The sequence below is a fragment of the Coregonus clupeaformis genome, chromosome 13, assembly GCF_020615455.1.
Source record: "Coregonus clupeaformis isolate EN_2021a chromosome 13, ASM2061545v1, whole genome shotgun sequence".
Lineage (NCBI taxonomy): Eukaryota > Metazoa > Chordata > Actinopteri > Salmoniformes > Salmonidae > Coregonus > Coregonus clupeaformis.
Genome location: NC_059204.1, coordinates 7434214 through 7503425, shown reverse-complemented (window position 1 = coordinate 7503425; position 69212 = coordinate 7434214). Strand labels below are relative to the sequence as shown.

Below are 69212 nucleotides of genomic sequence, written 5' to 3'. Positions count from 1 at the left end.
CTGTGAAAGTACCAAGCACACACTCTAGTGTCTTCACAGGCCATGGGTACCACACACACACAAGTTCACAGGCCGTGAGTAATGGCACACACACACACTAGTCTACACAGGCGAGTACCACACACACACTACCCCCCAGTCTACAGGCTGTGAGTAACACCCCAGTCCACACAGGCTGTGAGTACCACACACACACTCTAGTCCACACGGCTGTGAGTACTGGCTGACACACACACTCTAGCTCACACAGGCTGGCAGTACCACACACACACAGTTACACAGGCTGTGAGTACCACACACACACTCTAGCTCAAGTGTGAGTACCACACACACACACTGAAGTCTACACAGGCTGTGAGTACCACACACTCCCCAGTCTACACAGGCTGTGAGTGCCAGCACACACACACTAAGCCTGCTACAGGCTGTGAGTACCACACACACACACTCTAGTCTACACAGGCTGGAAAATGCACACACACACCACCAGTTCGCACAGACAGAGTGCCCACACACACACACACTAGTCTACACAGGCTGTGAGTACATGCCACACACTCTAGTCACACAGGGGAGTACCAAACACACACACATAAGGCTGTGGAGTACACAATTCACACACTAGTAACAGCTGGAGTACCAACACACACACACACTAGTTACACAGGCTGAGAGTACCACACACACACACTAGTCTAACAGGCGTGAGTAGCCACACACACACACAACTAGTTACACAGAGCTGTGAGTACCACACACACACACACTAGTTTTACAATGTGACGCCACACAACACACGGGTAACAGGCTGGTGATACAACACACACACTAGTCTACAGTTGGAGTACCACACACACACTCTAGTCTACACGAGCTGTAAATACTAACACCACACACTAGTCTACTAGCAGGCCGTGAGTACACACACACACTGAAGTCTACACAGGCTGTGAGTACCAAACACACACAAGTTAAGGTGAGTAACCACACACACATAGTTAACAGGCTGGGAGTACCAAAACAACAAAGTGAGTAAAAAAGAAACAGTTAACAGCGGGAGTACCACACACACACTTAGTAACAGGCAGGGAGTACCAACACACACACTCTAGTAACAGGTGAGAGTACCACACACACACACTAGTTCAAACAGGCTGTGAGTACCAAACACACACTAGTCTAACAGCTGTGAGTACACAAAATGAGTAAGAGATAACACACACACACTAGTCAACTAAGGTGAGTAAAAACACAAAGTACACAGGCTGGGGAGTACAAACACACACACTAGTCTACACAGGCTGGGAGTGGACACACAAACACAGTGAGTACACAAATATTTACACACACACAAGTAACTGATTGAGTACAACACACACAAAGTTAACAGCGGAGTACATACACACACACACTAGTTTGTTACAGGCATGGGAGTACCACACACACACACATAGTCGACACAGGCCGTGAGTACACACAACACAAAAGAACACTGTGAGTGTAAAAACACATTTCTAGTTTACATCAGTCTGTGTACCAAACACAGGCAAAAGAGATGCTCAATCTCAGAACTGGTCCCTTGTGTCTTCCCCAATGATGGTGCTTTAAAAGCCAGATGGAGTTAGTGGAATACTTAGATTAAAAAGACCCCCCCCCCCCCCCCCCCCCCCCCCCCCCCCCCCCCCCCCCCCCCCCCCCCCCCCCCCCCCCTCACCCCTCTCCCTCTCTCTCTCCCCCCCCCCCCCCCCCCCCCTCTCTATGCCCCTCCTCCCTACCCTCCTCTCCAGCCATGCGATTGAGATCAAGAGGGGAGGTCAGGTGCTGAGGAGGCAGTGAGGAGTTGGAGCCGTTGGAACGCCTACTGAGAGTAAGATCAAGATGAAAGACGCCCAGCACGACAGAGAGTGGATGGGAGCTGGGAGCAGAGAGGATAGCCCGCAGGGCTCTATGGAAACACAAGGTGGGGAGGGAGGGAAGGTTTGGATTACAGGTGTAAATTGGGGTGTGTGTTTGACTGTTTCTTCAGGGGTGTGTGTGTGTCCCTCAGATTGAGGAAGAGATGCTGTCTGAGAAAGAACGAGCGGGGAGGATAGGTCCTGCTGGAGCGCAGGCCAGGAGAGATGGAGGCCTTATCAAGAGTCAAAGGGAGACTAGTTAGCAAACAGGTTCTCTAACCTGGCAGGGGCCCAGAGACATACAGAACGGTAGAGGGGGAGGGAGCAGCTAACACCAGGGGGTCAACCCGAGCCGTGGGTCACCTCCTGTGTGAGCTGGATCTCCTGGAGCTTGCACCCAGCTCCCCGGAGGGGGGAGCGAGGAGGGGGGAGCGTGGGGAGGGAACACCGGCCATGAGGAGGGGGAATGGGAGGGGGTGGAGCGAACAGGGCATGAGCAGGAGCGCCAGAACGCATAACGGATAAGGTATACACCTAGACACACACAATTGAACTAAAGAACACACACGAATTAAAAGAAACACACTGAACTAAAGAAACACACTAAAAAAAAACTAGAAGCACACACACACGAACTAAAGACACACACACACACCGAACTAAAGAAAACACTGAACCCAAAGACACACACACAACTAAAGACACACACACTGAACTAAAGAACACACACACTGAACTAAAGAACACACACACTGAACTAAAGAGAACACTGGAACTAAAGACAACACACACACTGAACTAAAGAACACACACGACAACTAAAGAGAACACACACGAATAAAGAGACAACAAAAAAAAAAAAAACTAAAGAAAAAAAACTAAAGAACACACTGAATTAAAGACACACACAAAAGAACTAAAGACCACACACACACAATACAAAGACACACACACACACAACTAAAGAACACACAGAACAAAGAACACACACACACACTGAACTAAAACAACACACACACACACACTGAACTAAAGAACACACACACACACAACAACTAAAGACACACACACTGAACTAAAGACACACACACACACCAAAGAAACACACTGAACTAAAGACACCTTTTGATACACTTGATCAAACCATAATCACACAGGGACGATGGTTTCACACACACACACACACACAAAAAAACATAATAACAACAACACACACACACACACATAACAAGATAAAGAAAAAAGGGATAGGGAAGATCAATATCTGTCCCCCCTCCCCCCCCCCCCCCCTTCAACACTGTATCCTTGTTCAACACTGATAGTGTATAGACTATAGAATACAGTAACCAGCCATGTCAGAATACAGGGAATCCAGCACATGTAGAATACAGTAAACATGTAGAATACATAACTCCAGAAGATAAAAAAGAATACAGAACCCAGCAGGTCGGAATACAGTAACCACAGTGTCAGAATGCAGTAACCCAGCCATGTTAGAATACAGAAATTCAACCATGTTAGAATATTAGTAACAGCCAGGTCAGAATACAGTAACCCAATGTAGAATGCAGTAACATGTAGAATACAGTAAAAAAAAAAAAGCATGTCAGAATACACGAACCCACATGTTAGAATAACTAAAGCATGTTAGAATCACAGAACCCAGCCATGTAGAATACAGTAACCCAGCAGTGAATACAGTAACCAGAGTAGAATAATAAATTCATTAGAATACAGTAACCCAGCATAAATAAGAAAAGTGAATAAGAAAAGTGAGAATAAGAAAGAGAATAAAACAGCATGAGAAAAGAAACAGTGAAAAAAAAAGAATAAAAATGTAGAAAAAACCACATGCAGAATACATAAAATGTAGAATAAGTAACCAGATAGAATAATAACCACATGTCAGAATACAGTGACCCAGAAAGAATAAAACCAGATGAAAAGAAAAGGGAATAAGTAACAATGTAGAATAAGTAACCCAGCCATGTAGAATACAGTAACCAGCCATGTAGAATACAGTAACCAGCCATGTCAGAATACAGTAACCCAGCCATGGCTAGAATACAGTAACCCAGCCATGTCAGAATACAGTAACCCAGGCCATGAGATAAAAAAGTAGAAAATAACAGTAAACAGTGAATAAGAAACAATTAGGAATAAAACACATGTAGAATACAAAACCATGTTAGAATACAAACCAGCATGTTAGAATACAGTAACCAGGCCATGTTAGAATACAGAAAGATGTAGAATAAGTAACCACATGTAGAATACAGTAACCACAGTAGAGATGTAGATGTGCATAGTAATAATGTAAATAGAGATGTCAGGTGTTTGATAGACCCACACACAACTTACAAAACAGTAAGAGATGTATAATGAGCAGGAAGTTGTAGAAAGATAATGAAGAATAGGGAAGTTGTAGACAGAATAATGATAGGAAGTGGGATTCAGAGTATAATGATTTAGGAAGCGTATGACAGAGTATAATGCAGTCAGGAAGTGTATTGACAGAGTATAATGCAGTCTTAGGAAGTTGTCATTGACAGAGCATAATGAGTCTTCAGGAAGTGTCATTGATAGAGTCTAATGCAGTCCTTCAGGAAGTTGTCATTGATAGAGTAGTAATGCAGTCCTTCAGGAAGTTGTCATTGACAGAGTATAATGCAGTCCTTCAGGAAGTTGTCATTGACAGAGTATAATGCAGTCCTTCAGGAAGTTGTCATTGATATAGTCTAATGCAGTCCTTCAGGAAGTTGTCATTGACAGAGTCTAATGCAGTCCTTCAGGAAGTTGTCATTGATAGAGTCTAATGCAGTCCTTCAGGAAGTTGTCATTGACAGAGTATAATGCAGTACACATGTCATGATGCTTATAATAATGGCAGCAGGAGAAGACTTAGAGAGTGACCCACTGATGGACGACCACAGATACTTCGGTCACTACTTGTTTTGAGGCTGAATATCTACTACAGTGCCAACAGTTAGATCAAACACATTTGGGATTTTATTCGAAGTCAAATAAAAAATAGAAAAACATGAATACTCAGATCGACTTATGTCCATTCCTGAAACAGGTTTGTTTTGAATGCGACACAGAAAGACATAGCAAGAGGGAACGTTGTAGAAGGATTGTCAGTCAATCAGAATGTGTGTTTAACAGGGAGTAGTTTTACTATATGGATGTAACTCAAATGGCACCCTATTCCTACATAGTGCACTACTTTTGACCAGGGCCCTTGGTCAAAGTGTAGTGCGCTACATGGGGAATGAATAGGGTGCCATTTGAGATGAGTCTGGGGAGAGGCCATTATCCATGTCATTCATTTAGTCAGTATTGACCATCCATATAAGCTTAATTTGCTCCCCTGTAGCTCAGTTGGTAGAGCATGGCGCTTGCAACGCCAGGGTTGTGGGTTTGTTTCCCACAGGGGGCCAGTATGAAAATGTATGCACTCACTTAACTGTAAGTCGCTCTGGATAAGAGCGTCTGCTAAATGACTAAAATGTTAAATGTTAGATGCATACTTAGACTGTGGTCAAGGGAGTTATTGAGTTCTATGTTTGTCCTAAACTGGAAGCCCACTCCTCAGGTAGAGATGCCAAAGAGAAGAGGCCTCCAGTGAGAGATCCTTCTCTATCATATCCATGTTGGCCAGAAGTTGCCAATGCAGGGGGTGCAGACTTTTGTTCCAACCCAGCACTAACATTTGGCCCTCTATCTATGTAGATGTAAGCCAAAAGGCCAAAAGGCTTCTCAGGGTTCACAGTTAGTTTTCCACAGCCTCCTGTGTGTCAGTTATAGCCAATAGGATGGTCAGTCTGAGTGATGCGATGCTCTCAAGGTCCACGTCCCTGTCAGTCTCTGGTTGGGCGGACATTTTGATCCTATGACAACAGCACTTTGCCACGATCATGTGACTTTACAGGGATACTAGCACATGCCTATACTTCTTTAATGTCCACATGCACAATGATCCAAATTCACCATATCTCTCACTCACCCACTCTTACCTTTTCACCATTCTCACTCACCCACTCTTACCTTTTTTCACCATCTTCTCTCACCCACTCTTACCTTTCCCCCCTCTCTGTTTCCTTTTACCTCCAACCCTCAACAGTTCCCCTCCCCCCATGCCCCCCACCTATGGAGCTGCTGGAGTGTTTATGAACAGAGGATACGAGAGGGTGGGTGTATAGAACTGGTAAAGGAGGTTAAGGCCAAGTTAAAGAGTGATTAAGGAAGATCGGTGGAAGTAAGGGATTTTGGGATTACGGAACAGGAAGAGAACTTGCAGTGAGGGGGTTTACAGAATGTTGAAAGGAGAGGTGAGGAAGTTATAAAATGGTGTAAGATTGGGTGTAAGTATACTGTAGAATAGTATAGTACATTACAGTATAGCTGTTGGTTTATGACTGCTGAATGTCCTTTTGGGTGGGTGGGTGGTGAAGCTCCTGCACCCCCCCCAGCTCAAGATCACCCCCGTCGTACGCCCCCTACCACTTCCTCCCCACCGGACCACCCTCCGATCCCCTCCTCAAACAGACAGACCCACCTACCCCCTGGAAGGAACGTATAGGAGAATATTTATGTATAAAATAAAGTGTATAGATATAAAGGTTGATGTGAGAAGTGAAGAGCAGATATATAAAGGTGGGGGGAGGTGTGGGTGAAATAAGCATATATAAATATAATATATATATATATAGTCGATTTAACGTCGATTTCATGTGGAATGTATAGGATAAAATGTGTTAATATTGTACATTTAGAATAAAACAATTATTTAAAACAAAGAAAAACAAATAAAAGTCGAGACAAATTAACTGCTTGTATTGTAAAGTCACAAACCACTGTGATAACTGATAGGGTCTCGAACGATGGTATTAAACAAAACATTTTTTTAACATAGTCAACAACATACCTTGTACACACACACAAGAAGGTTTGGTTCTGAGGCAGTTCCATTGGGTTCTATTGAGTTCCGTTGAGCCCATTGAGTTCCATTGGAGACCATTGAGTTCCGTTGAATTCTATTGAGTTCCATTGGAGACCATTGAGTTCGTTGGAGCCCATTGAGTTCCGTTGGAGCCCATTGAGTTCCATTGAAGACCATTGAGTTCGTTGAATTCTATTGAGTTCCATTGGAGACCATTGAGTTCCGTTGGAGCCCATTGAGTTCCGTTGGAGCACATTGAGTTCCATTGGAGACCATTGAGTTCTGTTGGAGCCCATTGAGTTCCAATGAAGACCATTGAGTTCCGTTGAATTCTATTGAGTTCCATTGTCTCCACCAGTTCAGACTCTTCACTGACCAGTGAACAATTATCTATCTTCTCTCTTTCACACTCATCCTTTCTGAAAAGAACCTTCCGGTCTCTCCCCAAACTGAGGAGGATGTGCTGTACCTCCACCTTCACCCCCCCTCCCTTTTAAGGCTTTTTTATTTTCTGTTGGTGTTTTTATTTCTCTTATTGAGAGAAATGTATTTTTTTCAAATCTAAATTGATTGATCTAATTTCGATTGGCCATATTCTGATGGAGATCTACTTTGAATGGTCAGATTAAAATAAGAGATCCACTCTGATTGGTTGGTCCTTTGGGAGGTGGGATGACATCTCTGTATGGTCTGTTTGATCAGTATTCCTCTCCAGGTTGAGTTACAGTACCCATTCCCACGTAACCTGTATTAAACTGTATAGATTGTGCAAAAAAAATACATGTCTGAAAGATTACATAAAAGAAAACCTATACATTACTGAAAAATAAAGTGATTTTAAAATGTATAAAAGAAGTCGAGAAACAGTTTTAGGGGACAAATGTAATGTTTTGTAATCACTGTCTTTGTTGGAAGAGGGCTACTGGACAAAAGAATCTACTGTAATAAAGTAATTTTTAGTACTTTGAGTCCTGTCGGAGTGTAGTTGGGGGGTTCAGTGTGAGTATGTGTGTGCGCGTGCATACTGCTTATTCAAAAACTCTGCAAGACAATGACAGTAGATGATTTGTGGAAAGAATACAAATCCTTCTAGCTTTACTCAATGAAGATGTATAACCGAACAACATGACCAGGAGTTTTTCTATGTCAAGTCACGTTGTTTGGTCGGGTACGGCACCTTGCGCTGTTGAAATGGCATTTCATTCTATATAGGCCCCTTTCTGTGTTTGCAAACGTTGCCGCACGAGGGCGATGCGCGCGCAAAACCCCTCCCTGCTAATATGGAAACCGCTAGTTATGGATGCAGGGCCTTGCGCGAGAACAAATCAGTTTGGACGGGGCTTTGATATCCTGGCTAGCAAGTTTTTATTCAGGGGACCTCCTGTGTGGTGGAGTGGTGGGTTAAGACAATCAGAAATCAGACATTGCCAAATGTGGACTTTCCTACATTTGCACTCAGCAGGCCAGGTAAATGACTAATTATTACATGCATTAGCAGATATTAATGCAATCAAATTACGGGGATTAACGGTACATTTACTAGGCTACTACTGGTGACGATGTAATGTATTTACATACATTAATTGTATTGGGGAATTAATCAAAAAAGAAAGGGCAAACAATTCACAGAATGAAACAATGAATGCGAAATAATTGGCGGGAGACAGCGGAGTGCATTCTGGAGAGAGACAAGCCATATCTTCGCCACACACCCCTCCCTTCTTTTTGTTGCAACATTTTTAATTATATACTCAAGACACATTATCTTAACATATTTTAGATGCTTTTCACTGACAGCCGCAACTCAATCAGCTAGACACATTGCAACACGCGCTGCAATGGACTACACACTTGTGATTTGAAACAATCCACAGCAATAATTAATTTTAAAGAAGCAAATTATCCTCTGTGGCTAAGTCATACTCTCTGCTGAAGTATTTTAAATGTTTTTTATTTAGACGGGAGTAATTATACAATTTGGGCAAAACATCAATTTACTTTAAGGGAACACAGCATCCAAACAGAGCACTGTGCACCAGCCAACTTTCCTTCCGGATTGCAGGAGGCTGAAACAAGAGATCTGTATATAATGGCGAGATGCTCATGTCTCCGCCCTAACAATGGGAGTCGTTGTCCCAAAGACGGGAAGACAGGCGACAAGCTTATGTCTGCATATTATGCCCATAGAAACGCATTGGGCTTATTCTGGACAGATTTTGTGAGAGTGAGCCCCTCTGCCTCTTCTTCTCTGCTGAAATCACCGAGAGAATGAGTGAGCGAAACAGCGCCCCGTCTACATATGTAGCCCATGTATCTGATGCTGTCTAGGCCAGAAATAGCATGACATGCCGTACTCTTTTGGGCCAGAAAGCATCAGATACATGGTCACACATACGGCGACAGAGAGGCGCTGTTTCGCTTGCTTGGATGCTTTATCTGAGATTGATGCGTCCTTCTGTCGGTGCGCGTCACAATCAAATAAATTATCAGTATTTCAATATTTTATTTGGACGGGCAAGGATGAACGGTAGGGCGGGCCAGGCTCCCCTAAGGCCCGCCCATAACGCCAGCCTTGTACGAATGTAATCAATCTGAAACCGCTAGTTACAGATGTAGTAAATCAGAAGCTGCTAGTTGGATATAGTAAATCTGAAACCGCTAGTTACTGAATGTAGTAAATCTGAAACCGCTAGTTACGAATGTAGGAAATCTGGAAACCGCTAGTTACTGAATGTAGTAAATCTGAAACCGCTAGTTACTGAATGTAGTAAATCTGAAACCGCTAGTTACGAATGTAGTAAATCTGAAACCGCTAGTTACGAATGTAGTAAATCTGAAACGTAGTACGAATGTAGTAAATCTGAAACCGCTAGTAGATGTAGTAAATCTGAAACCGCTTAGTTAAATGTAGTAAATCTGAAACCGCTAGTTACGTAATGTAGTAAATCTGAAACCGATAGTTACGAATGTAGTAAATCTGAAACCACTAGTTAGATGTAGTAAATCTGCATGGAGCTCAAAGGGTGCGTAAAAAAAAAGAAAAGTTTTTACATACTGTATGTAAGATATTTTCTGATTTTTACCGATACCGTTTTAGACCGCTAGACCACCCCATGCCACTGCTGAGTAAACATTTGAGTTTTTCACGATGTATTCCGAATATTACAGACAGCCAACTCCAGGCAGCCACAGCAAAAACGTACAAAGCCCAATGTCCTATAAGCCCTGGCCAAAAGCAATGCACTAGGAAATAGGATGCCATTTGGGTACAGACAGCACTAGGAAATAGGATGCCATTTGGACACAGACAGCACTAGGAAAGGATGCAGACCCCAGGAAAAGGATGCCATTTGGGTACAGACAGCACTAGGAAATAGGATGCCATTTGGACACAGACAGCCGACTGTCCTGTATTGATCCTTTAGCCTTTAGGGTTTGTAATGGCTGATGTATTTGTGCTCTTATTCTCTGTAAACACATCAGACAGACAGACAGACAGACAGGAGGACTCTGGTCATGTCCAGGTTTTGTTTAAGCTTATTGTTAAGAGCGTTGGGCCAGTAACCGAAAGGTTGCTGGTTCAAATCCCCGAGCCGGCAATGTGGAAAAATCTGCCGTTCTGCCCTTGAGCAAAGCAGTTAACCCCCAACAACAACTGTTCCCCTGGCGCCGATGACGTCGATTAAGGCAGCCCCCCCCGCACCTCTCTGATTCAGAGGGGTTGGGCTAAATGCGGAAGACACATTTCGGTTGAATGCGTTCTGTTGTGCAACTGACTAGGTATACCCCTTTCCCTTTACTCAAATATGTTTTTCTGTTTTACCCCGAACATCATCTGTACTATGAGGTCAAATGTCCTGTAGGCCTACATGTTAATACTGTGCAGTATGTTACAAACACAAGCTCTAAAACAATTAACATGATCTACTGCAAATGTCACATCTCGTTTTTGTACACATGATAAAGCCAAGCTATTCACTTTTTTTCTCCCCCCACCCCCTAGTGCCTTTTTGAAAGGTCACATCCTAATCTCCAATTAAAGTCTCACGTAATTGGTCAGTTGCAACGATTACATTCTGGGTCCATACATGTTAGAAGAGATCAAGAAACGCTAGAACAAGGAGCGGAAACGGAACTAGGCGCTCCACCCTCTCTCTTTGTAAATTACCTGCCGAATGTCCCGTCCCCTTCCGAAATTGGAAAGATTCTAACACCTGCAAAATCGTGATTTATCAATATAACCAGTGACTGAAAAACCAAACACGGAACTACTGCTGCTCCTTATCCTACACATCCCATTCAGGCCTGACAGATTCTCTCGGTTTGCATGTAGAATCTTTGCACAAGAGATTCGTCACATCCAAACACCACACAATGGAATGTTTACGTCATTGACAACATGCATTTCACTCAAAAAGATGTCGCATAAAGCTTACTTAATTTATGGGTTTTACACACCAACAAAACTTCTGGGAGCTCGAGATGGTCCCCTTTTGATGAACTGTTTATAGACTGAAGCACATAAACCAATGAAATAAAACATTTATAATCTTATGTAATTTAGATACATTATTTCACATTTTTACTGTAGGCCTACTGTAGATTATGATGTCAGATTCTAGTATTGAGAGTGCGTCTCGTGGTATGAGTCAGTTTAAACCAGGTGTACACTTGGCTACACGATGATTTTAGACCCAATTTAGCTGTCCCAGACACGTTTTTGAGATCGGAGACAAAATCCCCATGTCGTTAAACAGGCCGCGCGGCCGTCACCGACGCTCGTTTAATGTGCGCGGGTCACAGACCGCAATCTCACGGCTACTGATCCAGTCTTTGAGTCCCAGACGTCCCGATATTTTCAAACATGTTTGATTTTATCGGTACAAAATCTGCAATGCTCTTGTAGTGTGAGATGTGCAACAACACGTTTTGAGAACGGTGATCAGCAATAGCCAATGGGAGCTTTTATTTTTTATTTTGTTTGACGATTTAAAAGTTATTGAAGACTTCTTTTTATATATTTATTTTTATTTTAATTTTTTATTAACAAACAAATATCAACAAACAAAAGAGGAATAGCCAATGAGAGCTCGCCAAAGAAGAAGCCAGTGAGATGACGTTTTTCGCATCACCCAGAATGTGTAGACTCGAGCTGGAGCGTTTGTACTTGCCTTTAATCAAAGCCAAAGTGTCATCGTTACAGCTCAGAAGTTCACAAAACTAGATATTTCAACTCTGTATGGCAAGCATGAATGTCTGACTGAAAAATGTAATGAGGCTGCTTTGAGCCCAGTCTTGTCAAGTACTTAAGTAAAAACTCTTTAAAGGACTACTTAAGTCGTTTTATGGGGTGTTTATATTTTTGACTACTTTTACTTCACTACATTCCTAAAGAAAATTATGTACTTTTTTACTCATACATTTTCCCTGACACCCAAAAGGACTCGTTACAATTTGAACGCTTAGTAGTACAGGAAAATGGTCAAATTCACGCACTTATCAAGAGAAAGTCCCTGGTCATCCCTACTGCCTCTGATCTGAAAGACTCACTATAATAATATGCCATTTAGCAGACGCTTTTATCCAAAGCGACTTGCAGTCATACATTTTTGTGTATGGGTGGTCCTGGGGATCGAACCCACTACCTTGGCGTTACAAGCGCCGTGCTCTACCAGTTGAGCTACAGAGGACCACCTAAGCACAAATGCTTTGTTTGTAAATGATGTCTGAATGTTGGAGTGTGCCCCTGGCTGTCAAAAAAAGAGAGAAGGAAATCATGCCGTCTGGTTTGCTTAATATAAGGAATTTGATGTATAGCATTTACTTTGTACTTTTACTCAAGTATGACAATTGAGTACTTTTTTCCACCTCTGTTTGAGCCACAGCTAGTTATAACTACGGTAACAATCTAATCACATCATAACATCATTGTTTTCGCAAGACCAAGTGTAGAATCTTGCAGTGTGTGACACCCCTTCTGTGCCAGATCGTTTAGCGTTCGCAGCACCACTACGTTGGCAAGACAAAAAAACCTACAGGAAAACGGTCGTTTAATGTGAGATGGTCAGCGATGTTAGGATTTAGACAGTTGTGTAGTGTACACCCGGCATTAGTGCTGCAACTCTTTTGGTTGTACTAGTTACATTATTGGAGTTGTGTGTATAAAATATATATATATATAAATATATATATATATATATATATATATATATATACACACACACACACACTACTGTTCAAAAGTTTGGGGTCACTAGAAATGTCCTTGTTTTCCATGAAAACATACATGAAATTAGTTAGAATAGGAAATATAGCAAATGAATAGGAAATGTAGTCATTGACAAGGTTAGAAATAATGATTTTTAATTGAAATAATAATTGTGTCCTTCAAACTTTGCTTTCGTCAAATAATCCTCAATTTGCAGCAATTACAGCCTTGCAGACCTTTGGCATTCTAGTTGTCAATTTGTTGAGGTAATCTGAAGAGATTTCACCCCATGCTTCCTGAAGCACCTCCCACAAGTTTGATTGGCTTGATGGGCACTTCTTACGTACCATACGGTCAAGCTGCACCCACAACAGCTCAATAGGGTTGAGATCCAGTGACTGTGCTGGCCACTCCATTATTGACAGAATACCAGCTGACTGCTTCTTCCCTAAATAGTTCTTGCATAGTTTGGAGCTGTGCTTTGGGTCATTGTCCTGTTGTAGGAGGAAGTTGGCTCCAATCAAGCGCCGTCCACAGGGTATGGCATGGCGTTGCAAAATTGAGTGATAGCCTTCCTTCTTCAAGATCCCTTTACCCTGTACAAATCTCCCACTTTACCACCACCAAAGCACCCCAGACCATCACATTGCCTCCACCATGCTTGACAGATGGCATCAAGCACTCCCCCAGCATCTTTTCATTTGGTTCATGCGTCTCACAAATGTTCTTCTTTGTGATCCGAACACCTCAAACTTTGATTCGTCTGTCCATAACACTTTTTTCCAATCTTCCTCTGTCCAGTGTCTGTGTTATTTTGCCCATCTTAATCTTTTCTTTTTATTGGCCAGTCTGAGATATGGCTTTTTCTTTGCAACTCTGCCTAGGTCAGCATCCCGGAGTCGCCTCTTCACGGTGTTTTGCGGGTACTATTTAATGATGCTGCCAGTTGAGGACCTGTGAGGCGTCTGTTTCTCAAACTAGACACTAAAGTATTTGTACTCTTGCTCAGTTGTGCACCGGGGCCTCCCACTCTTTCTATTCTGGTTAGAGCCAGTTTGCGCTGTTCTGTGAAGGGAGTAGTACACAGCGTTGTACGAGATCTTCAGTTTCTTGGCAATTTCTCGCATGGAATAGCATTCATTTCTCAGAACAAGAATACTGACGAGTTTCAGAAAAAAGTTCTTTGTTTCTGGCCATTTTGAGCCTGTAATCGAACCCACAATTGCTGATGCTCCAGATACATTTACATTAACTAGTCTCAAGAACGCCACTTTTATTGCTTCTTTAGTCAGCACAACAGTTTTCAGCTGTGCTAACATAATTGCAAAAGGGTTTTCTAATGATCAATTAGCCTTTTTAAGATGATAAACTTGGATTAGCAAACAACATGCCATTGGAACACAGGACTGATGGTTACTGATAATGGGCCTCTGTTCACCTATGTAGATATTCCATTAAAAATCAGCCGTTTCCAGCTACAATAGCCAATTACAACATTAACAATGTCTACACTGTATTTCTGATCAATTTGATGTTCTTTTAAATGGACAAAAAAATTGCTTTTCTTTCGAAAACAAGGACTTTTCTAAGTGACCCCAAACTTTTGAACGGTAAAGAATAATAGTATCTATATGTTAGCAAAAATTGATATGCTTGTTGAATGGCCATTTATCAGATCTCTGTCAAATTAAAGACCATAGATCTTTGAACACCCTGCAAAAGACAGTCGCCTGTAATGGTTAGATATCCTATTTTGTGCTACCATCTAGTGGTGGAATACAGATGCCATCAGGGTTGGGGTCAATTCTTTGCCTAGCTTACCCATTCACATTGCTCTGGGCAAACTGAGGTTTCATCTCCACGATGATTCTGGATTCGCCTCCTCCCTTGATTTCTAGAACGCGAACACATTATGAACGTTCTGATTGGTCCCAGAAACCGATGGGTTGGACCAGAGCCAGCCTACTCGCCGACTCACCCTGAATTTAATTCTGATGTTCTATTGATCGCTATATACATTCATTCTGATTCTGCCATCCTAGAAGTCGCTTTCTGTAACTTCAAAATAATTGGCGTTGTACAAAACAAATTCATCAGTGATTGGATTGTCTCTAACAAATCTAACCAATCAGAGTATCAAACTTGATAACGTCGTCATGTAGGCCGGCTGTAGACCAACCCATCGGTTTCTGGGACCAATCAGAACGGTCAGTCCATAGGTCCCTCTCCTCACAAGGAACACATTTACCGTAAGAACCAATAAAGTCCAACTTGATAGATTTTCCGCCATTTAGAATTTTGTGAAATACACTTAAAACGCTACTTCTCTGGCACTGAATTACCAATCTTTGCAAAACTTGATATATGGTTTCTATGGACAAAGGTCTGTAAACACATTATAATCCAGACTAGTACTATCAAACAAACATGTCCACAACTGACCAATAAACATTCACGTGGGTGTGGTCTGTCAAATAAATACATATAAATCGGTCACGGATATTTGTATTGTAACGAAACTTGGTACATATGTTCCAAACACTGCGAAGACTCAATATATGTAAGCACATGGAGCTATAACAGATACATTTTTATATTTATTTTGTTTGACTCAGAGTGATGAAATTTGAGCTTAACACATTCTATGCTTGCTTCGAGGCAGACAATACCGAGCCATCCAGAAAAGGTCCTCGCTGCTCCAGACGACCAGGTGCTGTCGCTCTTCGAGGCTGATGTGAGGAAAACTCTCAAAAGAGTGAATACTTACAAAGCCGTTGGCCCAGACGGCATCCCTGGCCGCGTCCTCAGAATGTGCGCTGACCAGCTGGGGGGGGGGGGCGTCTTCTCTGACATCTTCCACCTGTCCCTGACCCAGGCTGTAGTCCCCACTTCCTTCAAGGAGATCTTCGTCGTCCCAGTGACCCCAAAAAAACAAGGTGACATGCCAAAATGACTATCGCCCAGTCGCACTCACCCCTGTCTTCATGAAGTGCTTGGAGAGGCTGGTCATGGCCCACATCAAGGCCAGCATGCCAGACACACTGGACCCGCTCCAATCTGTCTACCGCTGCAACAGGATCCATCGCTATTCCCACGGCTGTAACACATCTGGATAAGAGGAACACATATCTGAGAATGCGGTTCATTGACTACAGTTCGACATTCAACACTATTGTTCCCTCCAAGCTCATCACCAAGCTCAGAAACCCTGGGTCTGGACACCACCCCTCTGCAACTGGATCCTGGACGTCCTGACGGGCCGACCACAACACACGCTGTGAACAGGCTTGGCAACAACACCTCCTCCACACTGACTCCCCAGGGGTGTGTCCTCAGCCCTCTGCTGTACTGTGTGGCTTTGCACGACACCACGGTTGTAGGCCTGACAACGATGAGTCAACCTATAGGGAGGAGGTCCCCACTTGTCCGAATTTTCCTTGTTTTACCATCCTTGTGAGGACTTCTGGTGCCCACTAGGATAGTGAAACCAAACACACACACACACACACAAAACACACAAACACAATATACATTCAGGCTACACGATTACTGCTACCAGACTCTTATTTACTATTGCTAATACTGCACAATTTAAACACTTGCCCCCCCAAACCCCCTTTAATATAATAATAATATATAATATGCCATTTCTCTGATACGTGTGTAAATATTGTTCTTATGCTAAAATGTTTATTGTATTCTACAGGGACATTTACTTTATGTTCGTATACTTCTCTTTCTTATCGTATTGTTATTTATTATTGTCCAGAAGGAACCAGAAGTAGCATTTCGTTGGACGGCGTATACCACGAGTGTCCTTGAAACACGTGTAATGGCTGATGTATTTGGTGCTGCTCTTCTTGTCTGTAAACACATCAGTCAGACAGGAGGACTCTGGTCATCAGGCTGTTTGTTTAGCAGACATACGAAAACAAAAAAGGCGGCCAGTGGGATTCCAGTGGGATTCCAGTGTAATGCCGGTATGATGCCAGTATGATACCAGTAAAATGCCAGTGCGATGCCAGTGTAATGCCGGTATGATGCCAGTATGATACCAGTAAAATGCCAGTGCGATGCCAGTGTAATGCCGGTATGATGCCAGTATGATACCAGTAAAATGCCAGTGCGATGCCAGTGTAATGCCGGTATGATGCCAGTCTGATACCAGTAAAATGCCAGTGCGATGCCAGTGTAATGCAGGTATGATACCAGTAAAATGCCAGTACGATGCCTGTGTGATGCCAGTTTAATTCCGGTATGATGCCAGTATGATACCAGTAAAATGCCAGTACGATGCCTGTGTGATGCCAGTGGAATGCCGGTATGATGCCAGTATGATACCAGTAAAATGCCAGTACGATGCCAGTGTTTTGGATTCTACCTGGCGTTTAGTTTTTTTTACCTTCTCACCTGTGATTCAGCCTAGACGTACTTTAGACAGAGAACTACCAGATAACATCTGATACAATATAGCATAAACACAAATATCAAGCAAACCTGGCTCAAGTAATTCTATTGTACTGTAGCTTTAATATATTTACATTGTTCTCTTTACAGAAATACCCAACCACAGAACGGACATCGCCATTTAAAGACGCTCTCTGTGGTGACTGGATGATGCTTCTGTCAGAATTACATTTTCTTTCTTATAAACAATGAAGTGCCGTGTCTGTTCTAGATTTAAGAGAACGATAAGTTGTACTACCCATTCTATGTCTATGCTAGAATCATTCCCAGTCTCATCTGTTTCCTTATGAGTTCCCGTTAGATCACAGATAGATCAATTGTTTTGGTAGGCTGGGTCCCGGAAGTGATTATGTTCCTCACGACCCTCCTGCTGTGACCGGAGATCACGTCTGCATCCCAAATTGCACCATATTCTCTATATAGTGCACCTTGGTCAAAAGTAGTGCACTATATAGGGAATAGAATGCTATTTGGGACGCATCCCACATATCCTGTTCTGAGTAATACTGACTAATGAGGAGACACTCAATAACCCCTTCAATAAACAGACTGTTCTCTTCAGGAGTTAATGGACATTTAAACCAAGTAGCTGGCCAACACTGCAACACGCGCAAGATTTGGAGATGAATGGACATTCAGATTCACTCTTTCAAATTTGGTTGACCACCAAATGTGTCCATTGCAGAAAAGTGTCCAAACCAGTGGAGGCTGCTGAGGGGAGGACGGCTCATAATAATGACTGGAACGGAGTAAATGGAATGGCATCACACACCTGGGAACCATGGAAACCATGTGTTTCCATGGAATGGTATCACACACCTGGAAACCATGTGTTTGATGTATTTGATACCATTACACTCATTCCACTCCAGCCATTAGCACGAACCCGTCCTCCCCAATTAAGGTGTCACCAACCTCCTGTGGTCCAAACCACAGCCCTATCTAGGGGGTGAGAGGATTAAATTAGATCACGCTTTGTCGGGCTATGCATATTTTAAAGGCAACGTTTCGCATTCGCGGAGGTAAACGCTGCTTATGTTAGCTCAATCGGAAATTACCTTTTAAAATGTCAAGCTTGCTATTACGTGGATCTACCTCTGATCGGATTGAATCCCATCTTAAATGATTAGCTAATTGTTATTTTTTATTCTTCCCTGTACTCCCTTCATCCTCCTCCTTTTCTCTTATCCTCCTCTCCTCCTTTCTCAGCGTGTGTAGGACCTCTGCCAGGTAAACTGTCCCTCCCCCTCCTCCTCCTCCTCCTCCTCCATCATTGAGGTGTTCCTGTGTGTGTGACCGAGTGCTGGGTCTCTCTCTCCTCATCATGGTCTCCCTCCTCCTCCCGGGGGGTAGCATGGTACTGGTACTGCCTCTCTGCCCCTGCCCGTACCCCCGACACCCCCCGACCTCGTCCCCTTCCTCTCCTCCCCCTTCAGAAACTCAGCCACCACCCTGAAGTACTCCAACACAGCCACGTGACTCCAGTTACCTCCACCGTCTCCCTCCCCCTGTACTCCCTCCTCCAGTCCGAACCCGCAGTGCCCGCCCCTCTCCGTCAGCGCCAGCAGGAAGTAAGGGTTGTTCTGGAAGAGGGCGAGGGGCAGGGTGGAGGGGGGCGGCAGGAGGGGGTCGTCACGGCTACAGAGGCAGAGCACAGGAACCGCCACCTCGTCTGCGTCCCTCAGTGGTTCGTTCCTCTCCCAGTAACCTCTCCCCGCTCCCCCAGCACCCAGGCTGCCACCCCACCTACCCCTGCTACCCCAGCTCCCCTAAGGGAGGGTGGGGGAGCAGTGGCCCCTGTGGCACCTGGTCTGGCTCCAGAGGTGGAGGCTGGAGCTCCAGGGATGTGTGTGTAGGCCCCAGGCGGGAAGGGTCCTGTTGGGTGTTGGTTGGGTGCTGTGGCCCCTGCTCTGTTGGTTGGAACCCTGGGATTGGAGGCAAGGGTGGGGGAGATGGTTTTGGACCTGGAAATGGCCTCCAGTTTGGGGTTGTGGGGTCCCGTCAGATGGGGGGTGTTCAGTGGGGGTACAGCAGCCCCTGGTTTGGTGGTTGGTGTCCCACTGGCGGTTCTGGTCGCTGGGGTCGGTGTGTGACTGGTTGGGTGGTGGGGGATGTTGGGTCGCAGTGCGGAGCAGAACAGGGTCTCTTCAAAGTCTCTGAGGGAAGAACAGTGGAGAGCCCTGTCCACGTCTAACACCCCACTAAGGGCACTGGCATACCTGGGGAGGGAAAGTTTTGGGGAGGGAGAAGGAGTCAGAACATAATCATGTCTCTGAAGCTTTAGCTCAGCTTACCAACCCCATCATGACTATGGCCGGGATTCAATGCAAGGCATGTTGGGGTAGCGCACTATAATGGACTTCTCAAGGTAATTTACAGTTGAGCCGACAACGTTTATCATGAAGGTGATCTCCGCAAATGCAGGGGAAAATGACTTCTAAAAGGTACACAGTCTGGTGTAACAGTAGTCTGTGCTATAACATACCTTGCTTTGAATCATAATGATCATCATCATCATCACTCTCCTACCTGCTGAGCTGCAGTTTGCGGTGGACCAGCGCCCCCCAGCGGTAGAGTGGCGGCAGGGGCGTGTCAAACCACAGCTGGCCCTGCAGGACAGGTGAGACGCAGGCTGCAGCCGTCAGGTAAGAGGAGGAGCCACACTCTCCCAAGTAGGACAGCAGCAGGCCCGACCCAGAACCCTCGCTCACCGCTACCAGCGCGGAGGACGGGTGCCGGCTACGCACATACGCTACCGCCTGGAGGACACGGGGTCAAAGGGTCGTTTTTAATATCGCTACAAAACTAGCTAGCCTACTGATATTACTACACTCACTAGGAGAGTTCCTAGGACTAGTTAAATAGTCTCACTAGGATGGTTCCTAGGACTAGTTAAATGGTCTCACTAGGAGGGTTCCTAGGACTAGTTAAATAGTCTCACTAGGATGGTTCCTAGGACTAGTTAAATGGTCTCACTAGGATGGTTCCTAGGACTAGTTAAATGGTCTCACTAGGATGGTTCCTAGGACTAGTTAAATGGTCTCACTAGGATGGTTCCTAGGACTAGTTAAATGGTCTCACTAGGATGGTTCCTAGGACTAGTTAAATGGTCTCACTAGGATGGTTCCTAGGACTAGTTAAATGGTCTCACTAGGACTAGTTAAATGGTCTCACTAGGATGGTTCCTAGGACTAGTTAAATGGTCTCACTAGGAGGGTTCCTAGGACTAGTTAAATGGTCTCACTAGGAGGGTTCCTAGGACTAGTTAAATGGTCTCACTAGGAGGGTTCCTAGGACTAGTTAAATGGTCTCACTAGGATGGTTCCTAGGACTAGTTAAATGGTCTCACTAGGATGGTTCCTAGGACTAGTTAAATGGCCTAGGACTAGTTAAGTGGCCTAGGCCTACCTAGATGGTCTGTAACCTGAGGTAATGTGTGCATGGAGACCATGTTGTATGCATGTTTCCCATTCAGCATTCGTATGTTCAACATTATATACAATATCATTATTAGGTCAATTATAAACCATACAATTATTATGATAATATTATTGTCTACCCTACCTGCACCAGGTCAGCAGAGTCTCCAAACTCAGTCAGCCGTGGCGTGGTGAGAGGGCATCCCCCCGTGCCCCTACGGTGAAACACGAGGGTGTAGAAACCCTGATGGAGCGCCATTCTACACAGACCCCTCAGGTGGGGCGTCACCCCTCCCCAGGAGTGAGGGATGAGAAGGAGGATTGGAGGCGTGGAGGTGTGGCACCCCAATGCCTTCCCCCCAGGAAGGTGCTCTTTCCCCCTCTCCCGTTCCGCCCCCTCTCCCCCCCTTACCCCCACAGCCCAGTCCAGAGCCACTATCCCCCCGTCTTTCAGTAGGAGGTGTTCCCGAGTAAAGGTGACCTCCTCTAGTCCCTGGTCTCCTGCAGTCAGGCCACCCAATACCAAGCTTGAGAGGGTCTGGAGGTGGGGGTCCCCCCTGGGCCACGGGGCCAGTCTGGGTCTGGCCAGGGAACCACAGTACTGGAGCAGGAACCGGGCCAGGGCTGTGGGTTTACAGGCTAGAGTGGGTCCTGGGGTTGAGAATGGGTCTGGGGCTGGATGTGATCCCAAGCCAAGGCCCAGTCCTCTCTCCCTACCCCAGCCTTTCTCTGGTGAAGGTCCTGTGGTTAGGCCTGGGGGTGATCCATGTCCCTGTGTTCCTCCCCTCTCCTTGCCCAAGCTCCAGCCTTCCTGCACTCCTCCCCTCTCCTTGCCCCAGTCTGGCTCTGTCTCAGGGTGGTAGATGGGGAGCTCCAGGACCCAGCACAGTGCCACCCACAGACACCAGGCGGCAGCCCTCACCCCCAGTCTCGCCCTTCGCTGTACCGGGGGCCAACGGAGAGCCAGGGAGAACAGGAGCAGCAGCAGAGAGGGCAGGAGGCACAAGACCCCGTCACACTGCCACTCACAGGAGAAGACGACATCCTGCTCAGTGGCCATTGTTACCGTGTTTAGAACCAGGTCTAGAACTCCACAATGTCCAGGTCTAGAACTCCACAATGTCCAGGTCTAGAACTCCACAATGTCCAGGTCTAGAACTCTAGAATGTCCAGGTCTAGAACTCTAGAATGTCCAGGTCTAGAACTCTAGAATGTCCAGGTCTAGAACTCTAGAATGTCCAGGTCTAGAACTCTAGAATGTCCAGGTCTAGAACTCCAGAATGTCCAGGTCTAGAACTCTAGAATGTCCAGGTCTAGAACTCTAGAATGTCCAGGTTTAGAACTCCACAATGTCCAGGTCTAGAACTCTAGAATGTCCAGGTCTAGAACTCTAGAATGTCCATGTCACCTTACCCTCTCTCTCTTTTAGATACCAAATATATTTCCCTCTCACCCTCTTTTCTATCTCTCCGACCTCTCTCCTTCTCTACTCTCCCCAACCCCCTGTCAGTCCCTCCCTCCCTCCCTAAATCATTAGCAATCAGTGCTGGGCTCAAACTCACCATAGATATAGAGTGAAAAGAACAAACACAACCCTTTTTATTCCTTGTCTACACAGAGCAGGTCATTTGGTTCAACAGAGAACAGGTACACATGTTGCACTGAGCAAACATGAATATCTAAACTCAACCAAAGTGGTCACATCAACAATAGGCTGTTGCTAAACTAGGGTTTATATGGTCACACACACACACACACACACACACACACACACACACACACACACACACACACACCAGGGATACTGTTAGCGGCGACAGCTGGCTTTTGGCCTTTAAAAAAAAATAGAAAAAGCTGATTAAATAAAATTGGCAACTTCTACAGGAGAAGGGAAAGATGCCCATTGTGATGTAATGTTTTTTTATCCGTTAATGGAAATACCAGTTGACCGGTCATGCTTATTGGTCTATAGCAGGGCTTTCCGACCCTTTTCCCGGAGCGCTACCGTCCTGTAGGTTTTCACTCCAACCCTAGTCTAGCGCAGCCGATTCTAATAATTAGCTGGTTGATAAACTGAACCAGGTTACATAAATATTCATTATGTATCTTATTTATCACAGCATACAGAGCCTATGAGAGGAACATCTGACAGACAGAGCTTGTATAATCCCTATCATTGCACAACAAATGCAATCATGTGTTAAAAATAGTTTTTGGCCATGATAACTACTATTATTATTTCTCAACTGGTAATTGAAGCGCTTCCCATTCGCCATTAAATGCATAGACAACAGAAGGCAGGCTTCTTCAGCGCGTCACACACCACTTTGCAATGAGCTGGAGGCAGTATGCATTCTGAAAACATATACAGTGGGGGAAAAAAAGTATTTAGTCAGCCACCAATTGTGCAAGTTCTCCCACTTAAAAAGATGAGAGAGGCCTGTAATTTTCATCATAGGTACACGTCAACTATGACAGACAAATTGAGAAAAAAAATCCAGAAAATCACATTGTAGGATTTTTAATGAATTTATTTGCAGATTATGGTGGAAAATAAGTATTTGGTCACCTACAAACAAGCAAGATTTCTGGCTCTCACAGACCTGTAACTTCTTCTTTAAGAGGCTCCTCTGTCCTCCACTCGTTACCTGTATTAATGGCACCTGTTTGAACTTGTTATCAGTATAAAAGACACCTGTCCACAACCTCAAACAGTCACACTCCAAACTCCACTATGGCCAAGACCAAAGAGCTGTCAAAGGACACCAGAAACAACATTGTAGACATGCACCAGGCTGGGAAGACTGAATCTGCAATAGGTAAGCAGCTTGGTTCGAAGAAATCAACTGTGGGAGCAATTATTAGGAAATGGAAGACATACAAGACCACTGATAATCTCCCTCGATCTGGGGCTCCACGCAAGATCTCACCCCGTGGGGTCAAAATGATCACAAGAACGGTGAGCAAAAATCCCAGAACCACACGGGGGGACCTAGTGAATGACCTGCAGAGAGCTGGGACCAAAGTAACAAAGCCTACCATCAGTAACACACTATGCCGCCAGGGACTCAAATCCTGCAGTGCCAGACGTGTCCACCTGCTTAAGCCAGTACATGTCCAGGCCCGTCTGAAGATTGCTAGAGTGCATTTGGATGATCCAGAAGAGGATTGGGAGAATGTCATATGATCAGATGAAACCAAAATATAACTTTTTGGTAAAAACTAAACTCGTCGTGTTTGGAGGACAAAGAATGCTGAGTTGCATCCAAAGAACACCATACCTACTGTGAAGCATGGGGGTGGAAACATCATGCTTTGGGGCTGTTTTTTCTGCAAAGGGACCAGGACGACTGATCCGTGTAAAGGAAAGAATGAATGGGGCCATGTATCGTGAGATTTTGAGTGAAAACCTCCTTCCATCAGCAAGGGCATTGAAGATGAAACGTGGCTGGGTCTTTCAGCATGACAATGATCCCAAACACACCGCCCGGGCAACGAAGGAGTGGCTTCGTAAGAAGCATTTCAAGGTCCTGGAGTGGCCTAGCCAGTCTCCAGATCTCAACCCCATAGAAAATCTTTGGAGGGAGTTGAAAGTCCGTGTTGCCCAGCGACAGCTCCAAAACATCACTGCTCTAGAGGAGATCTGCATGGAGGAATGGGCCAAAATACCAGCAACAGTGTGTGAAAACCTTGTGAAGACTTACAGAAAACGTTTGACCTGTGTCATTGCCAACAAAGGGTATATAACAAAGTATTGAGAAACTTTTGTTATTGACCAAATACTTATTTTCCACCATAATTTGCAAATAAATTCATAAAATTTTCTGGAAAAAAAATTCTCATTTTGTCTGTCATAGTTGACGTGTACCTATGATGAAAATTACAGGCCTCTCATCTTTTTAAGTGGGAGAACTTGACCAATTGGTGGCTGACTAAATACTTTTTTTTCCCCATTGTAGCTACTTAATTGTTTGAAACCTGAACGTTTTACTACATATAATGAGGCATGTTTCAGCCTAGGCTAAATCCGACCATATCCTTTTCTACTATGGGGGATAGTAGATTGACGCTTTCCCTAAATAACTTGATTAAATTACCACAAAATAATATATATATATATATATATATGTGGACACCCCTTCAAATTAGTGGATTTGGCTATTTCAGCCACACCCGTTGCTGACAGGTGTATAAAATCGAGCACACAGCCGTGCAATCTCCGCCATTGGACTCTGGAGAAGTGGAAAAGCGTTCTCTGGAGTGATGAATCACTCCTCACCATCTGGCAGTCCGACGGATTAATCTGGGTTTGGCGGATGCCAGGAGAACGCTACCTGCATGAATGCATAGTGCCAAATGGAAAGTTTGGTGGAGGAGGAATAATGGTCTGGGGCTGTTTTCATGGTTCGGGCTAGGCCCCTTAGTTCCAGTGAAGAGGAATCTTAATGCTACAGCATACAATGACATTCTACACGATTCTGTGCTTCCAACTTTGTGGCAACAGTTTGGGAAGGCCCTTTCCTGTTTCAGCATGACAATGCCCCCTGCACAAAGCAAGGTCCATACAGAAATGGTTTGTTGGGATCGGTGTGGACAAACTTGACTGGCCTGCACAGAGCCCTGACCTCAACCCCATTGAACACCTTTGGGATGAATTGGAACGCCGACTGCGAGCCAGGCCTAATCTCCCAACATCAGTGCCCGACTTCACTAATGCTCGTGGCTGAATGGAAGCAAGTCCCTGCAGCAATGTTCCAACATCTAGTGGAAAGCCTTCCCAAAGAGTGGAGGCTGTTATTGCAGCAAAGGGTGGACCAACTCCATATTAATGCCCATGATTTTGGAATGAGATGTTTGACGAGCAGTTGTCCGCATACTTTTGTCAAATTGGTGTATATAGCCTAATTAGCCTACTCCTCTCTATAGTTAAATCAATAATATCATTCAAAATAACCTACTAAAGCATGATTTGGCCACAGAGGATCATTCGCTTCCCCTAGCCTTAAAAATAAATATTGTGGATTGTTTTAAATCGCATTGCCTACAGTCAGAAGGAAAGTGGGCAGCGTGCACCACAAATAGATGATGGTTGAGTTGCAACTGTCCGTGAAAAGTAGAGACCCAGCCAGGCATATCGCAATGTGGTAAAAGTGAAGTGGTCTGAATACTTTCTGAATGCACTCAAGCTCTGTCAGGTCGGATGGGGAGCATCGCTGCACAGCTTTTTTCGGGTCTCTCCAGACATCTTCGATCTGGTTCAAGTCCGGGCTCGGGCTGGACTTGAACCCTTTCATCAAGGATCTCTCTGTACTTTGCTCCGTTCATCTTTCCCTAGATCCTGACTCTAGTCTCCCAGTCCCTGTCGCTGAAAAACATCCCCACAGCATGATGCTGCCACCACCATGCTTCACCATAGGGATGGTGCCAGGTTTCCTCCAGACGTGACGCTTGGCATACAGTCCAAAGAGTTCAATCTTGGTTTCATCAGACGAGGGAATCTTGTTTCTCATGGTCTGAGAGTCCTTTAGGTGCCTTTTGGTAAACTCCAAGCGGCCTCTCATATGCCTTTTACTGAGGAGTGGCTTCCGTCTGGCCACTCTACCATAAAGGCCTGATTGGTGGAGTGCTGCAGAGATGGTTGTCCTTCTGGAAAGTTCTCCCATCTCCACAGAGGAACTCTGGAGCTCTGTCATGTCAGAGTGACCATCGGGTTCTTGGTCACCTCCCTGACCAAGGCCCTTCTCCCCCGAATTTCTCAGTTTGGCCGGGCGGCCAGCTCTAGGAAGAGTCTTGGTGGTTCCAAACTGACGCACTGGCAACTGTGGGACCTTATTTAGACAGGTGTGTGCTTTTCCAAGTCATGTCCAATCAATGGAAACAGGATGCACCTGAGCTCAATTTCAAGTGTCATACCAAGGGGTCTGAATACTTATGTACATAAAGTATTTCTGTTTTTTATTTTTAATAAATGTGTATTATGGGGTATTGTGTGTAGATTGATGAGGAAAACAATTTAATTTAATCAATTTTAGAATAAGGCTGTAATGTAACAATATGTGGAAAAAGTGAAGGGGTCTGAATACTTTCCGAATGCTCTGTATGGTTCCGGTACATTTCTCAAATGTCTGGTAAATTTTAAATGTCAGGCACCTCATTTTCATAATGGAAACCCTGACACACACACACACACACACACACACACACACACACACACACACACACACACAGCCATCAGAGGTTAAACAGTAGCTCTGAGGTCTGGTCATTGATTCTGAGAACAGCAGTAGATTTCACTTTGTTCTCTCTCTCTCTTGCTGTGTGTGTGTGTGTGTGTGTGTGTCTGTGTGTGTGTGTCTGTGTGTGTGTGTGTGTGTGTGTGTGTGTGTGTGTGTGTGTGTGTGTGTGTGTGTGTGTGTGTGTGTGAGTGTGTGTTTGTGTGTGCGTGTGTTAGCGTGTGTGTGTGTGTGTGTGTGTGTGTGTGTGTGAGAGAGATAGGGAGGGGAGACTGGGTGATTTGGCGCCACCTTCTGGCCTAATACCTAATAACACACAGCTACCATAAAAGCAGCTCCATAAGAAAAATGAAACGATGGATGAAACCTTTTTTAAAAAACAGTTTTTATTGTCTCGTCCTTTACAGAACACAAAACTCTTTTTACATTTTTGAAATTTTTATATCGCACTATTTACATTTTGAGAAGGTTGACAGATCCAGAGATGGTAATTACTGAGTGTTGGTCGGCGATGGACGGATAAGGTGTGTGTGTGATCCAGACGCACTTAGAGTGAGAAACCTTTCGGCAAAACCTATCCTCTGAAAACAATAATAAAAAATAAAAAAACACTACAGTTTACTATAGAATACTACAGGACTTACTATAGAATTCTGTATTAAACTGTAGTATACTGTAGAATACTATACTACACATGGTAGTATCCCTCGATCATGTGTAGTACTTAGTATATAATGTTTGTATACTGTAGAATACTATAGTAAATACTACAGTATTATCCACAAAATAACACTGTAGTAAATACTACAATAATATCGGCAAAAACCATTTTTTTTATATAGTAAATACAGTATTCAATTTGCATATACCCTGCCCATTCCCCTCCCCCATATTCCAATTTGTGCCACCCATAAGTGAGAAACCTACATGCCAAGTATAGACGATATACTGTCTTCCTTACAGGTTATAGAAAAGAGCGGAAGCGCTGAACTCTGTTCCCAACAGTTTATGGAACATTTGCTCTTTTAGTATTTCTCCAGTAGGTTTCCCACTTCTATGTCAAAGTTAATAAAAACATTTGTGTAAATACTACAGTATCCTACAGTGTGCAAAAACACAACAGTAAATACTACTATTTTTACTACAGTATTTATACTATAATAAACGTTGAATACTACAGTATACTACAGTAAATACTACAGTATTTTTTCATATGGGAACTTTCACAAAATTTCCAGGTTTTCCAAAAATCCTGGTTGGAGTATTCCAGAACTCCGGCTTATTCCCTCCTGATTCCAGAATTCTTCAAACCGGGATTTCTGGAAAACCTGGGAATTTGGGGGAAATGACTGAAATTTTATGACCCTACTAACAACTCACTCACTCACAACCCTTTCCTCATACAGTAAGTTCAACTGACATCTCTCTCTAGGGGCCGAGCATTGGTGTGGTGTGTGTTTTAGTTTTTGGGGGTGGACGTTATGTGTGTTTGAAGTTAGGGGTTATTGGGGTTGTTAGGGCGGGATTCATTTAAAGGCAGGTTGCAGCGCTGCACACTGCACTAACGACAATGCGCCTTTAAAGGTCAAGTGCAATGTGCTTGTTGATTGTGCCTTTGATTGAATCACACCCTGGCTGTGTATGTAAGGTCAGTAAGGTTATTGTGCAGTGTGTGTTGGGGGTATGTGCATTATGTGTGTGAATGGTGGGTTTGTTGCTATGTGTGTGTGTGTGGGTTGTTACAGTGTGTTTTCACATTGTATTTGTGTGTGTGTGTGGGGGGGGGTGTCAGGCTGTGCCGTTGGTGTACTTGGATAGTTTATTCTCCAGGTCACAGATTCTCTTCTCCTGAGACAGAACTGTCGCCTTGAGATTCTGAACTTCCTCCAACAACCGCTCTACCAACTGAGGCTGGGGAGAGGGATGGAGGAAGGAGAGATGGAGGAAGGAGAGATGGAGAGATGGAGGAAGGAAGAGGGGTAAGGAGAGATGGAGGAAGGAAGAGGAGGAAGGAGAGATGGAGGAAGGAAGAGGGGGAAGGAGAGATGGAGGAAGGAAGAAGGAGAAGGAGAGATGGAGGAAGGAAGAGGGGTAAGGAGAGATGGAGGAAGGAAGAGGGGTAAGGAGAGATGGAGGAAGGAAGAGGAGGAAGGAGAGATGGAGGAAGGAAGAGGGGGAAGGAGAGATGGAAGAAGGGGAAGGAGAGATGGAGGAAGGAAGAGGGGGAAGGAGAGATGAAGGAAGAGGGGGAAGGAGAGATGGAGGAAGGAAGAGGGGGAAGGAGAGATGAAGGAAGCGGGGGAAGGAGAGATGGAGGAAGGGAAAGAGAGGAGTGTAGAAAAAGGTAGGAGATGGAAAGAAGGAGAAAAAAACAAGAAAGAGGTCAGAGACAGGACAGACAAGTCAGACAGGTCAGGGACAGGACAGCTACAGGAGAGACAGGTAGGGGACAGGACAGACAGTTCAGGGAGAGACAGGTCAGGGACGGGACAGCTACAAGACAGACAGTAAGGGACAGACAGGTCAGGGACAGGACAGCTACAGGACAGACAGGTCAGGGACAGGACAGCTACAGGACAGGGACAGGACAGACAGGTCAGGGACAGGACAGACAGGTCAGGAACAGGAGAGACAGGTCAGGGACAGAACAGACAGGTCAGGGACAGGACAGACAGGTCAGGGACAGGACAGACAGGTCAGGGACAGGACAGACAGGTCAGGGACAGGACAGACAGGTCAGGAAACGACAGGTCAGGCAAGGGACAGAACAGACAGGTCAGGGACAGGAGAGACAGGTCAGGGACAGGACAGACAGGTCAGGGACAGAACAGACAGGTCAGGGGACAGAACAGACAGGTCAGGGACAGGATAGACAGGTCAGGGACAGAACAGACAGGTCAGGGACAAGGGTTTTTAGACAAACAGGCATACAGAGGTGATATATTTAGTGTGACTCACGGGCAGGTTGGCTGAGCCGTCGCAGGAAGACATGCTGCGTCTGGGGGTGGGTCTGGAGTCCAGAACATTCTTCCTGGCCACTTTGAGCTCGCGGCTCTTGGGAGGAACGTAGCCGTCCCTCATGGACTGAAGGATGGGGTCCTCATCTTGCCCCTCCAGCCACTCCTCTGGCTCCAGGGCCGGGTCGGGACCCGCCGTGTCTGGATACAGGTCATCCTGGAACAGGTCCGACTGGAGGGGACAGGAGCGGTGGGGTAGATAGTTTTAACAAGCCGTTAATGCAGGGGGTGTCAAACTCATAACTCATATTATGGAGGGCCTAGTTTCTGCAGGTTTTTGGTTTTTCCTTTCAATTAAGACCTAGACAACCAGGTGAGGAGAGTTCCTTACTAATTAGTGACCTTAATTCATCAATCAAGTACAAGGGAGGAACGAAACCCCGCAGACACTCGGTCCTCTGTGGAAAGAGTCTGACACGTGTGTTAATGTAAGGAGAGAGGGGGAGAGCGTGTGGCTTACCTTTCTAGGTACTGTCATGGCAATGGGCTCACACTTCTTGTCATGGAGCTTATATAACCTGGAGAACAGTGAAAAGTCCGATTTAGAGAATAGCCACAACAAATACTCTCACATTAGCCTGCTGAGCTAAAGCCTACACATTGCATGTACCTGTGCATAACGTCCATCCCTAATTGTGTTTGTGTGTGTGTGTGTGTTTGGGTTTATTGGCATGGACCGTGTTACCAAGATTTACCACCCAAACCAACTCTTGGTTCCCGGGATAAATACCTGCGAGAAACTGGTAAATTATAATACATTATTTATATGAACAGCGTGACGTGAAATGGAACTGTTAAATTATATGTGATGTCTAAATCTGGCTTCTCTATGGCCTTCTCTATGCTATCTCTATGATCAATCGTCAACGCTCAGGGTGGGGACAGACAGCTGGTAATTTATTTTCTTGTGACAGGTTCATTTGCTGCAGCATAGCCTATGCTAAAGTAATATTAGGACTGAACGCACGTCTAATTTACACATCTTCATCTTGCTTTCGGGGTCACCTTATTTTGTAATTGTAAAGATTATTATGTTTTTTATTGCAGCTGAAGAGTTTTAAAACAGCCTATCACTCGAATACTGTTGCTTTAAATCAGTGCGCACGCGAGCGCTCTCTCATTCTTTCTCTCGCTCTATCAATTACATTCAAATTGCATCCAAAATAGATAATCCCGTTGAAGATTGATATACAGTGCATTCGGAAAGTATTCAGACCCCTTGGACTTTTTCCACATTTTGTTACGTTACAGCGTTATTCTATAATGGATTCGATTGTTTTTTTCCCCCCTCACATTACCCCATAATGACAAAGCAAAAACAGTTTTTTTGAAATTTTTGCAAATGTATATAAAATAAATAAATAAATATGACATTTACATAAGTATTCAGACCCTTTACTCAGTACTTCTTTTTTTTTTCCTTCTTTTTTTTTGAGGGTAGATGAGCTTTAATATTGCAGATAGATTGTAACTTCCATCAATGTAATTGTCTGCATCACTTCCAATCCCCAATATGTTTTTTTGTCTCGCAAATATACAGTCGTGGTCAAAAGTTTTGAGAATGACACAAGTATTGGTCATCACAAAGTTTGCTGCTTCAGTGTTTTTAGATATTTTTGTCAGATGTTACTATGGTTTTCTGAAGTATAATTACAAGCATTCCATAAGTGTCAAAGGCTTTTATTGACAATTACATTAAGTTTATGCAAAGAGTCAATATTTGCAGTGTTGACCCTTCTTTTTCAAGACCTCTGCAATCCACCCTGGCATGCTGTCAATTAACTTCTGGGCCTCATCCTGACTGATGGCAGCCCATTCTTGCATAATAAATTATTGGAGTTTGTCAGAATACAGTTGAAGTCGGAAGTTTACATACACTTAGGTTGGAGTCATTAAAACTCGTTTTTCAACCACTCCACAAATTTCTTGTTAACAAACTATAGTTTTGGTAAGTCGGTTAGGACATCTACTTTGTGCATGACACAAGTAATTTTTCCAACAATTGCTTACAGACAGATTATTTCACTTATAATTCACTGTATCACAATTCCAGTGGGTCAGAAGTTTACATACACTAAGTTGACTGTGCCTTTAAACAGCTTGGAAAATTCCAGAAAATGATGTCATGGCTTTAAAAGCTTCTGATAGGTTATTTGACATCATATGAGTCAATTGGAGGTGTACCTGTGGATGTATTTCAAGGCCTACTTTCAAACTCAGTTCCTCTTTGCTTGACATCATGGGAAAATCAAAATAAATCAGCCAAGACCTCAGAAAAAAATAGTAGACCTCCACAAGTCTGGTTCATCCTTGGGAGCAATTTCCAAACGCCTGAAGGTACCATGTTCATCTATATAAACAATAGTACGTAAGTATAAACACCATGGGACCACGCAGCCGTCATACCGCTCAGGAAGGAGACGCGTTGTCTCCTAGAGATGGACGTACTTTGGTGTGAAAAGTGCAAATCAATCCCAGAACAACAGCAAAGGACCTTGTGAAGATGCTGGAAGAAACAGGTACAAAATTATCTATATCCACAGTAAAACGAGTCCTATATCGACATAACCTGAAAGGCCACTCAACAAGGAAGAAGCCACTGCTCCAAAACCGCCATAAAAAACCCAGACTACGGTTTGCAACTGCACATGGGGACGAAGATCGTACTTTTTGGAGAAATGTCCTCTGGTCTGATGAAACAAAAATAGAACTGCTTGGCCATAATGACCATCGTTATGTTTGGAGGGAAAAGGTGGTCCTTGCAAGCCGAAGAACACCATCCCAACCGTGAAGCACGGGGGTGGCAGCATCATGCTGTGGGGGTGCTTTGCTGCAGGAGGGACTGGTGCACTTCACAAAATAGATGGCATCATAAGGAAGGAAAATTATGTGGATATATTGAAGCAAGATCTCAAGACATCAGTCAGGAAATTAAAGATTGGTCACAAATGGGTCTTCCAAATGGACAATGACCCCAAGCATACTTCCAAAGTTGTGGCAAAATGGCTTAAGGACAACAAAGTCAAGGTATTGGAGTGGCCATCACAAAGGCCTGACCTCAATCCTATAGAACATTTGTGGGCAGAACTGAAAAAGCCTGTGCGAGCAAGGAGGCCTACAAACCTGACTCAGTTACACCAGCTCTGTCAGGAGGAATGGGCCAAATTTCACCCAACTTATTGTGGGAAGCTTGTGGAAGGCTACCCGACATGTTTGACCCAAGTTAAACCTTTTAAAGCCAATGCTATCAAATACTAATTGAGTTTATGTACACTTCTGACCCACTGGGAATGTGATGAAAGAAATAAAAGCTGAAATAAATCATTCTCTCTACTATTATTCTGACATTTCACATTCTTAAAATAAAGTGGTGATCCTAACTGACCTAAGACAGGGAATTTTTACTAGGATTAAATGTCAGGAATTGTGAAAAACTGAGTTAAAATTTATTTGGCGAGATGTATGTAAACTTCAGACAGGGTTTTTGTTTGTCCACCCGCCTCTTGAGGATTGACCACAAGTTCTCAATGGGATTAAGGTCTGGGCAGTTTCCTGGCCATGGACCCAAAATGTCGATGTTTTGTTCCCTGAGCCACTTAGTTATCACTTTTGCCTTATGGCAAGGTGCTCCATCATGCTGGAAAAGGCATTGTTCGTCACCAAACTGTTCTTGGATGGTTGGGAGAACTTGCTCTCGGAGGATGTGTTGGTACCATTCTTTATTCATGGATGTGTTCTTAGGCAAAATTGTGAGTGAGCCCACTCCCTTGGCTGAGAAGCAACCCCACACATGAATGGTCTCAGGATGCTTTACTGTTGGCATGACACAGGACTGATGGTAGCGCTCACCTTGTCTTCTCCGGACAAGGTGTTTTTTTCCGGATGCCCCAAACAATCGGAAAGGGGATTCATCAGGGAAAATGACTTTACCCCAGTCCTCAGCAGTCCAATCCCTGTACCTTTTGCAGAATATCAGTCTGTCCCTAATGTTTTTCCTGAACCCTTCTATTCTCATCGTTTCTACAGATTGTAAATGGATATTATTATTTTTTGCTAAAAGTATTATTATATTATTGATCGATTGACTATGACTTTTCAGATCACCCAGTAGTGCTATCTGCAGGGTTAGCTCCAGGTAAATATTGCAATCCTTTAGCCATTCCTGGACCCGTGTCCAAAAACAAGCTACAAATGGACAGTACCAAAACAAATGATCTAATGATTCTGTACTTTGTTGAAGCACCAGCGATTACAGCCTTGAGTCTTCTTGGGTATGACGCTACAAGCTTGACACACCTGTATTTGGGGAGTTTCTCCCAGACATTCAGAGTCTTGTCCCGAAGACACTCCTGCGTTGTCTTGGCTGTGTGCTTAGGGTCGTTGTCCTGTTGGAAGGTGAACCTTCTCTCCAGTCTGAGGTCCTGAGCGCTCTGGAGCAGGTTTTCATCAAGGATCTCTCTGTACTTCGCTCCATTCATCTTTCCCTCGATCCTGACTAGTCTCCCAGTCCCTGCCACTGAAAAACATCCCCACAGTATGACGCTGCCACCACCATACTTCACTGTAGGGATGGTGTCAGGTTTCCTCCAGACGTGACGCTTGGCATTCAGCTCAAAGAGTTCAATCTTGGTTTCATCAGACCAGAGAATCTTGTTTCTCATGGTCTGAGAGTCTTTAGGTGACTTTTGGCAAACTCCAATCGGGCTGTCATGTGCCTTTTACTGAGGAGTGGCTTCCGTCTGGCCACTCTACCTTAAAGACCTGATTGGAGGAGTGCTACAGAGATGGTTGTCCTTCTGGAAGGAACTCTGGAGCTCGGTCAGAGTGACCATCAGGTTCTTGGTCACCTACCTGACCAAGGCCCTTCTCCCCCAATTGCTCAGTTTGGCCGGGCGGCCAGCTCTAGGAAGAGTCTTGGTGGTTCCAAACTTTTTCAATTTAAGAATGATGGAAGCCACTGTGTTCTTGGGGACCTTCAATGCTGCAGAATTTTTTTTGTACCCTTCTCCAGATCAGTGCCTCGACACAATCTTGTCTCGGAGCTCTCCGGACAATTCCTTCGACCTCATGGCTTGGTTTTTGCTCTGACATGCACTGTCAACTGTGGGACCTTATATAGACAGGTGTGTGCCTTTCCAAATCATGTCCAATGAATTGAATTTACCACAGGTGGACTCAAATCAAGTTCTAGAAACATCTCAAGGACGATCAATGGAAACAGGTTGCACCTGAGCTCAATTTCAAGTCTCATTGCAAAGGGTCTGAATACTTATGTAAATAAGGTATTTCTGTTTATTTTTAATAAATCTGCAAAAAATTATAAAAACCTGTTTTCGCTTTGTCATTATGGGGTATTGTGTGTAGATTGAGGAGGAAACATGTTTATTTAATCCATTTTAGGATAAGGCTGTAACGTAACAAAATGTGGGAAAAGTCAAGGGGTCTGAATACTTTAGGAATGCACTGTGTATATATATATATATATATATATATATATATATATATATATATACACATACTGGTAACTGCCAAAATTAAGGAAACACTTGAGTAAATGAGAGTTCTGGTGGATCTGTTATGGTGTGGGTAGGGGAGGGAATGGCCGGCAGGGATGTAGCTCAGTTGGTAGAGCATGGTGTTTGCAACTCCAGGGTTGTGGGTTCGATTCCCACGGGGGGCCAGTATGAAAAATAATAAAATAATGTATGCACTCACTAACTGTAAGTCGCTCTGGATAAGAGCGTCTGCTAAATGACAAAAATGTAAATGTAAAATGTGTGGGGTGCATTTTCCTGGCGTGGTTAAGGTCCACTCAACCCCTTAAACACCAATAAATACGCAGCCATTCTGAGTGATCACCTTCAACCTATGGTAGAATAATTTATATCCAGGATGACAATGCCCCCATCCACAGGGCACGAGTGGTTTTGATGAGCATGAAAGCAATGTAGGCCGTCCCAACCCAATTCAACACCTATGGGAGATTCTGGACCGTCCCAACCCAATTCAACACCTATGGGAGATTCTGGGCCGTCCCAACCCAATTCAACACCTATGGGAGATTCTGGGCCGTCCCAACCCAATTCAACACCTATGGGAGATTCTGGACCGTCCCAACCCAATTCAACACCTATGGGAGATTCTGGGCCGTCCCAACCCAATTCAACACCTATGGGAGATTCTGGGCCGTCCCAACCCAATTCAACACCTATGGGAGATTCTGGACCGTCCCAACCCAATTCAACACCTATGGGAGATTCTGGACCGTCCCAACCCAATTCAACACCTATGGGAGATTCTGGACCGTCCCAACCCAATTCAACACCTATGGGAGATTCTGGACCGTCCCAACCCAATTCAACACCTATGGGAGATTCTGGACCGTCCCAACCCAATTCAACACCTATGGGAGATTCTGGACCGTCCCAACCCAATTCAACACCTATGGGAGATTCTGGACCGTCCCAACCCAATTCAACACCTATGGGAGATTCTGGGCCGTCCCAACCCAATTCAACACCTATGGGAGATTCTGGACCGTCCCAACCCAATTCAACACCTATGGGAGATTCTGGACCGTCCCAACCCAATTCAACACCTATGGGAGATTCTGGAGCGGCGCCTGACACAGCCATCAACAAAACACCAAATTATGAAATTTCTCGTGGAAGAATGATGTCACAGCACTCCGATAGAGTTCCAGAATCTATGCCAAGGTTCTGGTGGCTCGTGGTGGCTCGTGGTGGCCCAAAGCCCTATTAAGACAGTCTATGTTGGTGTTTCCTTTATTTTGGCAGTTACCTGTATATAGATGTCTACCTACCTCTTTCAGGTAATAGATTGAATGCATTATTATCCATTTATATATTTATCTAATGAATGGTTGGTTTAATAGGCATAAAGCTTCTAACTTATAGCCTCATCTGTCTTCATGTTCACTTGCGCAATAGGCACCTCCGCTCCACTGGCCTCTCTCCTTCTTAGCTCTTGGAGGCCCAGGAAAAAGCTAGACTAGAATAGCTTGTTGGATATTGTTTTTATACTAATAGACTATTCGAAAACGGAATGCAAGCTTGCTCTTGTTTGCTGAATGTTAAACACAGCAGCCAAAAGAACTCGTGGGGAGTTTGAGAGAAGAGAGAATGTGCGATGGCGGTAAGCAGTTATTTATTCAGACCCATAACCATTCAATCTTCGTGAAGAGAAGCGAAAGCCTTCTGCATCTAATTCTAGTCCAACATTATTCAAGGATGTCATTTAGAATGATGAAGATAAGGACAACAAAAGTTATTTAATTTAACTGTTGAGAGAGAGGAAGGAATGAAACCCGCCTCACTCAATGTGGAATGGATTCTATTATTTACTCACCTTTATCTAGAATCTCCAGTTGAAACTAGCCAGCCAGCTAACTAGCTAACTAGCTACTTGCTATTAGCCACCGTTAGCGGTTTTCACCCAACGCTTAGGTTTACCTCCACTGTACTCATATCCTTCCATATCCTTGTCTGTACATAATGCCCTGAATATTTTCTACAACGCCCGAAAATCTGCCCCTCTTCTCTGTACCCAATGCACTAGAAGACCAGTTCTTAAAGCCTTTAGCCGTATCCTTATTCCAGTCCTCCTCTGTTCCCCTGGTGATGTAGAGGCTAACCCAGGCCCTGCAGCCCACAGTATCACTCCTACTCCCCAGGAGCTATCATTTGTTGACTTCTGTAACCGTAAAAGCCTTGGTTTTCAGCACGTTAACATCAGAAGCCTACTTCCTAAGTTTGAGTTATTCACTGCGTTAGCACACTCCGCCAACCCTGATGTTCTAGCAGTGTCTGAATCCAAAAATTCTGAAATTTCCAACCCCAACTACAACATTTTCCGTCTAGATAGAACTGCCAAAGGGGGTGGAGTTGCAATCTACTGTAGAGATAGCCTGCAGAGCTCTATCATATTATCCAGGTCTGTGCCCAAAGAGTTTGAGCTTCTACTTCTAAAAATCCACCTTTCCAGAAATAAGTATCTCACTGTTGCCGCTTGCTCCAGACCCCCCTCAGCCCCCAGCTGTGCCCTGGACACCATATGTGAATTGATTGCCCCCCATTTATCCTCAGAGTTCGTACTGCTTGGTGACCTAAATTGGGATATGCAACTTGCCCATGCCCCCCCCGCTTCTCCTTCACACAAATTCAGACAGCTGATGTTCTGAAAGAGCTGCAAAATCTGAACCCCTACGAATCATCTGGGCTAGACAATCTGGACCCTTTCTTTCTAAAACTAGCCGCCGAAATTGTCGCAACCCCTATTACTAGCCTGTTCAACCTCTCTTTCGTAACGTCTGAGATCCCCAGAGATTGGAAAGCTGCCGCGGTCATCCCCCCTCTTCAAAGGGGGTGACACTCTAGATCCAAACTGTTACAGACCTATATCCATCCTGCCCTGCCTTTCGAAAGTTTTTGAAAGCCAAGTTAACAAACAGATCACCGACCATTTGAATCCCACCGTACCTTCTCCACTATGCAATCCGGTTTCCGAGCTGGTCATGGGTGCACCTCAGCCACGCTCAAGGTCCTAAACAATATTATAATCGAGATCGATAATAAACAGTACTGTGCAGCCGTCTTCATCGACCTGGCCAAGGCTTTCGACTCTGTCAACCACCGCATTCTTATTGGCAGACTAAATAGCCTTGGTTTCTCAAATGACTGCCTCGCCTGGTTCACCAACTACTTCTTAGATAGAGTTCAATGTGTCAAATCGAAGGGGCCTGTTGTCTGGACCTATGGCAGTCTCTATGGGGGGTGCCACAGGGTTCAATTCTTGGGCCGACTCTTTTCTCTGTGTATATCAATGATGTCGCTCTTGCTGCTGGTGACTCTCAGATCCACGTATACGCAGACGACACCATTTTGTATACATCTGGCCCTTCATTGGACACTGTGTTAACAAACCTCCAAACGAGCTTCAATGCCATACAACACTCCTTCAGTAGCCTCCAACTGCTCTTAAACACTAGTAAAACTAAATGCATGCTCTTCAATCGAACGCTGCTGGCACCCGCCCATCCGACTAGAATCACTACTCTCGACGGGTCTGACCTAGAGTATGTGGACAACTACAAATACCTAGGTGTCTGGTTAGACTGTAAACTCTCCTTCCAGACTCACATTAAGAATCTCCAATCCAAAGTTAAATCTAGAATCGACTTCCTATTTCGCAACAAAGCCTCCTTCACTCATGCTGCCAAACATGCCCTCGTAAACTGACTATCCTACCGATCCTTGACTTCGGCGATGTCATTTACAAAATAGCCTCCAACACTCTACTCAGCAAATTGGATGTAGTCTATCACAGTGCCATCCGTTTTGTCACCAAAGCCCCACACACTACCCACCACTGTGACCTGTATGCTCTTGTTGGCTGGTCCTCACTACATATTCGTCGCCAAACCCACTGGCTCCAGGCCATCTATAAATCACTGCTAGGCAAATCCCCGCCTTATCTTAGCTCCTTGGTCACCATAGCAACACCCACCCGTAGTATGCATTCCAGCAGATATATCTCACTGGTCATCCCCAAAGCCAACACCTCCTTTGGCCGCCATTCCTTCCAGTTCTCTGCTGCCAATGACTGGAACGAATTGCAAAAATCTCTGAAGCTGGAGACTCTTATCTCCCTCACTAACTTTAAGCATCAGTTGTCAGAGCACCTTACCGATCACTGCACACAGCCCATCTGAAATTAGCCCACCCAACTACCTCATCCCCATATTGTTATTTATTTTGCTAATTTGCACCCCAGTATCTCTATTTGCACATCATCTCTTGCACATCTATCATTCCAGTGTTAATACTAGTTGTAATTATTTTGCACTATAGCCTATTTATTGCCTTAGCTCCATAACTTGCTACATTTGCATTTACATTTAAATGTTTAGTCATTTAGCAGACACTCTTATCCAGAGCGACTTACAGGAGCAATTAGGGTTAAGTGCCTTGCTCAAGGGCACATCGACAGATTGTTTTTATCGCACTGCTTTGCTTTATCTTGGCCAGGTCACAGTTGTAAATGAGAACTTGTTCTCAACTGGCTTACCTGGTTAAATAAAGGTTAAATAAATAAAACAAGTTATTAAATGATCAGTTGCTACAGACCTGCCTGATTATTGCCCAAGATGATGGATATACTGACAAGATACTCGTCTCTCCGCCTTAACAATGGGAGTCGTTGTCCACAAAGCGGCTGTCTAGCTCCCGGCTATCCTTTCTTTGGCTTTGGTGAAATTAAAATTAAAATAAAATTAAAATAGCCTATCATATCCGATTAGGCAACGGCACAATCATTTGGGCTTTTTTTGAGCTTGGGCTCATAAAATGTCTTTTAATGTAGGGCTCATCTGGCTCAGGTAGCAACAGGGTTGAATTTTCATGCTGATCAAAGCTCTAATCAAATCTAGACATATTGATATGCTTTATAATGCTTTTGAATGACACTTCCGGTTTTGGAGGGGTTACCCGGCAGAAAAGGGATTTATTCTTGGGATGGAACATTGGGAAAATACTGGAGAAATATAAATAATCAACCCCACACTATTAGAAGTAAAGGTGCCTGGAATAAATAAATATATACAATAAAAAAATAAAAAATAATAATGTATGCAGATAAGAGCGTCTGCTAAATGAAAAAAAAATAAATAATAATTTTGGGTTGCCACATCGACGGAACCTTTCCAGTTCAAAAAGGGTCTTCAAGGAACCCCTGTGTAAAGGTTCAAACCGGAACCTTTTTGTGATGGGAGGGGTTACATTTTGAACCTTTTTAATAACATATTGTAGAGGCGTGGCTTATTGGAGGCGTGCCTTTCAGATTGTGATTTTTGGGCACCTGTTAGTGTAAATGTCATTCCTGTTCATCATGTTATGTTTATACACTGAACATTTTTATTTTCCTTTAATATTGATGCATATTAAATAATCAAATTGAATTGTATTGTATTTGTCACATGCGGCGTATACAACAGGTGTAGACCTTTACCGTGAAATGCTTACGAGCCCTTAACCAACAATGCAGAGTTTAAAAAAAAAAAGTAAGTAAGAAAACATTTGCTAAATAAACTATAGGAAAAATAGTAACACAATAAAATAACAATAACGAGACTACATACAAGGGGTACGGGTTAGTCAAGGTAATTTAGGTAATATGTACATGTAGGTAGAGTTAAAGTGACCATGCATAGATAATAAACAGAGAGTAGCAGCAGCGTATGTGAAGAGTGTGAAAGAATGTGTGTGTGTGTGTGTGTGTGTGTGTGGCGTCAATATGCATGTGTGTGTGTGTGTTTTGTGTGTGTTTGTGTTGGAGTGTCAGGGTAGTATGTGTGTTTTGTGTGTGTGTGTGTGTGTGTGTTGGAGTGTCAGTGTAGTATGTGTGAGTGTGTGTGTGTGTTGGAGTGTCAGGGTAGTATGTGTGTGTGTGTGTGTGTGTGTGTGTGTGTGTGTGTGTGTTGGAGTGTCAGTGTAGTATGTGTGAGTGTGTGTGTGTGTGTGTGTGTGTTGGAGTGTCAGGGTAGTATGTGTGTGTGTGTGTGTGTGTGTGTGTGTGTGTGTGTGTGTGTTGGAGTGTCAGGGTAGTATGTGTGAGTGTGTGTGTGTGTGTGTGTGTTGGAGTGTCAGTGTAGTGTGTGTGTGTGTGTGTGTGTGTGTGTGTGTATGTGTGTGTGTGTGTGTGTTGGAGTGTCAGGGTAGTATGTGTGAGTGTGAGTGGTTATAGTCCAGTGAGTCTACATCGAGCCTGTGTAAGAGAGTCAGTAGAATAAAAACAGGGGGTGAATGCAGATAGTCTGGGTAGCCATTTTGATGAACTGTCCAGAAGTCTTATGGCTTGGTGGTAGAAGCTGTTCAGTGTCCTGTTGGTTCCAGACTTGGTGCGTCAGTACTGCTTGCCGTGCGGTAGCAGAGAGAACGGTCTATGACTTGGGTGACTGGAGTCTTTGACAATTTTGTGATGTACTGGGCCGTACGCACTACCCTCTGCAGCGCCTTGCGGTCAGATGCCGAGCAGTTGCCATACCAGGCGGTGATGCAACCAGTCAGGATACTCTCTGGTGCAGCTGTAGAAACTTTTGAGGTCCCGTGCCAAATCTTTTCAGCCTCCTGAGGGGGAAGAGGCGTTGTCGTGGCCTCTTCAAGACCGTGTTGGTGTGTTTGGACCATGATAGGACTTTAGTGATGTGGACACCCGAGGAACTTGAAGCTCTCGACCGCTCCACTAAAGCCCTGTCGATGTGAATGGGGGCGTGCTCGGCCGGTTCCTTGAGGATCTCCAGGGGTTCCTTGAGGATGTCCAGGGGTTCCTTGAGGATCTCCAGGGGTTCCTTGAGGATCTCCAGGGGTTTCTTGAGGATCTCCAGGGGTTCCTTGAGGATCTCCAGGGGTTCCTTGAGGATCTCCATGGGTTCCTTGAGGATCTCCAGGGGTTCCTTGAGGATCTCCAGGGGTTCCTTGAGGATCTCCAGGGGTTTCTTGAGGATTTACAGGGGTTTCTTGAGGATCTCCAGGGGTTCCTTGAGTGTAGTGTGTGTGTGTGTGTGTGTGTGTGTGTGTGTGTGTGTGCATTCTCCTACCTGGCAATCTCACACTTGCTGACATCCATTCCTCTCTTGGGCATGAAGCCCATCCCCCTCTGAGGCTCCTTGCTGCTGAAGGTACTGAGGTAGTGGACATAGGGAGGTTCCTCTGTTATTTCAAAGTACCGGATACTACTGTCCCCCTGGAGAGGAGGGGAGGGGAGGAGAGAGCAGAGAAGAGAATGGTGGGGAGGTGAGGTGAGGGGGAGAGGAGATGAGAGGAGGGGGAGGTTAGGAGGGGTGGGGTGGGGAGAGGAGGGGTTGGGAGGGGAGAGCAGGGAGGTGAGGAGAGGAGGGGTGGGGTGGGGGCGAGGAGGGGTGGGGTGGGGGCGAGGAGGGATTGGGAGGGGAGAGGAGAGGCGAGGGTAAAGGAGAGGGGAGGGTAAAGAGAGGGGAGGGTAAATGAGAGGGGAGGGTAAATGAGAGGGGAGGGTAAAGGAGAGGGGAGGGTAAATGAGAGGGTAGAGGAGAGGAGAGGGTAGAGGAGGGGAAGGGGAGAGGACAACATTATTTACTACTAAAGCATGTGTCAAACTCATTCCACGGAGGGCCGAGTGTCTGCGGGTTTCCACTCCTCTCTTGTACTTGATTGATGAATTATGGTCACTAATTAGTAAAGAACTCCCCTCACTTGGTTGTCTAGGTCTTAACTGAAAGGAAAAGCCCAAAACCTGCAGACGCTAGGCCCTCCACGGAATGAGTTGGACACCCCTGATCTAAAGGCAGATGGAGAGGATTTACAGCACTAGTAGTAGTAGAGGAGGCAGTATCTACTGTCACAGGGGGATAACTTCCTACCTTTCCACAGAGGTAAACCATGTTGGTGTCTGGGTCGTAGTATGGTAGCAACACACCGTTACTTGTGTCCAACTCCAACAGTGCAATAGGTTCCTCAAACTGTGTCTGCAGAAAGATTAGAAAAACATATGATTGATGTTCATTGTCCTTCAAGAGATACGAGTCAGAGATATTAATGTGTCTGTCCATACCTGTCCTGTCTGTGTGTGTGTCCTGATTATGTGTGTCCTGACTGTGTGTCCTGACTGTATGTCCTGACTGTATGTCCTGACTTTGTGTGTGTGTCCTGACTGTGTGTCCTGACTGTGTGTGTCCTGTCTGTGTGTGTCCTGACTGTGTGTCCTGTCTGTGTGTGTGTGTCCTGTCTGTGTGTGTGTGTCCTGTCTGTGTGTGTGTGTCCTGACTGTGTGTCCTGTCTGTGTGTGTGTGTCCTGACTGTGTGTCCTGACTGTATGTCCTGACTGTGTGTGTCCTGTCTGTGTGTGTGTCCTGTCTGTGTGTGTCCTGACTGTGTGTCCTGACTGTGTGTGTCCTGTCTGTGTGTGTCCTGACTGTGTGTCCTGTCTGTGTGTGTGTGTCCTGACTGTGTGTGTCCTGACTGTGTGTCCTGACTGTGTGTCCTGTCTGTGTGTGTCCTGACTGTGTGTGTGTCCTGTCTGTGTGTGTTCTGACTGTGTGTCTGTGTGTGTCCTGTCTGTGTGTGTCCTGTCTGTGTGTGTCCTGTCTGTGTGTGTCCTGTCTGTGTGTCCTGACTGTGTGTGTGTCCTGACTGTGTGTCCTGTCTGTGTGTGTCCTGACTGTGTGTCCTGACTGTGTGTGTGTGTCCTGACTGTGTGTGTGTGTGTCCTGACTGTGTGTCCCCTGTCTGTGTGTATCCTGTCTGTGTGTGTCCTGACTGTGTGTGTCCTGACTGTGTGTGTCCTGTCTGTGTGTGTCCTGACTGTGTGTGTGTGTGTCCTGACTGTGTGTCCCCTGTCTGTGTGTATCCTGTCTGTGTGTGTCCTGACTGTGTGTGTCCTGTCTGTGTGTGTCCTGTCTGTGTGTGTCCTGACTGTGTGTGTGTGTGTCCTGACTGTGTGTCCCCTGTCTGTGTGTATCCTGTCTGTGTGTGTCCTGACTGTGTGTGTGTGTCCTGTCTGTGTGTGTGTGTCCTGACTGCGTGTCCTGACTGCGTGTCCTGTCTGTGTGTCCTGACTGTGTGTGTCTGTGTGTCCTGACTGTGTGTGTCCTGACTGTGTGTGTCCTGACTGTGTGTGTGTGTCCTGTGTGTGTCTGTGTGTCCTGCCTGTGTGTGTCCTGACTGTGTGTGTCCTGACTGTGTGTGTGTGTCCTGTGTGTGTCTGTGTGTCCTGACTGTGTGTGTCTGTGTGTCCTGACTGTGTGTGTCCTGACTGTGTGTGTCCTGACTGTGTGTGTGTGTCCTGTGTGTGTCTGTGTGTCCTGACTGTGTGTGTCCTGACTGTGTGTGTGTATGTGTCGGCTTGTGTATGTGTGTTACCGGGTCCCACAGCCCCAGCTCTCTCTGGCTCATCCTGGTGAAGCCGGTAGTGAACAGGTTTCCGTCTCTGGTGAAGATGGCCCTCATTGGTCGGATCCCCTCATGTGGAGTCATCCTCTCCTATTGGACAGAACGGAGAAGCCAGACATCACTAACAGAGTACAGAGACTGGATTTACTCTGAGGCGTGTTGTAGTGAGCTTGACATTTACAGGTCATTTCCAATTGAGCCGTCATGTGCAGCTTTTACCATGAACGCAATCTCCGCGAAAACGGGAGCATTGACGACAGCACTTTACAACGCAACTCGGATTGAATCCTGGCCTTATTACTGGGCCCAGAATACAGTCCCACACTGCTGTTTGTAAATTAACCACCACCTCCCCCTCCCTCCCCTCCCCTCCCCTCCCTCCCCTCCCTCCCTCCTCCCTCTCCCCTCCCCCCTACCCTCCCCTTCCCCAGCTCACCGCGACCACCTCTCTCTTGCGGGGGTCACATACGCGGAGCCGTCGGTCCTTACAGGTGGTGCAGAACAGGCTGCCGTTACGGTTCCAGCTGACGTTGTAGATGAGGTCTGGGTGGTCGTCCATGGAGATGAGGGCCTCGCCAGTTCCCACGTTCCAGATTATTATCAGGTTATCACTGCCTGGGGGAGGGAGGGAGGGAGGGGGAGGGAGGGAGAGAGAGAGGGAGGGAGGGAGTAAAAGTGTGTGTGCGTGTGTGTGTTGGTGTACCTACAGTGAGTTGTATGGCGTGTTTCTGCAGTGAGTTGTGTGTGTGTGTGTGTGTGTGTGTGTTTGTGTACCTGCAGTGAGTTGTATGGTGTGTGTGTGTGTGTGCGTGCGTGCGTGCGTGGTCCATGTGTGTGGCGTGTGTGTGTGTGTGTGTGTACCTGCAGTGAGTAGTATGTTGCGTGCAGTGGGGTGCCAGGTGACAATGCCGACGCGTTTGGAGTGTCCCTCCAGGACCACGATGGGCTCTGATATGGGCCGGGTCCCCATCTGGTCAGGGATCTGCCACACCTGCAGGGGGACACAATATAACTTAACACCTACAGGGGACACAAAACAACGTTACACATATAGGGGGTCACAAAACAACGTTACACATATACACAAAATAATGTTACTTAACGCACACTGTTTTTTCAAATACACACACACACTCTCGGCCCTGCGCGCACACACACACACATAAACACTCTCTAATAATCTAATGATAGCTGATAGCCATTTTAGCTGGTCCGGTAATCCATGTCTTTCTCTGTGAAGTCCAGAGGATGACATCACAACTAAGGCCACACACACACACACACACACACACACTCAGGCTGCCAGCGTTACCATGGCGGTGGTGTCCTCTGAGCCGGATGCCAGGATGTTGTCGTTGTGAGGGCACCAGTCGATGTCCAGGACGGGCCCAGTGTGGCCAGTTACCAACGGGTGGTTCTTATCCAGACGACCCATCTACAACGCACACAGGACAGGACAGAAAGGAGGATGACATCACTGCACAATACATAGTCTCTAACTCCTCTAGTTAGTACACTCTACATTCTAGCAACAGCAATACAGATGTTTAAGTTATGCCCGACGTTTTAGAATGTCTATATAATATCGATGTGGTTCCTGAGATGTTAAACATCAGATAATCTCTGCACAGCGGGACTGCAATAAGGAACGCAACCATAATTCCACTCTACATATTAGGAGAGGGAGACCGGGGTTGGTTGTCACTGTTTTCTCTGGTGTATTTCTCTGGTGTATTTCTCTGGTGTGTATTTCTCAGCACCAGTATATTAGAAGACAACAGGATCAACGTGTTGGGTTGAAACCCTTTTATCCTCTTATGTCTTATTCCAACATGGAGTTATTAGCCATCAAACGCACTCTGTCCACTTGACAACCAGACCCCATCGTGCTATGTAGCTTCTTCCTGTTGTAACAGGAAGTGAAGGAGTACAGCGCACAGCCTTAGAAATAGCCTTTCTTAGATAGAACCATATTCCTAACAAAACCACATGACATTTTGAGTACATTTTTGTGTGTGTGTGTGTGTTTGCACATGCGTGTGTGTGTGTGGGGGTGGCAATGAAGGGAGCTTGGGATTTATTGTATAGTGGCAGTTGGATTGTGACAAGGGCATTTCCATGTAAAAGGCACTAACATGGGAATTTGGTGTCAAATGAAAGCTACGAGGCTATATTTCTCAGAAATCAAGGCATATATAAATGTTTCAAACATTTTCCATTCTAAAAATGAGGAATAAGCAAAGGCTTTTATTTCTGGTCAAACAGATAGGTCTTAGAGAACAGTAGAGTAGAGTACAGGACATTAGAGTAGAGTACAGCAGAGTACAGTATAATTTACTGTATTGTACTGTAATGTACTGTACTGAACTCTACCGCTGTGCTCTACTGTGATGTCCAAGCCTGCGAAACATAGACGTCTGTGATTGGTACAGATTTGGTCCGGACCAACCAAATTTGGTCTAAATTAGATTTTTTTTCTTTCTACAGATCTACACAACCTATTCCACATTTTCAGAGTGAAAGAAAATTATAGAACATTTTTCCAAATTAATAAAAAAATCTAAAAATGAAGATGTGTATTGTCAAGTATTGTGGTGGCAGCCTCATGTTATGGGTTTGCTTGTCACCGGCAGAAACTACGGAGTTTGTCAGGATGAAAATACATTTGAAAGCAGCAGATAAAAAGTTAGAAGAAAACCCGCCTCAGTCTTCTGAAAACCTAACCCTGGGATATAGTTGTATTTTTCAGCGGGACAATTACAAGATGTTTAATGCCAAAGACACACAAGAATGGCTTTCCAAGAGGTGTTGAGTGGTCCTGACTTAAATTTGCTTGAAAACCAGAGACATGGTTTGAATATTGCTGTCCATCAATGACTCCCAACCAAATCTTGGCGGTTTTGGCATCTTCCTTGCTGAGCGGCCTTTCAGGTTATGTCGATAAAGGACTTGTTTTACTGTGGATATAGATACTTATGTACCTGTTTCCTCCAGCATCTTCACAAGGTCCTTTGCTGTTGGTCTGGGATTGATTTGCACTTTTCGCACCAAAGTATGTTCATCTCTAGGAGACAGAATGCGTCTCCTTCCTGAGCGGTATGACGGCTGCGTGGTCCCATGGTATTTATATTTGCGTACTATTGTTTGTACAGATGAATGTGGTACCTTCAGGAGTTTGTAAATTGCTCCCAAGGATGAACCAGACTTGTGGAGGTCTACCATATTATTTCTGAGGTCTTGGCTGTGTCAACTTAGTGTATGTAAACTTCTGACCCACTGGAATTGTGATACAGTGAATTATAAGTGAAATAATCTCTGTAAACAATTGTTGGAAACATTACTTGTGTCATGCACAAAGTAGATGTCCTAACCGACTTGCAAAAATTATAGTTTGTTAACAAGACATTTGTGGAGTGGTTGAAAAACGAGTTTTAATGATTCCAAACTAAGTGTATGTAAACTTCCGACTTCAACTGTATATAGACTCTCCAACCCTCTAATATATACATTTTCTTTCTTTTTTTTTTTTATATCTCTCCCTCTCTCCTACTCTTCCTCCCTCTGTCTGTCCATCCCTCTAATATATAACCATGTCTATCTCTCCCTCTCTGAAGTGAAGATCATATTCAGCCACTTCAGTTTGCTCCTCAATTCACCTTGGTTGAAGAGTGAGGGAGCGGAGCGTTCCTTTCATTTATCTCTCCCTCCCTCTCTCCCACTGTTCCTCCCTCTTTCTGTCCATCTAATTATCTCTCAGTCTTTCAGTCTGTATGTCTATTTCTCAGTAATAGTTGACAGTTCAGATTCAGTCAGTATCAGAGATCAGAAGATGTTCCCCGCCCCAAAACACTATCCAGTGATCTGCTTAGAGGGAAAACTTGTGAGAATCTGTAGGCCAAATGACCCGTAAGGACTTGGTCAATATCGTCCTTTTATGGTCTGGGTCCGTCTGTTTAAAAAGCCAGTCTCTGAGTAGGAGTGTTAGGCAGGGGGACCTGCTCTGTCTAAGTGAAGGTAGGGAAACCCTGTTTTAGGCAACACCTTGCTGTGTGAGGATAGACTGAGGAGACCAACAGAAACACCTCAGGAGCTTTGTCCTCCATAGACAGACAGGAGAAGACAGATAACACCAAAAAACTCATAACACCTCACTAGACTTCAACACCGGCTGAATTCTTCCCCTAGCAAGGACGTGTATACAGACCGAATAAGAAGGCCAACAAACGCAGCCTGTTACAAACGCAGCCTGTTACAAACGCAGCCTGTTACAAACGCACCCTGTTACAAACGCACCCTGTTACAAACGCACCCTGTTACAAACGCAGCCTGTTACAAACGCAGCCTGTTACAGACGCATCCTGTTACAAACACACCCTGTTACAAACGCACCCTGTTACAAACGCAACCTGTTACAAACGCACCCTGTTACAAACGCACCCTGTTACAAACGCACCCTGTTACAAACGCACCCTGTTACAAACGCACCCTGTTACAAACGCACGCTGTTACAAACGCACCCTGTTACAAACACACCCTATTACAAACGCACCCCTGTTACAAACGCACCCTGTTACAAACGCAGCCTGTTACAAACGCAGCCTGTTACAAACGCAGCCTGTTACAAACGCACCCTGTTACAAACGCAGACTGTTACAAACGCAGCCTGTTACAAACGCAGCCTGTTACAAACGCACCCTGTTACAAACGCACCCTGTTACAAAAGCACCCTGTTACAAACGCACCCTGTTACAAACGCAGCCTGTTACAAACGCACCCTGTTACAAACGCACCCTGTTACAAACGCACCCTGTTACAAACGCAGCCTGTTACAAACGCAGCCTGTTACAAACGCACCCTGTTACAAACGCACCCTATTACAAACGCAGCCTGTTACAAACGCACCCTGTTACAAACGCAGCCTGTTACAAACGCATCCTGTTACAAACACACCCTGTTACAAACGCACCCTGTTACAAACGCACCCTGTTACAAACGCACCCTGTTACAAACGCAGCCTGTTACAAACGCACCCTGTTAAAAACGCACCCTGTTACAAACGCAGCCTGTTACAAACGCACCCTGTTACAAACGCACCCTGTTACAAACGCACCCCTGTTACAAACGCACCCTGTTACAAACGCAGCCTGTTACAAACGCACCCCTGTTACAAACGCACCCTGTTACAAACGCACCCTGTTACAAACGCACCCTGTTACAAACGCACCCTGTTACAAACGCAGCCTGTTACAAACACACCCTATTACAAACGCAGCCTGTTACAAACGCACCCTGTTACAAACGCAGCCTGTTACAAACGCATCCTGTTACAAACGCACCCTGTTACAAACGCACCCTGTTACAAACGCAGCCTGTTACAAACGCACCCTGTTAAAAACGCACCCTGTTACAAACACACCCTGTTACAAACGCACCCTGTTACAAACGCAGCCTGTTACAAATGCACCCTGTTACAAACGCACCCTGTTACAAACGCAGCCTGTTACAAACGCACCCTGTTACAAACGCACCGTGTTACAAACGCACCCTGTTACAAACGCACCCTGTTACAAATGCACCCTGTTACAAACGCAGCCTGTTACAAACGCAGCCTGTTACAAACGCAGCCTGTTACAAACACACCCTATTACAAACGCAGCCTGTTACAAACACACCCAATTACAAACGCAGCCTGTTACAAACGCACCCTGTTACAAACGCAGCCTGTTACAAACGCATCCTGTTACAAACACACCCTGTTACAAACGCACCCTGTTACAAACGCAGCCTGTTACAAACGCACCCTGTTACAAACGCAGCCTGTTACAAACGCAGCCTGTTACAAACGCACCCTGTTACAAACGCACCCTGTTACAAACACCAGCATAGAAAGAAAAAGACGGTAGCATGACGTTCTATTGCTTTGATGCAATACATTTATTATTTAGCGTTTCTGCTTATATTTAGCAGCTTTATTGAGGAAGAATTTTACTTACTATGACTGTGATATGTGGTTTTCCTACCTAGCTACCTTGAGATGAATGCACCAACTGTAAGTCGCTCAGGATAAGAGCGTCTACTAAATGACAAAAAATGTCATGTAAAAATGTTTTCACAGCAAGATGGCCTTCATCAATGTTTTGCGATAAAGCTCAAATAAACGGCTAATTACGCCTCGAATGAATGGCAGCTCTTATCTCACCAGTCTAGAACTAAATCCTCAGAGAATCTGATCTCTGGGAAATGTCTTGGCAGGTTTTACTAAACAGGTGGTTAGTTAGTCTGAGCCTTGCGTTGGTTGTAGGAACAATCCTCTCCAGTCAGTGAGTGTAACCCGGAGAGAGAGAGAGCAGTTTACGTAAGATCAGACTAAGCGTTCGGTTTTCGCACCAGGTGCAAAGTTACCAGCTGTTATGTTTTAGAGGGGGTATCTATACTTATCTATCTATACTTATTAAGCTATACTAATCTATCTATACTTATCTATCTATACTTGTCCTCCCGAGTGGCACAGTGGTCTAAGGTAGCTCAGTTGGTAGAGCATGGCATTTGCAACGCCAGGGTTGTGGGTTCGATTCCAGTATATAAAAATGTATGCACTCACTAACTGTATGTCGCTCTGGATAAGAGCGTCTGCTAAATGACTAAGATGTAATGTAAAATCTATCTGTACTTATCTATATATTCTTATCTAGCTATACATATTTCCTGTTAACATATTTGTTCTTCCGGTAGTTCTATTGTTTCTGTGTCCCTGTGGAAAGAAACAGGTGCAGTTCTATTGTTTCTGTGTTCCCTGTGGGAAGAAACAGGTGCAGTTATATTGTTTCTGTGTTCCCTGTGGAAAGAAACAGGTGCAGTTCTATTGTTTCTGTGTTCCCTGTGGGAAGAAACAGGTGCAGTTCTATTGTTTCTGTGTTCCCTGTGGGAAGAAACAGGTGCAGTTCTATTGTTTCTGTGTTCCCTGTGGGAAGAAACAGGTGCAGTTCTATTGTTTCTGTGTTCCCTGTGGGAAGAAACAGGTGCAGTTCTATTGTTTCTGTGTTCCCTGTGGGAAGAAACAGGTGCAGTTCTATTGTTTCTGTGTTCCCTGTGGGAAGAAACAGGTGCAGTTCTATTGTTTCTGTGTTCCCCGTGGGAAGAAACAGGTGCAGTTCTTTTGTTTCTGTGTTCCCCGTGGGAAGGTGCAGAACTTTGCTCTGGGGCACGAAGCAAACACTTCTGGCCCAAGAGAGAAGACCCCTATAGGGGTGAAAGGTGAGGCTCGGGGGGGGGTAGAGCTTACTGTACACACTCACACACACCGACATTAGAGGTGTACTCTCACACATAATCACAACATTGACTGAATATATCTTTTGAATTGACCTAAATCGTGTCCACAGTATCAACTCTGTTTCCTTCAGGCAGATCAGCTGGACTAGGGAAAGGTAACACACCACTCTGACATTCTCAACGTAAACACACTGAGACCTCAGACCCAGCTAGGACCATAGAAGTCCACTGTAGATCAGCTACCTAAAGTAAGTATATTTTTTTACCTGTCAACTGTCAAACTCAACTGTCCAACCCTTAACACAGAAAGCTTATCATGTTCAAAATATTGGGTTAAATCATCTCTAAGTAACTTCAAACCAAGGCTGGGATTCAAACAAACCTACATACGGTGCATCGCACTGCACTTGACCACTACAGGCAATTTCCGTGACTTTAGCAGAGATCACATTCGCTGTAAATGACACGGATATCGGTTAAAACATAAATTACCTTTAAAAGTCAAGTGCAGTGCGACGTTAGCACATTCTGTTCTGGTTGAATCATGACCCCCTGTCATTGAGTTGATTTCAATGGGTCACACATTTTTGAATATTGTGAGTTTGTATTAGTAGTGGCTTTTGAAACAAATCGAACCATGGATGACTGTCTTTCAGCCAATATACTGCTTTCAGGATAAGTTAAGAAAATACAGGTAAAGGTCAAAAACAGATATCCCTGACCTCCAGACCCATCCCTCAGCTGTTTACCAAAAGAAGTGTCAGGGTTACTGCTTTGTTATTGTTTCAACTGCCGGATTGCTCCTTTTAAGGGCTGACCGACCTTAGAGAGGGGCAGGACGAGCAAGGCTCCGCCCCCACTGGACTCCACGATGACGGCCAGGAACTTTGGGTTGACGGCACAGAACGAGCTGTCCCACGTCACCTTGGAAACGCGTATGTCATCGTAGCCCTGCTCCGTCTTCACCGCCTGGCCGAAGACGTGCCGGAACTTACTCTGTCGCATGCGATGCTGCGACTCATCGCTATAGAGACAAGGGAGGGAGGGGTCGGGGGGGATAAAGTTGAGTGAGAGAGGGTAAGAGAGAAAGAGGGAATGAGAGAGAGAGAAAGAGGGAGTGAGAGATTGACAATCTCAGATCTATACAATTTCCATCAATCAATCATTTAATCAATCATTCAATAATTTTGGGAAATACTTATTGACCAAGAGAAGTGGTATGAATCCATACAAAATACAAATACAACTTGAATCATGTGACTGATCTCACCTCCTCCATTGAGAAGCTACACTCTAAAAAAAAAACATGATGGGTTGTTTGGTTGACCCAACTGCTGGGTTGCAGGCGTTGGGTCACTTAGTTGGATTTTTCTTTAAAAACTGCTGGGTTATTGATGCTGGGTGCTGGGTTATTGATGCCGGGTTATTGAGATATGACCCAGCGGGTCAGATCAGAAGACTAGTTGCGTGGCTTTCAGATAGTTATTTTTGGTCACCTGTGAGAGGAAACGTCATCATCTGTTCTGTTGTATTGTCATCACATCTTAAGGTTGAACAGCGTTAATGAGGCTTACACAAGTGTATGAGTTCCTAAAGTGCCTATGCATATCCCAATGTTGGGATAGGTAAATAATAATGTTGTGAAATGTATATTAGAATATGTCATGTGCAAAAAATATTCTAGGAGAAATGAAATGTATAGTGTATAAACTTAACATGATGAACAGGAATGACATTTACAAAGCAGCACATCTTGTCTAACTTTGCTGTTTAGTCTAGTATAGACACCGGAGTTGCCTAACCCGTTCACAGGATTGGGTAGCCCTTTCCTGTAGTCGAATGACCAAGTGGCCTCATGGGTGGATTGTTATTCATATTTTTCATAATTTCATAATTAATAAACATTATTTCAAAAATACCCACTGAAAATCTGGTGTTTCTATGTCAAACGGTTTTGTTATATTTCAGTCTTCTGTAATGTATACCTAACAAAAATATGAAAATGTAAAATGTTGGTCCCATGTTTCATGAGCTGAAATAAAACATTTTCCATACGTACGAAAAGCTTATTTTGCTCAGATTTTGTGCAATTTTTTTTTTGCATCCCTGTTAGTGAGCATTTCTCATTTGCCAAGATAATCCATCCACCTGACAGGTGTGGCATATCAGGAAGCTGATTAAACAGCATGATCATTACACAGGTGCACCTTGTGCTGGGGACAATAAAAGGCCACTCTGAAATGTGAATTTTTGTCACAACACAATGCCACAGATTTCTCAAGTTTTGAGGGAGCGTGCAATTGGCATGCTGACTGCAGGAATGTCCACCAGAGCTGTTGTTAGAACATTTAATGTTCATTTCTCTACTATAAGCCCCCTCCAACATCGTTTTAGAGAATTTGGCAGTACGTGCAACCTGCCTCACAACCGCAGACCACGTGTACGGCGTCGTGTGGGCGAGCGGTTTGCTGATGTCAACGTTGTGAACAGAGTGCCCCATGGTGGGGGTGGGGTTATGGTATGGGCAGACATAAGCTACGGACAACAAACTAAGTTGAATAACCACGCCAGCCCAGGACCTCCACATCCGACTTCTTCACCTACTGGATTGTCTGAGACCAGCCACCCGGACAGCTGATGAAACTGTGGTTTTGCACAACTGAAGAATTTCTGCAAAAACTGTCAGAAACCATCTCAGGGAAGCTCATCTGCATGGTCGTCATCCTCACCAAGGTCTTGACCTGACTGCAGTTCAGTGTCGTAACCAAATTCAGTTGGCAAATGCTCACCTTCGATGGGCACTCGCACGCTGGAGAAGTGTGCTCTTCTCAGATGAATCCCGGTTTCAACTGTACCGGGCAGTTGGCAAACAGTGTGTATGGCGTCGTGTGGCCGAGCGGTTTGCTGATGTCAACGTTGTGAACAGAGTGCCCCATGGTGGGGTTATGGTATGGGCAGGCATAAGCTACGGACAATGAACAAAATTGCTATTTTATAGATGGCAATTTTAATGCACAGAGATACTTTGACGAGATCCTTAGGCCCATTGTCGTGCCATTCATCCGCCACCATCACCTCATGTTTCAGCATTATAATGTACGGCCCCATGTCGCATGGATCTGTACACAATTCCAGGAAGCTGAAAATGTCCCAGTTCTTCTATGGCCTTCATACTCACCACACGTCACTACCCATTGAGCATGTTTGGGATGCTCTGGATTGACCAATATCCAGCAACTTCGTACAGCCATTGAAGAGGAGTGGGGTAACATTCCACTGGCCACAATCAACAGCCTGATCAACTCTATGCGAAGGCGATGTGTCGCGCTGCATGAGGCAAATTGTGGTCACAGCAGATACTGATCCACGCCCCTACCTATCTTTTAAGGTATCCGTGACCAACAGACGCATATCGGTTTTCCCAGTCATGTGAAATCCATAGATTAGGGTAAAATTAATTTATTTCAATTGACTGATTTCCTTATATGAACTGTAACTCAGTAAAATCCTTAATTGTTGTGTTTATATTTTTGTTCAGTGTATATGAGAAAAAAGAAGAAACCCACACACTGCTCTTGATAGTATCACTGCTCTTTATTAAAGGGGAATGGAAACACTTTAGGATGTAAATCTAAGCATAGAGACGCATTCAATCCACTAATCTTAAACATGTGCCTTTAACAAAAACACCTCTATATTTAGTATTTTGATCGTTTATTTGAGCTATGGTCAGCGCCGACCGACCATCATCAACATCGCTGACTTCGGAGTCAAGCAAAAGCCGGACTGAGGCGACACGAGTCAATGGAGCCTGAGGCGACGTTAACCGGTCATGAGTCATGACTGTTGTTGGACGAGGCTAGCGTTAGACACTGGACTACTTTGCTGCAACACTAGTTGAAGGTAACTAGCTAATTGCGTCTGAAGTGTTTTGTGTAACACCCCCCCCAGCAACTAACGTTAGCAAGCAACTCAACTGCAACTAATATTGCAACACAGTTTCTCTGTTATTAGGTAGTTACTGTAGCTATCTTCCACCTCAGATAAAGTACTGTAATACATTTTGTTAACAGATTTGTCTTTGGAATGTTTTGTGAGCTCCACCTCATTTAGCGAGACTGAAGTTGACATAGCTAATGTTTGCTGAAAAATAAATGTCCCGTGTGTGTGTGTGTGTGTGTGTGTGTGTGTGTGTGTGTGTGTGTGTGTGTGTGTGTGTGTGTGTGTGTGTGACATAGCATACAAGACAGATAGCTTGTTAACGCCAACCAATATATTTGGGTTCAGTTGTCTTAACAAAACGTTTGTTTGTGTTCAGGAGGACATCTTTTTCATCCCTGAGAAGGTTTTCATCCTGGAGGAGACTGTGCAGGAGGAGGCAGAGGAGGTTTTCATCCTGGAGGAGACTGTGCAGGAGGAGACAGAGGAGGTTTTCATCCTGGAGGAGACTGTGCAGGAGGAGGCAGAGGAGGTTTTCATCCTGGAGGAGACTGTGCAGGAGGAGGCAGAGGAGGTTTTCATCCTGGAGGAGACTGTGCAGGAGGAGGCAGAGGAGGTTTTCATCCTGGAGGAGACTGTGCAGGAGGAGACAGAGGAGGTTTTCATCCTGGAGGAGACTGTGCAGGAGGAGGCAGAGGAGGTTTTCATCCTGGAGGAGACTGTGCAGGAGGAGGCAGAGGAGGTTTTCATCCTGGAGGAGACTGTGCAGGAGGAGGCAGAGGAGGTGCATGCAAATCCATGTTAGTTCTAAGGCTATTGTGTATTTCAAGACACAATCTGTCATCCCTGAGGCCATTTTGGATATAAAAGTGACAATATAAAGTTTATGCAGTGATTCTTGAATATAACATTAGCCTAATAGATGCCTTAATTGTTTTCTACCAACAGGAAAGAACGGTTAGTACAGCATGCCAAACTGACCCCTGGGTGCCAGACTGATCCTGTGCTGCGGTGGAGAAGAGGTCCACCGGGACCATCACTAAAGAGCTCGAGGCCCGGCTAGATTGCGCTCACGACCATCAGTATACAACCGAGTCCTGCCCCTATCCGCCACAGACGGAGCTGACGGAGAGTGAGAGTGAGTTGAGTGAAGACCAGGACTCGCTGAATGAACCGGAGAGCTCCAAATCACAATCATCACAGTGTGAGCCAAGATATACTATGGAAGAGTGTGTGCAAGATCCGAAATACAGTTGAAGTCGGAAGTTTACATACACTTAGTCATTCAAACTTGTTTTTCAACCACTCCACAAATTTCTTGTTAACAAAATATAGCTTTAGCAATTCGGTTAGGACATCTACTTTGTGCATGACACAAGTAATTTTTCCCACAATTGTTTACAGACAGATTATTTCACTTATAATTCACTGTTTCACAATTCCAGTGGGTCAGAAAGTTTAAAAACACAAAGTTGACTGTGCCTATAAACACCTTGGAAAATTCCAGAAAATGATGTCATGGCTTTAGAAGCTTTGGATAGGCTAATTGACATCATTTGAGTCAATTGGAGGTGTACCTGTGGATGTATTTCAAGGCCTACCTTCAAACTCAGTGCCTCTTTGCTTGACATCATGGGAAAATCAAAAGAAATCAGCCTCCACAAGTCTGGTTCATCCTTGGGAGCAATTTCCAAATGCCTGAAGGTACCACGTTCATCTGTACAAACAATAGTACGCAAGTATAAACACCATGGGACCACGCAGCCGCCATACCACTCAGGAAGGAGACGCGTTCTGTCTCCTAGAGATGAACGTACTTTGGTGCGAAAAGTGCAAATCAATCCCAGAACAACAGCAAAGGACGCTGTGAAGATGCTGGAGGAAACAGGTACAAAAGTATCTATATCCACAGTAAAACGAGTCCTATATCGACATAACCTGAAAGGCCGCTCAGCAAGGAAGAAGCCACTGCTCCAAAACCGCCATAAAAAATCCAGACTACGGTTTGCAACTGCACATGGGGACAGAGATCGTACTTTTTGGAGAAATGTCCTCTGGTCTGATGAAACAAAAATAGAACTGTTTGGCCATAATGACCATCGTTATGTTTGGAGGAAAAAGGGGAATGATTGCAAACCGAAGAACACCATCCCAACCGTGAAGCACGGGGGTGGCAGCATCATGGTGTGGGGGTGCTTTGCTGCAGGAGGGATTGGTGCACTTCACAAAATAGATGGCATCATGAGGAAGGAAAATTAGGTGGATATATTGAAACAATATCTCAAGACATCAGTCTGGAAGTTAAAGCTTGGTCGCAAATGGTTCTTCCAAATGGACAATGACCCCAAGCATATTTCCAAAGTTGTGGCAAAATGGCTTAAGGACAACAAAGTCAAGGTATTGGAGTGGCCATCACAAAGCCCTGACCTCAATCCTATAGAAAATGTGTGGGCAGAACTGAAAAAGCGTGTGTGAGCAAGGAGGCCTACAATCCTGACTCAGTTACACCAGCTCTGTCAGAAGGGATGGGCCAAAATTCACGCAACTTATTGTGGGAAGCTTGTGGAAGGCTACCCGAAACGTTTGACCCAAGTTAATCAATTTAAAGGCAATGCTACCAAATACTAATTGAGTGTATGTAAACTTCTGACCCACTGGGAATATGATGAAATAAATAAAAGCTGAAATAAATCATTCTCTCTACTATTATTCTGACATTTCACATTCTTAAAATAAAGTGGTGATCCTAAGACAGGGAATTTTTACTAGGATTAAATGTCAGGAATTGTGAAAAACTGAGTTTAAATGTATTTGGCTAAGGTAAACTTCCGACTTCAACTGTATATAGTGTTTGTTTACATTTTCTTTGTTTACAGTGGGGAAAAAAAGTATTTAGTCAGCCACCAATTGTGCAAGTTCTCCCACTTAAAAAGATGAGAGAGGCCTGTAATTTTCATCATAGGTACACGTCAACTATGACAGACAAATTGAGAAAAAAAAATCCAGAATTTCACATTGTAGGATTTTTTATGAATTTATTTGCAAATTATGGTGGAAAATAAGTATTTGGTCACCTACAAACAAGCAAGATTTCTGGCTCTCACAGACCTGTAACTTTTTCTTTAAGAGGCTCCTCTGTCCTCCACTCGTTACCTGTATTAATTGCACCTGTTTGAACTTGTTATCAGTATAAAAGACACCTGTCCACAACCTCAAACAGTCACACTCCAAACTCCACTATGGCCAAGACCAAAGAGCTGTCAAAGGACATCAGAAACAAAATTGTAGACCTGCACCAGGCTGGGAAGACTGAATCTGCAATAGGTAAGCAGCTTGGTTTGAAGAAATCAACTGTGGGAGCAATTATTAGGAAATGGAAGACATACAAGACCACTGATAATCTCCCTCGATCTGGGGCTTCACGCAAGATCTCACCCCGTGGGGTCAAAATGATCACAAGAACGGTGAGCAAAAATCCCAGAACCACACGGGGGGACCTAGTGAATGACCTGCAGTGAGCTGGGACCAAAGTAACAAAGCTTACCATCAGTAACACACTACGCCGCCAGGGACTCAAATCCTGCAGTGCCAGACGTGTCCCCCTGCTTAAGCTAGTACATGTCCAGGCCCGTCTGAAGTTTGCTAGAGTGCATTTGGATGATCCAGAAGAGGATTGGGAGAATGTCATATGGTCAGATTAAACCAAAATAGAACTTTTTGGTAAAAACTCAACTGGTCGTGTTTGGAGGACAAAGAATGCTGAGTTGCATCCAAAGAACACCATACCTACTGTGAAGCATGGGGGTGGAAACATCATGCTTTGGGGCTGTTTTTCTGAAAAGGGACCAGGACGACTGATCCGTGTAAAGGAAAGAATGAATGGGGCCATGTATCGTGAGATTTTGAGTGAAAACCTCCTTCCATCAGCAAGGGCATTGAAGATGAAACGTGACTGGGTCTTTCAGCATGACAATGATCCCAAACACACCGCCCGGGCAACGAAGGAGTGGCTTCGTAAGAAGCATTTCAAGGTCCTGGAGTGGCCTAGCCAGTCTCCAGATCTCAACCCCATAGAAAATCTTTGGAGGGAGTTGAAAGTCCGTTTTGCCCAGCGACAGCCCCAAAACATCACTGCTCTAGAGGAGATCTGCATGGAGGAATGGGCCAAAATACCAGCAACAGTGTGTGAAAACCTTGTGAAGACTTACAGAAAACGTTTGACCTGTGTCATTGCCAACAAGGGGTATATAACAAAGTATTGAGAAACTTTTGTTATTGACCAAATACTTATTTTCCACCATAAATTCATTAAAAATCCTACAATGTGATTTTCTGGAATTTTTTTTCTCATTTTGTCTGTCATAGTTGACGTGTACTTATGATGAAAATTACAGGCCTCTCTCATCTTTTTAAGTGGGAGAACTTGCACAATTGGTGGCTGACTAAATACTTTTTTTCCCCACTGTACAAATGTTGGCGTAAAACAAGCTTATATTTGGGGTTCTGATCAGGTACGACAATTGAACTAAGCTCATGAGGCATTTATAAATTAGATTATTCAAGAATCAATGGTTACATATCATTAATTTATAAGTGCAAAAATGGATGTAGCAACTGCTGATTGCCCCTTTAAGGTATGCTGCTGTTGTTTGTCTATGGATCTTGTGCATGAGGCAAAGACTTGCAATCACAAGCCTTTTATGTGAATCCTCTTCTTGTTTCATTGGAACTTTTACAAACACCTTAATAACCCTGTAATTGACTATGTATTTTTGTAATCCTGTTTCTTTTATCTGTTTCCACTACCATGTAAATGACATATATTTTTAAAGTATCCTTTGATTCAACTAGCTGCCCAGTGTAGTTACCATTCCTTTCCAATAGGTGGCAGCCAAAGCTAGTTGAAGTCACTGCTCTAGCAACAGGGACCGGGATTAGGAGCAGGGTTGGGAAACACTGTTGGAGGTACTGGAGGAGCAGGGTTGGGAAACACTGTTGGAGGTACTGGAGGATCAGGGTTGGGAAACACTGTTGGATGTACTGGAGGAGCAGGGTTGGGAAACACTGTTGGGGGTACTGGAGGAGCAGGGTTGGGAAACACTGTTGGAGGTACTGGAGGAGCAGGGTTGGGAAACACTGTTGGAGGTACTGGAGGAGCAGGGTTGGGAAACACTGTTGGGGGTACTGGAGGATCAGGGTTGGGAAACACTGTTGGAGGTACTGGAGGAGCAGGGTTGGGAAACACTGTTGGAGGTACTGGAGGAGCAGGGTTGGGAAACACTGTTGGGGGTACTGGAGGAGCAGGGTTGGGAAACACTAATAGAATAAGTTGAGATAAGATATGATATTAAAGTACTTTATTAACTGTTCTGATACTGATATTACTGATTTGTTCTTGGACAAACTTTTGAATGAATAGAAACTAGGGTTGAATATTTTCCCGGTATTTTACAAATGTTCCATCCCGAGAATAAATCACTTTTCTCCCGGGTAACACTGTATTTCTCACCAAAACCAGAAGTGTCATTCGAAAGCATTATAAAGCATATCAATATGTCTAGATTTGATTAGCACTTTGATCTGCTTAAAATTCAAACCTGAGCCTGATGACCCATATATTAAATACATTTCATGAGCCCTACAATAACAACATTTAATGAGCCCAAGACCAAAAAAGGCCAAATGATTGTACTGTTATCCAATACATATATGATATAGGCTACTGCACATTATGCACAACAGAAAAACATAAAAGGCCATAGATGTAGCTAGCTATATAAAAGCCCATAGATGTAGCTAGCTATATAAAAGCCCATAGATGTAGCTAGCTATATAAAAGCCCATAGATGTAGCTAGCTATATAAAAGCCCATAGATGTAGCTAGTGTCGTATATGATGAGTGGTGGCAATTATTGCTGTCAACAAAGAGTCCGCTATGCTGCATCGTGTTTAAAGGCCTTTATTAAAACCACGAGATTACAGCATAGGTACAGACCCGCGGTGTCCGGAGAACGGCTCCCCGATTGCCATGGCCGTTCTGACGTCTCATCGTTTAACCCCTATTTATAAACAATGCAAAAAGAGGGGTGACTCCCTCTTCTGGCCAATCACCAGTCTCCCCTGGGGCATCACCCTCCAAACGCTACATTTGAACTAAGATCATAAAACAACATTCTTTGTTCCTCCAAAACATTTAACAAAGGCATAATCTTCAGATACGATACTAGCTATATAAAAGCCCATAGATGTAGCTAGCTATATAAAGCCCATAGATGTAGCTAGCTATCTAAAGCCCATAGATGTAGCTAGCTATATAAAAGCCCATAGATGTAGCTAGCTATATAAAAGCCCATAGATGTAGCTAGCTATCTAAAGCCCATAGATGTAGCTAGCTATATAAAAGCCCATCGATGTAGCTAGCTATATAAAGCCCATAGATGTAGCTAGCTATATAAAGCCCATAGATGTAGCTAGCTATATAAAAGCCCATAGATGTAGCTAGCTATATAAAAGCCCATAGATGTAGCTAGCTATATAAAAGCCCATAGATGTAGCTAGCTATATAAAAGCCCATAGATGTAGCTAGCTTTATGCTCTCTTGGGTAAATAAATGAAACAAGCTACAGTAGGCTAATCTTTTTGAGTGTGAACTGTATTACTGTACTGTATTGTATTATACTGTATTACTGTCCTGTATTGTATTATACTGTATTACTGTCCTGTATTGTATTATACTGTATTACTGTCCTGTATTGTATTATACTGTATTACTGTACTGTATTGTATTATACTGTATTACTGTACTGTATTGTATTATACTGTATTATATTCAAACCATGATAAAGCATAAGAGAACATGTGATTCTGGTGCAGCACGTGGCCTACAAAGCTACAAGTATAGGCTAGCGAATTAGATTTTAATTTTGAAATATAATAGGGCCTATTTGTATAATTAGTAGGCTGATGCATATATACCTTTCATAATATTTCCCCTGATGTTATTAGCCTACCTCCTCTCTCTCTCTATTGTTGCTTCATTCCTTCCTCGCTCTCAACAGTTAAATTAAATCACTTTTGTTGTCCTTATCTTCATCATTCTAAATGACATCCTTGAATAATATTGGACTAGAATTAGATGCAGACGGCTTTCGCTTCTCTTCACGAAGATTGAATGGTTATGGGTCTGAATAAATAACTGCTATGGTGTACCGCCGTCGCACGTTCGCTCGTCTTTCAAACTACACTCATCCTTCAAACTACCAGTGTTTTCTATTGGCTGCTGTATTTAACATTCAGCAAAAAAGAGCTTGCCTCCCTCTTCGAATAGTCTTTTGGTATAAGAAATGCAACAAAACAAAAAAATTGAGCTAAGGAGCGTTTTTTAAGGAGGCCAGCTGAGCACAGGTGCTTGCTTATAGTGCAAGAGCCAGAGGCTATAAGTTAGAAGCTTATTATGCATAACGCATAATTAATACGCTAAATATAAGGCTAATACTGCATTGAAATTATTACCTGAAAGAGGTAGGCTAGGACATCTATGTATAGGGCTATATATCAATCTAGAACAGGATGATCTATTTTGGATGCAATTTGAATGGAGTTGATGGAGAGAGAGAAAGACTGCCAGAGTGCTAGTGCGTGCACTGATTTAAAGCAACGATATTCGAGTGATATGCAGTTTTAAAACTCTGCAGCTGCAATTAAAAAACTCTAATCTTTACAATTAAAATCAAGGTGACCCCCGAAAGCCAGATGGAGAAGGTTTAAATTTGACGCGCATTCGGTCCTTATATTACTGTAGCATAGGCTATGCTGCAGCAAATGTAGGCCTACCTGTCACAAGAAAAAAAGCTACCATGATGAGATGATAGGTCTACATGCATTGTAAACTGCACTCCATACCGAGATGGGCTGTCTGTCCCCACCCTGGGCATTGAATCTTCATGCAGAGGCCATAGAGAAGCCAGATTTAGACATTGCATATCATTTAACAATTCCATTTCACGCCATGCTGTTCATATATATAATTTATTATAATTTACCGCTTCCTCACAGTTATTTATCCCGCGAAAAGGGAGTGGTTTTGGGCAGTAAATCTCGGTAACCGGGTTCCAGCCATTCAGCCCTAATAGAAACCATGCTGGTGAACACTATGCTTACAGAACATGTCTACTCTACAAAGGCATGATAATAATATGCCACTTAGCAGACGCAAAGCAACTTACAGTCATGCGTGCATACATTTTTACGTATGGGTGGTCCCGGGGATCGAACCCACTACCCTGGCGTTACAAGCGCCATGCTCTACCAGCTGAGCTACAGAGGACCACACTCTTAGTTACCCAACTCCATCACAAGAAGTTCTCTTTAAACAAGAATAGTTTTTACTGCTATCTTTAGGGACATTTGTCTTCTTATTAAACAGTTTGTAACACTGTAATAAGGTAGGCCTACTCTTTATAAACAAACCGTTCAAAGTTAAAATATAGTAATGCGCAGCTTTCTTGTTTGTTAATATCCCAGAAATAAAAGTTGAATTTACATTACATTCAAAAATGTAGTCACCTAGCAAACGCTCGTTTCCAGAGCGACTTACAATCAGTGCATTAAACTAGTTCCATTACAGTACAGACAAGTTCCGTTTGTCTGTAATGTTCCAGTCTGTCTGTCTGTCTGTCTGTCTGTCTGTCTGTCTGTCTGTCTGTCTTATCTGTCTGCTTATCTGTCTGCTTATCTGTCTGCTTATCTGTCTGCTTATCTGTCTGTCTGTCTGCCTGTCTGCCTGCCTGTCTGCCTGCCTGCCTGCCTGCCTGCCTGCCTGTCTGTCTGTCTGTCTGTCTGTCTGCCTGTCTGCCTGTCTGTCTGTCTGTCTGTCTGTCTGTGTTCCGATAGGAATTAGATTAGAACTCTTATATTCAGTGCTCTGCCCTGGCGCATGGCATGGCTCTCGAGACAGAGTGAAAGAATGACATGGTCACTTTCCTAATATAGACATGCCAAACTGTCCCTTCCCACCCCACCCCCAGCCCTACCCCTTACCCCTCTGGGGAGAGGGCCTAACCATCCCAAATAGTACAATGAAACCGATCTCCATGATCTGTCAAATAACAAGAATATCGGCACATACGCAGACATACACTCCATGTGCGCGTACGCGCGCGTATGGACACACACCTGGAAACCTGACACAGTAGACTAATAATTTCACCCCTATAGGGAGAGAAGGGGGTGGGTGTGTGGGGGGGTTAGTCCTCCCCCCTCCCGTGCACAACGTCCCCTCTCTTGCACAACGTGCTCCATTTAGTTCAGCCGTCACAATTTTAAACTCGCCACTGTCCGCGGAGAAAAAGGGCGCAGTCCCAATCCATGACTTTCCCAGCATTACTACGCAACACACAGACAACGCGGTAAAAGAAGCTGTCTGTTCAACTGCATCGATTATTAAGGATATTAGAACACAGCCGCTTTAGGTCAATTCATTGAAACAACTCACTCACTCACTCAGCTCGGTATTTGTTGGGGATCTCCACTGTCGTTTGCCCTCCGAATTCTCCTCTCCCCCCTTCCCTTGGTAGTTTTCTGTTCTCGGTAACGCTCCCTGCTTATTGAAGTGTTTTCTCTGGTTCAGTTTTGTACACTCCGTGAGGACTTGGCGGACGGGGAGCGAGGTATAACAACGACGCTCCTCAGCGGAGAGAGAAGGGAGTGGGTCTGAAAGGGGTGACAGAGAGAAAAGGGAGTGTGTGTGTGTGTGTGTGTGTGTGTGTGTGGTGGGGGGTCCTGTCTATTTTCGAAAGAGCCCTATCGGTGTCGGGCTATCTCTCGCGTGAGGGTGAAAGAGCTATAGATTGCGCTGGGACCGCGCGCCGGGGGTCAGGTGGTCGCGCGCCAGGCTGTTCTATACAAGAGCCTAAAGAGGGACAGTGGGATAGTGGCTTACATTAAAACGTAGACGACCTGCCGTGACTGTGAACTATAGTCTTCTATTAACCGTCAGATATGCCTAAAATATATATATATATATATATATATATATATATATATATATATATATATATATATATATATATATATATATATTAAACGGATAGCCCATATGGGCCAATACAATTGGCTTTCCCTACAAGACTGCGGTCACAATTTGGCAGCCATTTCCTAAACTATCCTGGGCGAGGGTATCAGGCCGACAAAATCCATGTGCAACTCGGTCAGTCAGTCGGTGACACAACGGAAACTGCCACTCGGTCGCAAACTATCATCTGTCCTCCTTCGCCTCGACAGCTGCGTGCGTCTCCAGACCAAGTGTTGTGCTGAGATGTACTGCATGCACCCACACGTAGTGCCGGTAGAGGGCGACAAACGCAGCACTGGCCACTTGCTGCAATTAGCCTGTAGGGATAGTTCACACAAATAATGAGAAGATCTATGAAGTATATGGGCCAATTAAAACGACTCGTTTACTTCTTCAGTTCACTTTATTGGCCTTTGTAGGAATTTGTCTCACATTATCGAGGACTGACGTCACAAAAGAGAATCAACATTTACAGATAACAGGTCACACAAGAGGTCACACAAGTGACAAGAACAACTAAGCGGAGAACATTAGGAAGTAGAGCGTCTTATTGATACCTAATAATGCCAGTCTTTATGGCTATAGACCAATAAGAAATGACAGTGGTATCAACATACGTTATGATTATGTATGATTACTTATCAATACCATATGCATATTAATCTAAACCGACATATGCGCTTCAATCTCTGTTCACGCACAGGGTTCCCGTGCCCTATAGACAGTCCAAACTACACCCACAACATCAGGAAGTAGAGACTGCCTTGGCACTTTGCTATGGTACACTCAGCACAGGTGATAGGAGCTCCATCGAAAAGACACGAAGCTGTATCAAATCAAATCAAATTGTATTTGTCACATGCGCCGGATACAACAGGTGTAGACCTTACAGTGAAATGCTTACTTACAAGCCCTTAAACAACAATGCAGCTTTAAGAAAAATAAGTGTTAAGTGAAAAATAGGAATAACAAATACTTAAAGAGCAGCAGTAAAATAACAGTAGCAATTCTATATACCAGTACAGGGGGTACCGGTACAGAGTCAATGTGTAATAACAGTAGGGAGGCTATATACAGGGGGTACCAGTACAGAGTCAATGTGTCGGGGCACAGGTTAGTCAAGCTGATCTCTGTAGCTCAGTTGGTGGAGGACGGCCCTTGCAATACCAGAGTAGTGGGTTCAATTCCCGGGACCACCGGTACATGAAATGTATGCACGCATTGCTGTAAGTCACTTTGGTTAAACACGTCTGCTAAACGGCATATATTAGAATCTACACAATTATGGAAAGTTCCCAGGCAGTATTATAACAGAGAAACTATTGAATATGATTAAACATCTTTCAAGACCAGTAGTCACACCGTGACACTAGCTACCTAGCGGCTCAAAACGACTGTGACAGAGACCAACATGATGAAACAGAGATGGGAAGAGACGGATAGAATATGGCCCCTGCTCGCGGTGGTGCCAACCTTAGCTGTAGTCTTGGTGATGCTGTTCTGAGTGATAGCACTGGTGACACTGATAGCACTGGTGACACTGGTGACACTGGTGACACTGATAGCACTGGTGACACTGGTGACATTGGTGACTGGTGGCAGGACAGTGGTATTCACTGTCACTCTGATGGACCTGAAACAGGTTCCCACGTTCCCCGCGCCGTCCACCGCCACCAGTTCTACCTCCGGGGAACAGCAGGAGGCGCTGTAGGCTGCCAGAGTCACGGTCCAATTCCCCGCGCCCGCCACCGTGCTGGTGTTGAGTGTTCCGTTGCCCTGGCGCAGAGTGACGCGCTCGATGCCCGTCCCGTTGCCATCCGTCAGGTTGGCAGAGAGCTCCCACATGGACAGGCTGCAGTCGTCAGAACAATTAGCCGTTACGCTGACCACCTTGCACACCGGACGGGTGAAATCTGTCACCTGCAGGGGAGGGGAAAGAATTAGGATCCCCATTAGCTGACGCCATGTCACCAGCTAGTCTAACTGGAGTCCGACACAGATCTAAAACGACATTACAAACATTTACAACATTAACCCTGGAGGAAAGACATGAGTGCGGTGACAATGACTTTTCCTATTAATCCCTGCTGTAATTCTAGCCTGGGTACCAATCTGTTTGTGCTATCATTCCACTCCTTGCTACTCCTTGTCATGACAAGGAGTGGAATGTTGGCACAAACAGATCTGCGACCAGGCTACTTCAATTCTACCACTACACCAAGAACAGAGAAAAGACCAACACATAAACGAAACACCCTGTGTTCCTCAGAGTTACCGGTGAAACGACGGACAGGCGCAGGACAGCGTAGTTGGTGTCGGTGGCCCCGGGAGACTCAGCCTCGATGGTCAGGGTGACGTCCGTGCCCGACGCGGTGTTGGCGGGCGCCGTGAGGGTCACTGTGCGTTGGCACTGACCCCGGTCACTAGCTTCAGGTTTGTAGGGGAAGAGGATTTGAACCCCGGTCGTTTGTGGCCCGAATGGTGAAGGATCCGCCTGTCCCGTTGGTTGTCACGGTGAACAGCACTGAAAAAGGGTATTCCAGGCTCCAGGTCACGTTCTGCCTCAGCCTGAAACCAGACAGAACACATTTACATTTACATTTTAGTCATTTAGCAGACGCTCTTATCCAGAGCGACTTACAGTTAGTGAATCCATATTTATTTTTATTTTTCATACTGGCCCCCCGTGGGAAGCGAACCCACAACCCTGGCGTTGCAAATGCCATGCTCTATCAACTGAGCTACATCCCTGCCGGCCATTCCCTCCCCTACCCTGGACAACGCTGGGCCAATTGTGCGCCGCCCA

At 44.6% G+C, this 69212-nt stretch overlaps 1 protein-coding gene and 1 pseudogene across 4 annotated transcripts; both read right to left on the bottom strand.

Annotated features, from left to right (window-relative positions):
* Positions 1-2237: 2237 nt before the first annotated feature.
* LOC121580079 lies at positions 2238-21991 on the bottom strand (annotated as a pseudogene).
* Positions 21992-27552: 5561 nt separating this feature from the next.
* On the bottom strand, positions 27553-66082 carry LOC121579106 (coronin-6-like). 4 transcript variants are annotated; one of them, XM_041893405.2, is made up of 12 exons: positions 65836-66082; positions 53218-53419; positions 46436-46558; positions 45985-46114; positions 45560-45738; positions 45094-45213; positions 43596-43700; positions 42795-42940; positions 30642-30699; positions 30123-30353; positions 28975-29075; positions 27553-27745 (listed from the first exon to the last, which is right to left on the bottom strand). In XM_041893405.2, exons 2-12 carry the CDS (start codon positions 53398-53400, stop codon positions 27739-27741), a joined length of 1383 nt encoding a protein of 460 aa, XP_041749339.2. In that variant the 5' UTR covers positions 53401-53419; positions 65836-66082; the 3' UTR covers positions 27553-27738. The 4 variants fall into 4 exon arrangements, with proteins under 4 accessions (XP_041749339.2, XP_041749338.2, XP_041749337.2 ...); XM_041893404.2 differs by lacking the exon at positions 27553-27745 and having other exon boundaries at positions 28948-29075; positions 65828-66082; XM_041893403.2 differs by lacking the exon at positions 27553-27745 and having other exon boundaries at positions 28948-29075; positions 65832-66082.
* Positions 66083-69212: the final 3130 nt, after the last annotated feature.

Coding starts and splice junctions, on each gene's coding strand:
- LOC121579106 (XM_041893404.2), bottom strand. CDS start 53,400: ATGCGACAGAGTAAGTTCCGGCACGTCTTCGGCCAGGCGGTGAAGACG. Junction 46,115..46,435: donor CAGAGGACACCACCGCCATG/GTAACGCTGGCA, acceptor GTCCCCCTGCAG/GTGTGGCAGATCCCTGACCA. Junction 45,739..45,984: donor CAACATACTACTCACTGCAG/GTACACACACAC, acceptor TCCCTCCCCCAG/GCAGTGATAACCTGATAATA.